The sequence below is a fragment of the Azolla caroliniana genome, unplaced genomic scaffold, assembly GCF_043228905.1.
Source record: "Azolla caroliniana isolate FFs.n. ecotype wild unplaced genomic scaffold, voAzoCaro1.0.p SCAF_2, whole genome shotgun sequence".
In the NCBI taxonomy this organism is placed as follows: domain Eukaryota; kingdom Viridiplantae; phylum Streptophyta; class Polypodiopsida; order Salviniales; family Salviniaceae; genus Azolla; species Azolla caroliniana.
In genome coordinates, this window is record NW_028230437.1 from 9,569,717 (window position 1) to 9,641,805 (window position 72,089).

General features: G+C 45.3%; 1 protein-coding gene and 1 pseudogene across 2 annotated transcripts; both read left to right on the plus strand.

Moving 5' to 3' along the window:
* Positions 1-18,298: 18,298 nt before the first annotated feature.
* LOC147867329 (uncharacterized) lies at positions 18,299-20,837 on the plus strand (annotated as a pseudogene). Its single transcript, XR_015529341.1, has 3 exons — positions 18,299-18,708; positions 19,897-19,942; positions 20,248-20,837. The product of XR_015529341.1 is annotated as an uncharacterized LOC147867329 (transcript).
* A 1,431-nt stretch (positions 20,838-22,268) lies between these two features.
* LOC147867330 (uncharacterized) lies at positions 22,269-25,242 on the plus strand. The gene is made up of 5 exons (XM_087315121.1): positions 22,269-22,464; positions 23,038-23,514; positions 23,815-23,979; positions 24,315-24,443; positions 24,547-25,242. Exons 1-5 carry the CDS (start codon positions 22,297-22,299, stop codon positions 24,613-24,615), a joined length of 1,008 nt encoding a protein of 335 aa, XP_087171247.1. The 5' UTR covers positions 22,269-22,296; the 3' UTR covers positions 24,616-25,242.
* The last annotated feature ends 46,847 nt before the right edge of the window (positions 25,243-72,089 follow it).

A 72,089-nucleotide genomic window follows, 5' to 3' on the forward strand; every position in this document is an offset into this window, starting at 1 on the left:
CTCAACACATTGGTAGAGGAAGGAACCGGCAAAGAAGTCCACCAAGGAGAGAAAAGTCTCAAGCCAGGTCGAAGTCCAAAGGAAAGCTCCTGTGCTTTTATTGTGGAAAGCGTAGACATTTCCAAAAGGACTGCCGACTCCTTAAAAGGGAAAAGAGTGTCGGTAATAATGTCGAACCCAGGAAGATTCCTAAAGAAAAGTACACTTCAGCCATTACTACGAGCAATGAAGAACTTTTGTTCATTTGTGAATAGACAAGTGCAAATCTTGCAAGAAAAGAATGCACTTGGGTAATCGACTCCGGTGCATCCTTCTACATAACTCCGTCGAGAGAGTATTTCTTGACTTACATAACCGGTGATCATGGTTATGTAAAGATGGGTGACAGTGGGGAGTGCAAGATAGCAGGAATTGGAAGTGTCTGCCTGACAACGTCGACAGGGTGTCGACTGACTCTAAACGATGTTCGACACGTCCTCGATATCAGATTGAATCTGATATCGACTAGAAGATTGGACGACGAAGGCTACAATGGCAGTTTTTAGAATGGCAAGTGGAAGTTCTACCGAGGAAATCTTATAGTGGCCTGAGCATAGAAGGAAGGCACATTGTATATGATGCAAGCCCGACTGAGCAAGTCAGAAGTGAATGTGGCAGCCGACTCAACAGGACAGATATGGCATAAGAGGCTAGGCCACAGGAGTGAGAAGGGACTACATCTGTTGGCCGACCAGAAGCTTTACCAGAAGTAAAGGGAGTGCACCTAGAGAAGTGCATCGACCGCTTAGTTGGAAAGCATAATAGAGCAACATTCCACACATGGCCACTAAGAAGAAGAGAAGTTGCACAGGAACTGGTACACACGGATGTGTGTTATATAGATGCTATGTCGCATCGAGGCGGACAATGCTTTGTGACTTTCATCGAAGACTACAGTTGGAAGTTGTGGGCCTTCGTACTAAAGTCAAAAGGTCAAGTACTGTCATTTTTCAAGGAGTTCCAGGCAAGAGTTGAACGGGAGTCAGGTCAGAAGTTGAAGATTGTCTGAACTGACAATGGTGGCGAATATAAAGGGCAATTCTAGGAATACTGCAAGGCCCAAGGTATTCGAATCGAATACACAATACCGAAGACCCCTGAGTTGAATGGGTTTGCAGAGAGGATGAACCGGACAATCATGGAGAGAGTAAGGATCATGTTGTCGCATGCTAAACTGCCGAAAATATACTGGGCTAAGGTGATCAACAGGTTCCCCTCAGTACCGTTGAAAGGTGATGTCCCACAAAGGGTGTGGACAGGAAAGGATGTCTCGTACCGACACCTGAGGGTGTGTTGTCTGCCTGGCCGGACTAGCCTCAACACAGGTGTCTATCCGACACTTCTCCAAAGGGGTGGTAAGGATTGGATGCTAGGTTACACGCGTAAGATGATTACAATTAAGCACAGACGGTAAAGAATACGAAGATACAGATAAACACGCAATAATTACTTTTGTATTACTTCCGTCAAACCCTTTACAAATCATCGGATCCTTTTATAGGCATCCGCCAAGGTTACAATCGGTGCGCTTAGGCAACTGACATCCGAATCGGTCCGGATCCGGATCGGTACAACTGTACCGGATCCGTCCCTCCGAATAATAATTCTACTATTATTTACTTCCTATTATCCGATCCGACTCCGCCTTCCCACTTGTCCTTGCTCTTCTGACCGGCCAACACATGGCACGCCCGTGGGAAAGTGCCTTGCACTTCGAATCCACTCCCGGCCTCATTCTTCCTCCAAAATATCGAGCACACTCTGCTCGATGGTGTCAAGTGGTGCTTCTTCCTCCTGTTCCTTGCCTGCCTGGTCTCCGACCTCCGGTTGGGTTGGTTGTTCCATAAAAATTTGCTACTCCGGCTCTGCTTGATTCTGTGGTGCCGGTGCTTCCTCACCGCTTCGTCCGGGTTCTTCCTGTTCTCCCTCTGTTCCAGGCTCTGTTCTGTTACCAGTGTCGCTTTCTCCGGTCTCGACTGGTCAGCTCGATACGCCTCCTTCCTCTGCTCTGGTGTCTTCCGGTCTCAGCTCTTCTTCTTCTCCGGCATCGGTCTGCTCCTGCTCTTCTTCTTCTCCTTCGAACGGAAGTTCTTCTTCGGGTATTCCTCGTCGGGGTTGTTCGGTGTCGGTTGGTTCAACTTCAGCCGGTCGCTCTCCCTCACTAATAGTGATTGGCGTCGTTCTTCCCTTAGCTTCCTGTCGTAACCGGTCCTGCTCGTATCTCTCCAACTCCAACTGAGTTGCGAGCTGCCCGTCATCCAACCTCTCTACCAACCCTCGGATTTCTTTGAGATGTTCTTCCGCTAAAGCGTAGAAATCCTCCGACAATTCTTCCCGAATGGCGACGATACTTTCTTCATCCATCTTGTAGAACTTGTCACCGGTCTTCCTCCGATTCTCGGCATCCGCTCGGAGTGTCTGCAGCTCGGCTGCCTGTTGTGACCACTCCTTCCATAGCTTTTCCGTACTTTCGTTGATGCTTGCCTGAGCTCGGGTACTCCATCCTGACATGATGAGCTTGATCCGGTCAACCCCCGCCTTAGCATGCGCATAAGCTTCTTGCTTTTCCTTCCTTGCCCGTTTTATAATGTCGGCCATTACCTGAGCCTGGGCCTCGTAATCCGCTTTCTGCTTTTCATAGGTACTTTGCAGTTTGCTGATCGTGAAGGTCGATTTTTCCTTTTCTTCATTCCTGATCTTGGTCAAATCCAGCTTTTCCCGCCTTAGCGCCTCTAATTCCTTCCTTCTCTCCGTCGCTTGGGCTATTTCCGCCGACAATGCTTCCTTGTTGGCATTGACCTCATCTATTGCCTTAGCCAGGTCTAATCGGGTCTCTTTGAGCTGTTCTTTCAGCTTCTCTATTTGCCGGTCGTAGTCTGCTGCCCGTTTCTTGTTGTCCGACTCGGCCTGCTTGTGATCTCGGTAGAGACGGTTGAAGTCCTCCGTCTTCTGCTTCAGGCGTCGGTTTGCCTGAGCTCTTAACTGATCGTCCCGGTCCTTCTGTTGTCGGAGTTCTTCCTGCAGTCGTTCTATCTCCTGCTCGGCATGTCGACGCAGTCGGTCCTTCTCCTTTTGCAGCTTCTCTTTTTCTTCTTGCAGTCGGTCATTAGTGGCTCGGCCTTTCCGGAGGCCTTCTTCCATTTTTCGTCTGTCGTCCTCCACCGCTTTCCGCTGCTCCCTTTCTCTTTCCCTTAATGCCTCCTGAGCTTTTAACTCCTCTCGTAAGGTTTCTATTATTTTTTCGGTCTCAGGGCCGGTTTGTAAGGCTACCGGTTCCGGTTCCGGTTCTGGTTGCTTCCTTGTTGTCCCGACCGGCTCGGTGACAACTTGTGCTTGTTGAATTCCTTCCCTTGCCTGCAACAGCTCCCCTTGCATTTCCTCGATCTGTGTTCGGAGCGCGACCAACTCCTGAGTTGTTGTATGCGTCAGCTGTTGCCTACACGTTTCTTCTTCCTCTAACTGGTCCGCTACTCCCGATAACTGCTCCAAAAGCCATCTCAGCCATTGTGGCTTTGTGCTTCCTGTGTCGGGGTGGCCTTGCTCACTTAACTCAGGCTGTTTTTCCGGCCTTTTCTCTGGCTCCGGCGCTTGTTCATTCTTCTTCTCTGGGATGACCGGTTCTCTGAAGTCCGGCACAACCGGTGTCGGTGCTGCTTCCCTCGGTACGGGTTCCGGTACTGCTTCCGCCTCGGCTACTGGAGGTGGTCCTTGCGCCCTCTACTAAGTTTTGTCAACTGGTGGAGCCGATCCTTTCGCCCGTCTCTCCCGACCTTGTCTTGCTGGGAGTCTTACCAGTGGTTCGGATGAGTCTTCTGTTTCAGCTTCCTCCTCCGGTGCGGCTACCAGACGGACCTTTTGTATAAAGACCTCTGGTTCCGGTTCCGGCCGTCGCAGCGTTATATGGATTGGTTTGCGCGCTACCGGTTCCTCCTCAGCCGATTTCCCTTTGCCTTTTCCTGCCGGTTTTGCCTTTGTTGCCGGTTCCTGTTGCTGTCGGGATGGTCCTTCCCCCCGCTATTCTGCTTCTTGCTGGGTCCATCCGGGGGTGTGTTTCTCCAGGATCTGTCGGCGCTTTGTGACCTTTTTCGGCGTCGTCTCCTGCCGACCTCTTTTCTTTTGTGTGATGAGGAGCACCGGTGGGACTAACACCGTTAGCCATTGTGCTATCCCGGCCCATGGCTTTTTTCCTTCCACAAGATTCTTGATGGCCTCCTTCAATCCTTCGGTTATGAAATGGAGCCAGTCTACTTGTAATCCTTCGTATGCTGCTATTAAGAACGCTGCCCGGTACCTGGCTATGGCCGGGGGACGAGGATTCATGAATCCGTATTCCATCATGGCGCGGGCCACTTCTCCGAACAGCAGGTTCTCTCCGCCCTGTGTTCGGTACGCCTTGCTGCTGATAGAATACTCACCGAAATATTCGAACAGGATTTCACTTGAAGGGTTTTCGATTGTTTGAAGCCCTCCTGCTTTTATCCCCGTGAGCGCCTGCACCGCTCCTTCCGTGATTTCTGATAAATCGATCGATGTTGCCACCTGCTCTGGTTCTGCGTGTGGTGGAGCGTCGGCGATCCGCAGCAATCCTTTTAACCCGTTCTCCCTCATCCATTGGCGTGCCTCCTCCGACAGTACCATTGTTTCGAATTCTTCTTCTGCTGTCTGTTGTTCGGGATCAGGCTATGTGTGCGCTGTGCGTCGGATCGCCCTTCTGTGCTTCTGCGCCTGTATGTAGGAAAATTCGTAAAAAGTGAGTCCTTCACAGGCCTGTGTCTTATATAGTGGCTTTTGCCTCGAGCCGCCCTTTTTCGTTTCCCGTGCATGTTCCTCTCCCGCCATAATTAGTATGTCCTTTCTTGTTTGCCGCGTGTGAGTGCCCACATTCCATGCTTTAAATAGCAAGTACGCGCACGTCCTTCTTTAATGCATGGCGCCTCTTCGTTGCATGGTGGCGCTCCCACCTCTTGTGATCTCCCCATCATTACTATGATTCGCGTCGATTTTGCCCACGTCTTCTTTTTTTCTTCTTTTTTTTTTCTTCTTTTTTTTTTTTTCTTTCTTTGTTTGGACCACATCATTTGCTGGTCCCCCCCGATTTGTTCGGGTCGGTTCGTGTGGATACCAGATCCTTCTGTCGGTTTTCCGGGATAGTCTTTGTCAGTATCGGTGTCGGTTCTTCCTCGGTCCGAATATCTTCAGAAGCGTCTGTTGGTGTCGGTTCCTCATCTTGCCGGATTTCCGGGTTTTGCTTGAACGGGTTGGCTGGCATATTTCCCTTATACAGCTTTAGCCGAAACCCATTTGCCCACTTGCCGATGACATCTCCAGACAACGTGCCGAGCTGATACGACCCATTGTACTCCTTGGTGATCCAAAACGGTCCGGTCCACCGAAACCGCAACTTTCCCGGCATCTTCCCCATCCGTGTCTGGAATAGTAGCACCGGTTTCCCGACTTCGAACTCCTTTTCGTTGCCACGCCGGTGTCGGTCCACGAAAGCTTTTCTCCTCCTTTGCTCCAGTTCGAGTTGTAGTAAGCTGGCTATTCGGTTTTCTTCTAATTCCAACAACGTCGCCAGCCGGATTCGTTCGGACTCGTTCTCACTTAAGCGCTCCTTTACCTGAATCCGTAAGCTGGGGATCTGGAACTCTACCGACATGACCGCTTCTAAACCGAATGCTAGTCGGAACGGGGTTGTCCGGATGCTGGTTTTGTACGTTGTTCGGTACGCCCATAGCGTGCTTTGCAATTTCGTATCCCAGTCGGTCCGATTCTCGTTGACAATTTTTCGTAGGATGTTCTGCAGAGTTTTGTTCGTTGATTCCGCTAGTCCATTGGCTTCAGGGTAGTAGGGAGTACTCCTTTTATGTACCACCGCGTAAAATGACGTCAGGCTTTCTACTACCTGCCCGAGAAAATGTCCTCCTTGGTCACTTATAAGCTCGATCGGGCATCCATACCGGCACCATATGCACTCGTACAGAAACTTTGCCGTGGGCGCGGCCGTGTTGTCCCGTAAGGCCTTTGCTTCTACCCATTTGGTGCAATAGTCGGTTGCCACTATGACATACCGATTTCCGGTTCGCATTGCCGGTGGCTTGAAGGGACCGACAAAGTCCAACCCCCACTTTTGAAACGGTTCCAAAGGCAAGACCGGGTGGTGTGGCATCCGGGCCTGCTCTGTGGGTTGGCCTAGTCGTTGACACAAATCGCATTCTCTGCTATACTTCACGGCATCTTTTAGGGTGGTGGGCCACCACAGTCCGCTCTGCCATATTTTCCGAGCGGTTGCGTCACCGGCATAATGCCCGCCGGCAATTCCACAGTGGGCTTCCCTGAGGATTAAATCCTTCTCATTGCTCCGCACTGCTCGTCTCCAGATGCCATCTGCCCCCTTGTGATAGAGGGTGTCTCCAACCAAGCAGAAATGTCTGCTTCTTACTGCTACCCTTTTCCTTTCATCGCGGTCCATGTTCTCCGGGGGAACTCCGGTGCTCAGGAACTGATGCATCTCAGTTAGCCACATGTCTTCATCGGCTACCATTGCATCCGTTGCCGGTTTCGTCGTGATCCGGAACAACTCGGCGTCGGGGAACTCATCCTGGACGCCGTCCCCTATTTCTCCGGATTCGAGTCTGCTTAGGTAGTCCGCTACCGCATGCTGCGCCACGGGTCGGTGGAAAATGTCGAATTCAAATTCCCGTAACAGCAGTGTCCATCGTGCAATTTTTCCCGTCATGGATGCCTTCGAGACCAGGTAGAGTAGTGTCGAATGGTCGACATGGAAGGAAAACTTCCTTCCGAGTAGATAGTGCTTGTACTTTGTGACACTATACACCATTCCCAATGCCTCGCGTTCCGTCGTAGAGTAATTCCGCTCGGCTTTTGAGAGTTTCCGGCTTGCGTAGTAGACCGGTCGGTACCATTTCGGCTCCGTGAGTTGCATCAGAACGCTGTCGATTGCTACGTCTGACGCGTCAACGAAGACGTGAAAGCTTTTACTCCAATCCGGCGGTTGCACCACCGGAGCTTGCGACAGCATAACCTTCAACGCTTGGTAGGCTTCCTCCTCTGTCTCCACCCATAGGAAGGGTACCCTGTGTACGGCGGTATGTAATGGTGTAGCGAAGTCTGCGAGGTGCCGTATCATCCGGCTATGCCACCTTATTTGGCCCAGGAACCGGCTTAAAGCCTTTGCGTTATTTGGTGCTGGTGCCTTGAGAATCGCCTTGACTTTATCCGGATCTACCGCGATTCCTTCCTTACTCACCACGTGCCCTAGTAAGTTGCCGCTTGCCACTCCAAAGACGCACTTGGCCGGGTTCAGGCTCAATCGATACTCGCGGCACTTCTCCAAGCACAGCCGGAGGTGATCGAGATGCTCTCCGTGCCGGCTGTAGACCGCGAAATCGTCAAGGAAGACCTGCATAAAACCGGGGATATATTCCCCAAAAATTTCCATTATTATCCTTTGAAAGGTCGCTGGAGCCGTCTTTAGTCCGAACATCATCACGACCGCGACGAACACTCCCCATTCCGTCACGAACGCTGTCTTCTCCTAGTCGGCCGGGTTCATTCGTATTTGGTTGTAGCCGCTAAATCCATCCAGGAAGCTGTAAACTTCGTGGCCGGCTACCGCATCTAACACCCCGTCCGTAAATGGTAGTGGAAACGCATCGGTCACTGTTGCGGCATTTAGTTTTCGGTAGTCCACGCATACCCGGATTTTGCCGTTCTTTTTCGGGACCACCACTATCGGACTCAGCCAGGTTGCCTGCTTGACCGGTCGGATAAATCCGACCCGGAGGAGCTTATCAGTTTCCTCCTTCACCTTCGCCGCATAATTCGGATTCATCAGGTACCTGCGTTGAGCGATCAGTTTCGCGTCCGTACTTAGGTGAATTTGGTGCTGATAGAGCTGGGGGTCCAGCCCTCGCATGTCTTCGTACGACCACGCGAACACATCCTTGAAGTCTGTTAATAATGCTACCATTGCCTTCTTTTCTTCCTTCGGCAATTCCTTTGCAACATTTACCGGTCGGGGCTTGTCTGTTGTGCCGAGGTCCACCTCCTCTAGTTGGGATGCTTTTACCCTCTGGGATATCGTCATTTCCCTCTCTAGGGATTCCTGCGCTTGTCGCAGTTCCCAGATCGCCGCTTGGTCCGGTTCATCCGGCGTCGTAATGTACGGTTCTACTCCCGCCGTGCTATCCACCTCAAATAGTGGGACGATTCGTGGGTGTTCCTCGAGGTACCGCTCGACTTCCTCGTCCGGTAATCCCTCCAACATGTTAATGCTTTCCGCATACAATGGAGTTGCTTCCTTACTGGTGATCACCCGTGGTTGCGTCGTTACTCGTACCTTTATTTTCCCTCGCCGGAATGTGATCATGTTCTTTTGCCAGTTCTGCTTGATATGCGCCGTTCGCAGCCATGGTCGTCCTAGCAGTAGGGGGTACGCACCTTGTACATTCAGCTGCAGCACCACGGCCGATATCCGGAATACGTGGCCTCCGATCGTTACTTCCAAATCCCGGATAAGCCCGGTCGGTCGGACTAAGCTGGTATCCGCCATGCGTAACCAGAAGGGGCATGGTTCCCATTCCCGGATGCCCAGGTTGTTGCATGTTTGTCGGCTGATGACATTTACCCCGGAGCCTCCGTCAATAATCGTTCCAGCAATTTCCTTTCCTTTCACGATTGTCGTGATCGCCGGGCTACTTGAATCGACCACCGCTGGTCCTTCCTCCGGGCTGGAGAAGAATGCCAGTGCTGGCGTCGGCTTCGGTTTGCTCACGGATGCCTGTAAGTCTGCCGTAAACCGTGGCACCAACTGTAGTAGTCGTGCTAACGGCAGCACGATGTGACAGTCCTGTAGCACTTGCCACGTTGAGTTTTCTCCTGGCTGTATGATTTCTTCGTCTTTTGGCATATTCTGGTCTCTTACTTCTGCCGCATTCTGTTCATTGGCCTCCTTGATCCATTGCGCCGCTTGTTTTCTGATTGCCTCCTGGGCTTCCCACTCGGCGGTCTTTCCCTTTGACCGGGTTGTGACCTGTTGTACTTCTGTTATTTCGGCTGTAACCATGTTGACTTCCGGCTGCTTGTCATTGGTTTTGCTTGGGCATTGGTTACTATAGTGGCCTTCCTTACGGCAGTAATAACAGTACACCTTGTGACTGTTGCTCGTTTCTCCTTTGTCCCCGGTTTGGAGGGTGGGTATGCTTCGGCGGTCGTCTTCGGTTTTTCGGTTATCCGGTACCGATACCAGGTTGTCATTCCTCGCTACCTCCCGACGTTCCTCTCTTCGGAAAAATCCACGCTTCTGATTCCGTCGGAAATTTCGGTTCCCTTGTCGCCTCTCTTCTCTGCGTCGTTCGTATTCCGGGGATTCGTCTGGGTCGTACCAGTCCCGGGGGTAGCTATCTCTGCGTCTCTCCTCTCGGTCATAGTTATCGCGTCTTCTATCAGCGTATCTGTTACCGCGTTCGCGTTGGTAGCGGTCGTCTCTCCGGAATCGATCCTCGTCCGGGTTCTGATTGCGCGGTTCTATGTGTCGAACCGGTGCTGCCTGCCGATTTAACATGTTATATTCGCATCGGTCCGTTGTATGGGCTCAAGAGTTGCAGATCATACATTGTGTCCGCAGGGTGCAGTCTATTGTTGAGTGCCCCGAATTTAGGCATGTTGTGCATTGTAAGGCCTGTCGGAACCTCAGGTCTTCCTCCTTCGGGAGTGCCCGGTGTAACATCCCCATCGACAAGAAGGGGCTAGTCTTGTCCATTTCTAAAACCCGATCAATAACTTGGTCAATTGTGCTGGTTTGGAAATCAAGGACTCCGCACATTGTTCGAAGTGGCTCTTTCAGTGCGGCCAAAAAGACTGCTTTGGCTTCGTCTTCGGGTGGTGCTCTTGTCAGTTGGTTGTGCAGGGTCTGAAACCGAATGATGAATTGTGGCATAGTCTCGTTCTCTTCCTGCCGGGTGGTGTAGAACTGCCCGACCAATTCCCTTTGCTCAACTTGTCTGTGAAAAAGCCTGAGGAATCTGGCCTTCAAGGCATCGAATGTGGCACAGCTGCCCGGTAAGTGCTTTGCGTGCCATCGGGCCGCCGGTCCTTCTAAGGTTATGCCGAATTCGGCGACTTTGGATCATTCGGCTTCGGGCTCCGTCAGTCTTTGGGAGACATGGTTGGCTTCCCATGTTTGGAGGAATGCGTACACGTGTGCCTCCGCGTTGGGCTCATCCCGGTACTTTGGGTATGGGTACGGCATCGTGTCGTCCAACTGACTCTCCTACTTTCTGTCCGTTGTTGGCGTCGGTGTGAGAACCTTTGGTTCCTCCGCGGTTGGTGCCGATATCCGCTCCTTCAGTTCCTCCGCGGGTGTTGCCGGTGTCCGGTCCTTTGGTTCCTCCGCGGGTGTTGTCGGTATCCGCTCCTTCGGTTCCTTCGCGGGTGTTGTCGGTATCCGCTCCTTCGGTTCCTTCGCGGGTGTTGTCGGTATCCGGTCAGCCTCCCTCGGCGATTGCCGGTCACCGAACTCCAAGGTTATTTCTTCCTTTGGCTCCGGTGTTACTGAGTCTTCCGACCCCTCTTCCCCCGGGTCGTTTGGTGTGTCGTGGCTGCTTTTATACCGAGACGCAACGCTTCCGTCGCTTTCCGACTCCGCCTCAAGTGTTGCGAATGCTTCCGAATCCCCGTCGCCCCCGGCGAGCGTCTGTAGTATCGTTTCCGCCTCTTGCAGGCTTGTTATGCTACTGCCTTCGTCGGGGATTTGCAGAACCCGGAACTGCAGTGCTTCTTCTGCGACTCTCCGAAGAGTTTTGGAGAATGACCGATCCCGCCGGATCTCGTCGACGGCTTGCTGAAGGGCTTCCCGTCGTTGCTCGCGTTCGGTGTATCGTCTCCCTCGTTCGGTGATGTGGTCGTCGTTTGGTCTAGACATCCATCCCCCAGTTGTCCTCTGCACTTTGCAGGAATCGTGGTCGCCAAAATAGTGTTGTCTGCCTGGCCGGACTAGCCTCAACACAGGTGTCTATCCGACACTTCTCCAAAGGGGTGGTAAGGATTGGATGCTAGGTTACACGCGTAAGATGATTACAATTAAGCACAGACGGTAAAGAATACGAAGATACAGATAAACACACAATAATTACTTTTGTATTACTTCCGTCAAACCCTTTACAAATCATCGGATCCTTTTATAGGCATCCAGCAAGGTTACAATCGGTGCGCTTAGGAAACCGACATCTGAATCGGTCCGGATCCGGATTGGTACAACTGTACCGGATCCGTCCCTCCGAATAATAATTCTACTATTATTTACTTCCTATTATCCGATCCGACTCCGCCTTCCCACTTGTCCTTGCTCTTCTGACCGGCCAACAGGGTGTTCGGATGCCTAGGGTATATGCATGTAGCTAAGGCTTAGAGGTCAAAGCTCGATAGTAAGTCGAAACCATGCATATTCATGGGATACTCGGAAGATGAGTTTAGCTATAGGCTATGGGACCTAGTTGACAAGAAGGTAGTGAGGAGTCGGGACGTAGTCTTCTTGGAAGACAAGACCATAGAGGACTAGAAGCAACAAAAGTTAGAATCGACTAACCAATCAACCTCCACTACTATCGACTTGAAGCCAAGTGAACTGACACAGTTAGTTGTTCAGAGATAGCCAGTAAGCACAACCAAATCCAAGTCGGTTGGCTCGGAGAGACTAACCGACTATGAGTCTAAGTCAGCAAAGCTGTTAAGATCGATCGAGGAATACGAGTTGCAGTTGTCCAACCTTGAGAAGCTAATCGACATATATGAACCTGAGCCAAGAGTAGAGTCGACAGAAACATCCGAACTGAATCTGACAATGAGTGGAAGGAGATACCCACTTCGAGAAAGGAGAGCACCGACAACATATGCCAGTCAATACATCCTCATGACTGATGAAGGTGAGCCAGAGTGTTATGATGAAACCATCGCCGACAAGCATAGAGAGAAATGGGTTCCAACAGAAAAAGGGTGTTAACTTTGACAAAATATTCGCTCCAGTCGTGAAGATGACATCCATTAGAATTGTTCTGAGCATAGTTGCCAGTATGGACCTAGAGATCAAACACTTGGATGTCAAGACATCGTTCTTGCACGGGGAGCTGGATGAAGAGATTTACATGCAGCAACCCTAAGGCTTTGAGGAGAAAGGGAAAGAGAACTTGGTGTATCGATGGAAGAAAAGCTTGTATGGGTTGAAACAAGCTCCACGCCAATGGTACAAGAAGTTTGAGTCCTTCATGGTGGAACATAGGTTCAAGAAAACACAAGCTAATCATTGTGTGTTCGTCAAAAGGTATGACGAAGGTGACTTCTTGATTCTCTTGTTATATGTAGATGACATGTTGATAGTCGGTCAAGATACAAGGAAGATCGGAAGCTTGAAGAAAGCTCTAGGAAAATCGTTTGCCATGAAAGATCTTGGACCGGCTAAATAGATCTTACGGATGCACATAGTTCGAGAGAGAACTAAGAAAGTGTTGTGGTTGTCATAAGAGAAATACGTGACTAAGATCCTAGAAAGATTCAACATGTCGGAAGCAAAGCCGGTCGGCTCTATGTTACCGACTAACTACAAGTTAAATGCAAAGCAATGCCTGAGAGGGGAGAAAGAAAAGGTTGAGATGAGGAAAATACCATATGCCTCAGCCGTCGGCAGCTTAATGTATGCTATGGTATGTACGAGACTAGACATAGCATTTGCTATGGGAATAGTAAGCCGATAATGAGTAATCCAGGACGAGAACATTGGGCAGTAGTGAAATGGATACTCAGGTATTTAAAAGGCACCTCGGCTGTGTGTCTTTAGTATGGTGTCAAAAAACCCATGCTCGAAGGTTTACTGACTTGGACATGTCGGGGGATGTAGACTCAAGCTTATCCACATCAAAGTACGTGATGACGTATGTAGGGGGAGCAGTGTCGTGGCAGTCACGAATGCATAAGTCTGTGGCCTTGTCGACCACAAAGGCAGAGTACATGGCAGCGGTAGAGGCCGGCAAGGAGCTGATTTGGATGAGAAACTTTCTCGGCGAGTTGGGAATGAAGCAAAAGGACTTCTTGCTTCACTGTGACAGCAAGAGTGCCACGCTCATGAAGATCCATACTAACGACAATGGATCTGACATGCTGACAAAGAACCTACCGATGGACTGACTTAGAGTCTGTCAACAGATGACAGGAATAACGAACTCCTCCCCACAAGAGTGAAGGGGGAGTTGGTTAGGAATATGTCCCTCTAATGGGAGGAGCCGACTCCTCGGAGAGAGCCAACGGTCGAAGACAGGGAGCAGCCGATTGATCGGATGAGAGTCGACGGTTGAGGAGTCGACTCGGAAAGAGTTGATCGAGGTTGAAGACACGACCGGCTAGTCCGACCAACCCAATGGTCGATGACCAGGTCGACTAGTCGGACCGACCCGATAGTCGACGAATGAGTCGGCTGATTAGTAAGACTACTACTATTATTATTGGATAACATGATTGTAAATAACACATTCTATGTATTAGTATATGTGTGTGTGTGTGTGTGTGTGTGTGTGTGTGTGTGTGTGTGTGTCTATGTGGTGTAGTGTGAGAGAGAAGAGAAAAGAGTGTGAGGGAGCGTGAGTGAGTGAGTGGCGCCATAGTTGTGATCAGAACAGAATACGCCAAGAGACCTTCGGGACTATATTACACTCGGTGTAGAGAGTGTTGTACTCTAATCTCGTTGTTGTATATCCACTGTATAGTGAAGATCCATTCTCCATGGTTTTCATCCGCTTTAGGGTTTCCACATTAAATCTGTGTACACTGTTTTCTGTGCTTCAGAGTTGTGTATTTCAACATATTCCTTTTATAGTGGTTTGACGATTCGTTTCTCAACAATAACAATGTTGGAAACTCATCTGCTCATAATCGTATAGGGGTAGTAAGGTTAGTTCGAAGGGGTGATTTCCCACACCATTGGTCTATTTTCAAGAGTTTGGAAAACACACCCCCCATTGCCATTGATTCATTATGTATGTTCTCTAACTCTATGGAGAAATCTAAACACCCTTCCTATTATCAAGGTCATAGTTGGATCAAGGCCATTCATTTAGCGTGTGAAATCTCCTTGTTGATCATAGATTGATCTCAAGGTTGTTACAATCCATTTGGTGTTAATGAGTTTTAATAAAGAGACATGGTACTATCATCCCTTATCAATGGGAGAACCCAAAATCTAGATAGTCTTATACAATGAAACACAATGTTTAAGTATAAACCCAATGCATGGGTGGAACCTGTCCACCACTTACTTGGTGGAAGCCTAGGCCATGTTCTAGATCGTAGACTTTGACCCTCCATAAACGATCTTGAACCGCATCACCCATGTCATATATATTTATATTTATAATGCACACGCGCCGATTGATCAAACATTCAGTCACTCCAATATCCATTGACAGGTTAAAAATTGACCCAACAATCTAGTAGGAATCATCGAATGATGAATCATAGTGCATGTCATGATGGATCGATGGACGTCGTGTGTCACAATCGATTGAAATGAAATGCGTGGGATGAATGAGTGATAGATGAACGACGGAGGAATGGAGACCCCACAAAGGCTCCTTCCTGATGAAAGGAAGGAAGTCTCTCTCTCTCTCTCTCTCTCTCTCTCTCTCTCTCTCTCTCAATGTCGACCCTTTAGCCATAGGCATCACACGTAGATCAAAAGATCAAGCTTTGGCCATCATCTTCTTGAACTTGGAAGTCGGCACTAGATGATCATATATAATGGTTTAGCCAAGTGGCCGGGCTCGAAAGAGCTCACATGTTTCCCACATGGAGGAGGAGAAAGCACAGTTGACTACCTAATAGGACGCCTTGAAGCTACCCACATGATTAACTCCTTCTGGGTGGCCCCATGAGCTAGAATCGTCGACATCTACTATCAGCAGCATGGATGCGGTAGCTATACTTCCTATACTTTGAGCTAAAACGTGACACCTCAATGCCACCAACTCTAGTCAACCAAACCATCACACCACAATACATTTCACACATGAGCTCTCTGACATCTACTCCCGACATGTTCAAGCCCATCTCTCCTCTCTTGATTCTTCCTTGCCTTTAGAGAACCTCACTACATAACACACACATCCTTCACTTAGCAGCCATTAGTAGCTTACCATACACGAAACACTCCAATCATAGTAGAATAGGGTCTATGCCACAAAATAGGTGGTATGATGAGGATTGTAGAGACTTGTATAGATAACTTAAAGTGTCGCGACTTAGTGGTACTATTTCCTCAGTACAAGCTCGCAAAGAGATGCACAAGATGACACGTCGCAAAAGCCGAGCTTGGGAAGCATCTCAATATTGGGAACTCTACCACATGCTCATGAGTAGGGACTATGCCCTTACATGGAAGCGACTACGGGAAATGAGACCACAAACACCCATCGAGGATCCCAACACTTGGCACACATATATAGAGAGACTCTACCATGTCCCGAACCAACCACCCATTCCAATGCCTTCCACACCTCGACCTACCACGGGGACACTTTTCACGACCTCTAGGGTCACGAAGGTCATAAAAAAATTACAACATAGGAAGTCCATGGATCACACAGGATTGCGAGCCGAACACATCATATATGCTCGAGAGTGCCTAGCTCCTTTTCTCACTCTAATCTTCAATCGTGCCCTCATTGATGGTTTCCCACCACAATGGACCATGAACACAGCGGCCCCTATACATAAAGGAGGGGACCCAATCGACCCAAATACATATAGGACCATTATGATAGGTCATACACTCACCAAACTATATTGTGCAATAATGGAAACAAAGCTCAACGATTATATGGAGACCTTAAAGCCTTCGAGCACCTGAGCACACAACGAGGATTGGTAGTGAATCGAACTAAAATGAAAGCCCTTATCTGCTACACATCGTCTCGAGTTAAGAGTAAGTGTCCCCTATTCCTCTCTCATAAACCAATTGAGGTAAGTTGGATCATATGTATATATGGGAGTCACTTTTAGTGCTCGTTCAAGTAAATTCTTGATGACCCAAGCAACCAAAGATAGGCTAACGAGTGTTGGGAAACATGTCCCTCCGGATGGGAAGAGAAGTACTGTATTGGTGAGTATCTCGGCCGAGGCCAATAGGCCAAGGCAAAATCGAAACCCGAAATCATTTCGGAAGACTATAATTGTAAATAGTCAAAAATGCCTCGTGGGGGCTATACTTGTAAATAGCCAGAAAGTTGCTTTGGTTTATAAGCAACTAGGGCAAACTTTAAGAGTGTAGTGATCATTATTGAAAAGTTACAACGAGATAGTTGCCTCTGTAGCCGTGAGTAAGAGACTACTAGTGTAACTCTGTAACCGTCTGTCAGACGAAGGAGAACTCGAGGTCGTTGCCTCTGAGTTCTGTATTTGTACTTCCTCTCTACTATAGTGATATGTTTTTCTCGAGGTTTGCAGACCCCTGTGGTTTTTCCCATTTCGGGTTTTCCACATAAAATATCAGTGTCTTTGTGTCTTCACGTTTTTCTTGTCTGTGTACTAGTTCTTGGTTTCTACACACGAATACGAACGTGAAATTGGTTGTGGCTAGTCGATTCCTAACAACAAGAGGGTATGCATCCCTCTCACTCTTAGAGAGACAATGCCACCAGACATACTTTCAAGAGCCACAGACTAGGGGATGGCTCTTCCACCCATTAGTGACCCCTTCACTCATGTATGCATTAGTAGTATGGGCTCCAAGTCTACCGCCCTTCATGTGGACGCAATTAGAGAGACCTTTGGTGATAATGTTATCATATCAACTCCGAATCAAATGGAAAGTACCACATGACATTATTAGAGCAGAGTTTAGTCTGCCCCCAATGTTAGTAGAAGCACTCTTCCAATTAGTAGTTTTTATTCATAGGATACATAGCCAACCACAATATAGGATATCTCATCAAGCTTTTGAGGCATCTCGATCCCCCTATATGAGTCTGGAGAGAGTAGCTCTTGGTATAACATTATAGTGCATTGGTTACTTGCAAATGGCATAGACATTAATAACCTACCTCCCGTTAAGTACAACCATGGGAATGACCAAACTTTAATCTCTCATGAAGACCATAATAAAGTAATACGCCAAGAAATATAACAAATTTATACATGATATAAACGGATCACCCTACGAGAGCCACTCCCATCTAAAATGTTGTACTATAAGGAACACTTCATGCACTTCTCTAAGCGAGGTTTTATTACACGCCTAAAATATCTAGAAACATTCTTGACAAATGCACTAAGGGTGGCCATTGGACAACTTAGGATATCGTCTCACCAACTTGAGATTGAGAATGGTCGTACTAATGGAGTCCCTAGAGAGGAATGGCTATGTAGGTTATGCAAGGAATGGCTATGTAGGAATGGCTATGTCACATAGAAATAGAGGATGAGTATCACTTTACATGCAAGTGTCCAACTTATGCTGAGATAAGGGCGAAATACCAAGACATACTATGACCCGCTCCCACCCTCTCCAAACTATTAGATACTCTGGATATAAAGAGACTAGGTAGGTATGTATATCTTAGAGCTAAAACATAGGGAGAATAATTTACAAAGTGTTAACCATAACCCTTTTAGTATTCACCAACATGTAACTAATGTAATTTTTCAGGAACAAGGGGAAACGATGAATGTGGACACTCCTACATCACTCGGCCTCTCTCTTGAGGAAGCAAAAATGCAAAGAACAACCAAACGCCCTCGAATGTCGGGTTTCAAAGCAACTCGACGTGGAGTAGAAACAATAAAGAAGATAAGGGAACGTGATCTACGCCGCCTAGCAACTATGGTTGCGGTATCTTTTACATTGGGACCACGGGCCATATCCACATTGAAACCCTTTGACCTCCTGCTTCTTTTCGAGAGACTTGGGATGGAAATGAAACTAGGCCTAGTATAAAGTCATTTCCTTATATAGAACATGTTTTTTTTTGCTAGGACTCTTTAGCATACGTTCTATTCTTTATTTTTATTTATTACTTTCGATGAATGGGTAAATACCACATTTTTATTGTAAACCAATTGGTTTGTGGGCCAATTTTGGTCTTAGAAGACGTTCATATATCTTTCTTTCTCTTTCTCTCTCTCTATCCATCCTTGCTAGATAAGGAAGCCTCCTCCTTCTCCCAATAAATACCAGAAGAGAAAGCCAGCCATAGCCATAGAGAAACAAATAAGCAAGCAAGCAAAAGCAAATGGAGGCTATGGTACCCATCCCACCGAAGAACCCCCCCATTTCCACTACTACTTCTACACACCAAATTATACAGAAGAACAACCTCAGGCAGCCTCCACCTTCTCTTCTCCTCTCAATTCCTGAAGCAAAGAAGAAAGAGAGTGGGCAGACACAAACCTTAGAGCAGAGCTTTGAAGAATCGCTTGAGTTGGAGGCACTCAGCGATATCAGTTATGCAGCGTCCAGGGCAAAGAAGAAGAGGGGCGGTGTTCGTCTCCGTCTTGCCCGATTCGGACGTAAGAATGCCCCCTTCTATCGCATCCATGCTGCTGACAGCAGATGCCGACGTGACGGAAAATTCTTGGAACGGATTGGCTACTACGATCCGAGGCCGGGTATGATGTATTATTACGACCTTTTTTGGTTTCAATACAAGAATTAACCTGTAAACCCCGATTTTCCTGTATGCTGGTTCGAGGGTTAGGTTTTATCATCTTACTATCTACTTATTGTAAGAGTTGAAAACAGAAACACTCTTTCTCGTTAAACCCTAAACCTAAATACTTGTATGTATTTTGGATGAACTTTTTCCTTAAACTCTAACCCTACATTTTGTATGTTCTCATATTAGGATTAGGTGTTTATATATCTATACACATAAAATTCTTCATCTTGAAGCCCCTACCTCTAATTTTTGTTTGTTTGAATTTTAGGGATAGGGTTTTCATTCATAGGTAACCCAAATTTTTGCAGGTTTAGGGATAGGGTTTTCATTCATAGATAACCCAAAATTTTGCATTATTTTGTTCTAAGAGTAGTTTTATCCTTAATTTTAAGAGAAGAAATACAATTATTTCTCTTGAAACACGAACCTTAATCAAACAATGTGTTTCACGTTTAGGAGTTCTGAGATTATTCATTAATAGCAAGCAGAGTTTTGGTAGATTCAAAATAATAGATGATTTCATTTGAATCCCGAAAGTTAACAAGTATTTGAATTGTACACCCTAAATTATGTATGTGTCTACGATCAGGTCATTTGGATTGCACATAGAGAGCAGGAGTAAGCTCATTTGTGGTAAAAGTGAATGTGGAAAATTCTAAGAGAGAATCAATTAGAGATATGATATGATATGATGCACTTTGTTTCGACAACGCTTACTCTAAATTGATGCAAATGCTTAGTATACATCCAGGATTGTACATACTGTAGAGCATGAATAAGTCCTTTGATGGTAGAAATTTCCTAGAGAGAATCGATCCTTGTCCTTTTCTTTAGGATCTATGTCTGTGTTTTAGGACAGGTGCATTAGGTGTTTAGGTCATACAGAACATGAACAAGTTCATTGGATTAATGGAACTTCTTACCAAAGATTAAAAAAGTTAAGTCTTCTCTTAAAAAATTCTTTGTGCAACAATTAGTATTACATACTCCTAAGTAATTAGCGTTTATATGATTTTATATGCCAGCTAAAACGGTAGGTTTTTGAACTCCTTGGATTAACTTGTGCATGTGATATCATGTCATTACAATTAGATTCTTGTGCACATGATATGCTTATGGGTTACTCTTTCTATAACAGGCAAGGATGGGCAAAAGAGAATTGCACTGAACTTCGAAAGAGCTAAGTGAGTTACATTCCCTTAGATGCAGTTGTGCAATCATTCCAATAAATTTTTGGGCTAGTATAAAAAGCACCCCTTGTAAATGACCTAATCTCTGTTGTTGACACTCTCGGTATTTTTCAGAATTATAAACACCAACCCTTACTAAAAAAAAACATTGACCTATCAACTGATATATTCCCTTTTATTAATACTTGAAGGGGTACCTTGTAGATCATACAAACTATCATTGAATTTAATGTTTGCTTTAAAAGCTTAGATCTATATGCGAGTATTTTATGTTCTTGATCTTATGATTTTTCTGGAAGGTATTGGCTTTCTGTTGGAGCACAACCATCTGACACAGTGAGGCATATTTTCTCTCTCGCCGGACTACTTCCAAAGCCACCTGTCCCTCAGATGTCTACAAAAGGCAACAGTTTGGCTGGTATTCTTGAGGAAGAAGAAGAGATCGATGCTGAAGAAGAAGATGACCTTTGAACGGCCCTATGGAGAACCTGAGTTGTTGGTATTATGAAAGAAATGTGGGGTTAATTCTTGGAATGGAATACATTCATTCATTCATGTTATTTTTTTAGGTTGGGGCCATACATGAATGAATAGTTTTTATGCCTCAATGCAATGTTGCACGGAGAGGTCTAGCCATCTTCTTTCCATTGTGGTCGAGAAATCTTTGCAGACAGTTCATGTCTATATGGACTATGCTGTTGTCATCTATTGAGTTTGAAGTACCCAAAGGAAATTGAATAACATAAATTGTCGTTATCTTTATTTGGATGATGCTATCATGTATTTGTGCTATGTTTAGTAGGTAGACTAAATGTGAATGGAAGCTTAAAAGCATGCCAAGTTATTTGAGCATGTTTTTGAAATCCAACTTATCAAATGATTTTTGGAATGCACTTTGTTCATGTCTGAATTTTGTCACATATTTATCGGTCAGTGTTTCTTTGTCTAAAAACCAAATGTCCCAAATGGGAAATATTCCAAGTACTTTCACACATTGTTTCTACGAAGCCAATGAAGACATATGAAGAGACATTTAGGACGTTGCAAAGCATGTTTTGTGTTATGTAAAGTATAAGCTCTTCTTCCGATACATCGCTGCATTTGGAATGAAGCAAAAGAATAAGCATGTGTTTGTTTTCATAAGTTCGAGCATGCTATGTGTGTGTTTCAATTAAAGATGTTTGCTTGTGGTTCTTAGAGAATGTTGTCAAAGACACCACCGCAATATTCATCGTGGTTTATAGAGATTACTACTTTTAAGAAGCACAATCCAGCTTACAACATGTTCTTTTCACCAAACTACATTTACTTCTTGGTTGTTGGAGCTTATGATTCCATGTACTTTCGGAGCTTCTCATACTCGAGAATTTGTAAGGAGTCGATTTCCTTCCTCTTTTATGCTCCTTGTTGCTCAGCCCCAATGCCCTCGTTATATGTCTTGTTGCGAAGAGGAGTGTTGGAATGGTGGTTGGTAAATAATCAAATTGCTCCATGCTCACCCAAATCAAATATCAATATGCGTGTGTGTGTGTTTGAAATGAATGATGAATGAATGAATGAAAGCATGTATGTATGTATGTATGTACAAACATATCATATGTATTTGCATGTATGTATGTATCCATGTGTGAAAGAATAAATGTATGTGTGCATTCATGTTGTTAAAATTGTTGTTCTGTGTGTTAATGGCCACCTTAGTAAAATATAGTGGAAAGGGTTAAGGACTAAACCATTAAGTTGTATATAAAGATACAATTTGTGATCAAGCATTCCATCATTTGTGGAAGGTTGGTGGGGTCTACTACGTAAATGAAATGGTGGGGGGTCACACACACTTCTCTTTGCTGCTGTGCTGTGGTTGAAAGCTAGGCACGTTGTTGTGTATGCAAAATGATGGTCCTTACGTTTGATTTCTTCTTTCCCATAATAATTTGGCCAAAATGATTTCAGCTCTAGACTAGATAGGCGGAAGTGCTCATCTTTCTTTTAGTGAAGCTGCTAATATATACAGTTTTGATGGGAGGAAACACTTCAAAAAAGAAGTATGTAAAGCTTATCTATATACATAATGCTATATATATGTGTATTGCTACAAATATGTATGCAAAGCATTATGGGCATACGATATAAGATACATACATACATACATACATACATTGTCTCTCTGTCTTCATGCTCTTCTGCTTGTCTTCTGCTTCTTCTTGCTTGACTTCACTTCACAACGAAAGAAAGAAAGAAAGAAAGAAAGAGAGAGAGAGACAGAGGCAGGTGCACACGCGGACACACAGATACTCAGATACACAGACACACAGACACAGACACAGAGAAAGAGAGAGAGAGAGAGGGAAATGAACGTGAAGCGAATCTCTGCGATTTTGGCTAGGGTTTCTCCTCCGCCTAAACCCTCCTCCTCCTCCATAACCTCTCCATTCCGTCTCCATCAACCTGCTTCTGCTTCTGCTTCTGCTTCCTCTTGTGTTGTTTCCTCGACCAAGCTCCTCTCCTCTTCACTCCAGGTGCGTGCTCTCTCCCTCCTTCCTCATTTCATTTTACACTGCATCTTGCGTTTAACACCTTTGGAAACCTGAGATCTGAAAAAACGTATTGTCTCCTGTTTTTTTTTTCAATATCTGTGGTGGTCAATCCTTCTTCCTCGGTTTTGGTATCGCATTTTCCTGTTTCTGTTAACGTTCCTTCCTTCCTGCTGATTTGATTGATTGATTGATTGATTGTTCGATTTTCATTGCCATTGAGATTAAGAACTGTCTCATTTCCTCATACGCAAGATTGTTTGATGATGTTTGCTGTTGTCTTTCTCGTTTTATATGAAAGCCCGTGCCCCTATCTTCTCTTTCTCTACGTTAAGACCTTCCCAACTGAGATTATTTGTCAAATATACTCAAAACTGGATATGTTTTTAGAAGCTTTGTTCAAAAACTTTGATGTGAACTTTTGCTACTCAGCTTTGACTGAGTTAATGATCAATTGTTTGTAATCTTTGCTGAGTCTCGTAGCTCATTATATAGTCTTTGAGAGATGGTTCACATTTCCTTCCTTCTTTTTTCACGTTCTTTCTCCCTTGAATGCAGCAATTGCAGAAGCTATCGAGTGTGTCCACATGGATGTGTGTTGCCCACCCTCGGTATGATATATTCTCAACACAAGCTTTGAGGCTCTCTACCTCTGCATCTCCATTAACAGACAAGGATGGAAGTTCTGACTCTCCTGTTGGAGAAACCTCTGCTTCTTCTGGTGAAGAAGTGGTTGAGCCTGTTATACAAGGAAAGCATGAGGACGCGTCTTCTGGAAAAAGTGAAGAAGAATTAACTGGAAAGCCCGAATCATCTGTAATGGGTGAAGAGGAACAGTCTGCGAAGCCTAATAAAGAAGAAGAAGAAGAAGAAGCTATTACAAGGTCGATAGCATTGATCGAAGCATTGATAGCTGAGAAAGAGGGTCAGTTAGATGATCTGCGAGAGAGAGCTGTATCGAGCAAGGCAGAATTGGATAGTGTGAGGACGAGGTTGCAACGAGAATCGGATAACTCAAAAAAGTTTGCTATACAGGTTCTATTCTTTCCAGAGATTCAGAGGATCCATGGTTTCACTCTCAGGGAAAAAATCAGGGGAGGAAATGCCCCAGAGTTCTTCTTTACTTCTCCAAACACCCTTGGTCAACCCACGAAAGAGCAATTTTTGTGTGTTATTTGAGCAATGATATGCTCAATTGATCCTCTTTTTCGGGGGACGGTCAGGGGCTTTTGGGGAAATAAAGGAGAACTCAGGTGTATTTTCGAGTATTTCCACTCTCTTTAATATGGAAAATATTCGTATGTTTAAATCTAATCACTAAATTATGACTTGCAGGGATTCTCAAAGAGTCTACTTGATGTGGCTGACAATCTTGGAAGGGCATTAATGACTGTGCCTGAGGATGTTCGGAAAAGCCTTGCAACTGATCAGTCGGAGATTGGCCGACTCCTTCAAAGCTTACTTGAAGGACTAATGCTCACTGAGAGAGAACTGATGAAGGTATAAGATCTAGCATATCGTGTTTTAGATTAATTGCTTTAGAAATGGCTTGTTGCTCGATTTCAATATATGTAGCTATCATGATACAGAAGTGGGGGTCGGGCATGCCACTTTTGCTAAAATCCTCATAAAGGATTCAGTTCTTGCCTAATGTATATAGGCTGTATAGGAGAAGAAGTAAATTAAGGTAGAAGAAAGGAAGTGAAGCTTTTATTGCAAGGAAATAGAAGTAGTTCTCACTTTGTTTTTTTGTTTACTTTACAAAACTGACCGACTTTTCTAGCTGAAGATAAAACTTTGTGTCCTATTCTTATATGAATTTTGAACGATGGTAGGTTTTCAAGAAGTTTGGGGTTGAAAAATTTGAACCTGTGGGTGAGCAGTTTGATCCAAACTCACATCTTGCTTTGTTTGAAATGCCTGACCCAAGCAAAGAACCAGGAACTGTTGCTGCTGTGGTGAAGGTAACCCTGATTGCTTTCATTCAGTTAAGCTTAGAACTAAAGGAATAAATGTCTTTTTTTTATGTAGGTTAATTTCAGATTCTTATATATCCTGATATTGCAGGTTGGGTATATGTTACATGAGAGAGTTTTGCGACCAGCTGAAGTTGGTGTTGTGAAGAGCTTGGACTGAGTTGAGGGGGAATGAGTAGGGAATTGAGTGTTCCTTGTTTCTCTTTTATATGTTATCCCATTTAAATGATTAGATAGGAAATTTTAACCATGATATTTATAAGTCCAGATGACATTGTTGCTAGGTCAATGAGGTTCCATCAATGAAAAGGTCCTGGTTGTCACTCATAGCTAGGTATTAATTGAAATTTTATCATTGATAGTTTGATTTTGTTTTTTTGTGTGGGGTCATTCATGTTTATTGTTTACAGATGGAGTTGGAGTTTTTAAAGATTTTGATCCTTCGGCTAAATTATTTGAGGTGGAGCTATAATGTTTGGATGTATATGCAAATAAACTATTGAATGACATTCATTGATGTGGAAAATTTTGGTCGCCCTAACTCAGTTTAAGTAATTATCATAGATGCATTGGTAATCATGGAATTGAGCCACAAATAATAATGTCATTTTAGGAATTTTTGTCATAGCGGCTTGTTTTTGGAGATACCAATGTAGAACCATGCTTTATGGCAGAAGATTAGTATTCAATATATTCACTGAAAGTACATGTAAGACTACATCAAGCAATATCTGTTTATAGAAACTGTTTTTTTTGGTTCAGATAATGAAGAAGATTTTAGTTCTATGGATTATACTTCTCTTTGTAGATTGTCTCCGTATGGTATATGCTGCATTGCGCACACCCACATTGTGAGTGTTGTCAGAAAACCAGTCTACCTGGTGCCTTAATAGCTGGTCGTCATAGATTCACCTTAGGGAAATTCCCCCAAGAGTTTTTGGTAACATCAAAATGGAACGTGTTATATTAGTAGGGAATGAAACCAATCAAAGCACCTTGACTGAGGGGCAATAGTGCAATAGTGTAGGTGCTGATTGAAACACTAGTAATAGAGATTTGAAAACCTTTATGGAAGTGTTTGTGTTATATAAAAGATGAGAGAGATCAGTAGATATAGGCTGTGCTCTGGATCAATGCAATGATCTAATGGCTTCCTTCACATCAGTTTGTTGATGGAAATCAAGCAATCACACCCTAGTATTCATGTGGTAGGCAACAATGGGTGTTATTTATTATTAACAAAGTCTCTTGATTTCACAAATATAGAATGGATCTAAACCTTTAATTAACTAGTTAAGCGTTGATGCCATTGATAAATCAATAAAATGAAATTAACAACTATGGAAAGTATAATGAAATTGAGGAACTTAAGTTAATAAAAACCAATGGTTTATTCTAAGAATAGTTGAAGCTTACAATGGGTAGGTGGATATGAGAATTTATTAGGCTTGGTAGGAGGTATTATGTGGTAATACTAGAGGTGGAAGAAGTAAAACGCTTATGGAATTTGCTTTTGGTACTTGTTTTAAAACATGTTTTCTTAAATCACAATTGTAAGTCTTTTGGTATATATATTCCTTAGTTTTGTTAGTTTTCATTGTCCATTTTCATCTCCCAAGTTCGCTTTGGTAGTGAAGTTTAGGTGTATGGGTGTCCATGTTAGGCTTAACATTCACTTTGAACTATTAAGGTCAACATTGCAATGGAATTGTAAGTGACAACAATAATTGGTCGAGCTAGGTTTAGAGGGTGAAGGTGGTAGGGAAGGGGCCTAGGAGTGTGGTATAACATTACGTGAGGACATGACAATGGGGTAGTGATCGGCATTTAGAATTAGTTGATAAATGAAAATTTGCATGGTAGATGTGAGTGAGTGGGAGGGGTATGATGCATGGGGCTTCTCAGCATTCAAATTGAAGATGTTGTTTATCACCAATTTATAGACTAGCAATCTTGACGCAAGGTGAGACGGTGTCATGTAAACTCGTGTGCGTGCGCTAATTGAGGGGGATTGCGAGGGACTTGAACTAAGGAGGACAAGATACAGTTGTGTGAGACAACCTTTAAACCCTTTTGTGGATTGGCTTGTGTAATTTCCTTGTTAGAGAATTAATGTTATCAGGGTTGAAGATTTGAGTAGAGGAAAGCTTAGAGTCAAGTCAACAAAACCCTAGACTTCGGGAAACTTAGACTTGTGGAAAGGAAAGCTTGGAGTCAACTCGTGGAAAGTCTCGACCCGAGGAAGTTAAGGCTTGACTCAATTGAAGGGAGCTAAGGGTTGACTCAAGAAAGCTCGGGCCCAAGGAAATCCTCCTTTCCTCGATGCCACAAATAGATCTCGTCCTCTTTCTCTCTCTTTCATGATGGAAGCGCTCAAGTAGCTAAGTACACTTGTTTAATACAACAAAATTAGATTAAGACAACATCCACTAATTCACTCACAAAAAGAAAATCCTTGTCTTCAAAATAATTTATACAAGGAGTGGTTACAATGGGGAATGCAAAGAGATGTTTACCAAGGAATATAGTTGCATAGTAAGGGAGTAAACTAGGAGGAAGAGGGATTGAAGGAATGGCTTAAGTTTCGGGTGCATGAGCTCACGAGCAAAGGCCATCACGCCTTTTGTTGTTGTAGCTTTCCACACCCTCTTTCACATCCTCCTTTTGTAGTTCTTCCTTTCACCATTTTTCTCCTTTTTTTTGGAGCAACAAACCTAAATGAAATAATCTTGGAAGAGGAAGTTTACACACCACCAACCCTAAAACCAGTCAAGTAAGAAAAAGAAGAAGGAGAAGGAATGTGGGAGTAGAGAAGAAAGGGGAAAAGGAATGTGCGACAAGCGACATGATATTGAGAGAAAAAGAATGAATTGTACTTATGATTTTGTGGCTGGTGTTTTCACCTTGATTGGGATCAAGATGAACAATTGTATTTATACATGTTCTTAAGAACTGCATGTAGGCAAATAATATTCTAAAAATAAGCATGCATGCTCTAGAAGTTTGTATTATTTTCCAATGATTTCTAGAATGACGAAACTACTCTAAATGTATAAGTATTATGTTATAATCACATGATGTATTGGCTATAACACTTGGTTAGGAGATATGAGGATTGTTACGTGCATAACCATAATTGATCATGAGATAGGTTTTCCGTAGTTTTTCCTAATCTTATGATGAGTACGTGGAGGTTAATTATGAAATGAAGGAGGGTGTGAATTGTATTATTCAGTTTTACAATGTGGGATAACTATTAAGTGTGCTATCACTTGACCACTTCAAATGAAGCAGCAAAGTGAGAACACACTAGGGCCTAGGGTTGTGCATATATAAGTAGTAGGTTAACTACCTTTTTATCAAGGGAGGGTTGACTTATGTTGAAACTTTGATAGTATGGCTATGGCTTTGGTTAGCTATGGGCGTGCATTCCTTGCAGAACCCAAGGTACAAATCACATCAACCCTCAATGATATGGAACATTGAGGAGGTTTAGGTCCATCTCACGATGTTGCTAGGGAGTAATCGGGTGGTTTGACACCCCTCTTTCTTTTCTTTGGTCAATAGTTCCTTATGTTTTATTTAATTAATTTTTAAACTCTAACAGTTGGTATCAAAGCATACTAATTTTTTTCATGTTTTCACTTGTTTTATTTTGTTATTCTTGGAGCAACAAACAAGGCAATACCTCTCAATCCGGGAACTAGTGGAGCCGGAACTTCGGTATTTATGCAAATCTCCCTCTCTCCCTCTCTCTCTTCTTTCTTATCATATATTCTCTTGATTATGTGTTACAACTATGTCTTCGAATTCTATTTGTGTTCTTTATGGGATTACCTTTACATCGGTGTGTATGGCTGCGGTTTTGCATCCATATTTTTAATCATCTCGAATAATTTGATTCGCATCAAGCTATGTTTGACAAGAACTACCTCGCCTATAGGGAACCCAAAACAAGACAAAAATCAAAATAAATTAAAAAACAAAACTTGCTTTTTTTCTCGATGGATATGCGTGAGATAACAATATCATATGTTATATATGGAGTGATTTTATTTTCTATATATGATATGTTTTTTTCTGGAGATATATCTATCCTACATTCACATGCTATGTATATTTGTCATTTTAAGCTATATGGAATGTGCTTTTCCTAGTCGATATATATGTATATATATATATCAGTAGGTAGTTAGTTGTGCTTTTTTCTAGTCGGGAGTTGGGTGAGCTTTTTCCCAGTCGATAGTTGGGTGTGCTTTTTTCTACTTGATATCTATTGCTGCATATATAGATTTTCCTAATGCACAATAATGCTTCTTCTCAGTGGGTTATGATCTCTATAAATGTCTATCCATTGCTCCCACTAGTGCTTTTTCTATCCACAACTCACACTAGTGGTTTTTCCCGATTGGATATGAGATATGTATATATCTATCTTTATATATATCCCTAGCTCATGCTACAACACCCACCATTCACGTGTTTTCAAGGAATGATACACACAATATTTTTAGAAAAATACATATATTTATTTTCCACACATGATTTCTTGGTTTATACGTCTGACATCCCGACACTATAAAATAGAGCACCATACATACGTTACTCCTCGTTTCCCAATAGTGCATCTTTTGACATGACTAAATAGTTTCCCTAGTTCATTTCGTATGTTCCATGTCCAATCATCGCAATGTTATTGGGTCATTTCGGTAAAAACGAAAAGCTTTTAACTGAGGGCAACCCTTTTTCGTACATGGCCAACCTAAGGTCATGAATCAAAGTAGTTGCCCAATTCACATGACTTGGGCACGAACATTGGGAAAACAAAATTCTTTTGTTTCGAGGACATATATTGTAGACTATATTACACACAATCTTGGTCTATCTTACATATCGCGATACCCTATTCAAATTTGCCACTCAATGTTACATGTCCATTGCAATGTGATACTCAACTTTTGCTAAACATTTTTCACAATGTTCTTGGAAGGAATTCAAGGTTACAATCACATGGTCTTAAATCATGGTCAAATACGGGAACACACCTTGGCTTATCTCGTTCATCTATATAGAGGGATCTTAAACCACCATATTATGCATATAAAGAGAGACTGAATAAATCATGATGTGTAGTTAGTATGTAACAAACTACCAATTACGATATACTCTAATGTTCTTTTCAACGGGTGCACATTGGCAAACATATGCATGTACTCTTGCAATATATCAATGTGGGCACATTGATTGCATTTCATTTAAGAAAATGTGTGTGCGAACAATGCCTCTAGGTAGACAACATGGTTGAGCCTAGGGGAGCTGCCATGAAAATTCAAAATAGAGATAAAATAAAGACATTTTATGCCACCCCCACCCCCGTGTTTTTTAAAACACCTTAGTGTTACCACAATATCTTGATTCTCGAAACTTATCTCATATGTCTCGAGGGGTATCTATGTGAGATAATTTCTTGGATATTGTTTGTTGAGCATAGTTTAAACACTTTTATGTTAGAATGATTGCCTAAGTTTTGCCAACTTATGTGTAAACACACTACAATGGCTCACATCAATTACTTGGTCATGATAACACAGGATACTAACTCTATTATTATTCATGTTATGACATATTCATATATACTTAGTTAAGTTGAGTTTTGTTTGAGTCATATGTGGATGATATCCACTTAATATGAAGACTGCATGGTGAACTATGAAAGACCTTGAAGCCTTATATTACGAGAAATAAGAAGGAACAACCAAAGAAATTTTAACACTTGGTTTTGCTAGATGTGAGTCTCATTTCAAGCTCCATCCCAATTTCAATAGTTCCAAAACTGTTTGTTTACTATATTGTATTCAAACTTGGAATATAATTGCCTTGTGCATAATAAGGATCTTAGAAAACCTGGAAGACCAAGTTGAATACATCATTTGAAACATTCATTGAGGAAGGACGGTAATAACCCCTTGTTTATATTCCTAATTAGTAACAATTCATTGGAAAACACAAGACTCCCAATGAATTCTTTTAAACAACTGTAAGCGATTTACTCTTTCTTGTGCATTTAGAAAAGAAGGTTCAAAATTTAGAGTAATGCCATAAGCTCGAGCAAATGCATTAAGAACAAAAGGCCATTCTTTGGGCCTTTGTCCAATCTTGATTTCTTGAGGTTGATATTAAACATCTAAATAACTTCCAAATTGCCAACCTCATTTTATTGGCTTCCTTAGCATAGACTTACCAATTGATCTTTGATATAATTCTTCTTTGACTTTGGTTGTACTTTATTTAGTATGTTATAAACATTCTTATCTTTTTGTACATCTTATCTTAAACATTCTAGTTTCCAATGAAAAAAGATTGTTTTTTTACTCTTATTAGAGTTTTGAGGTGTTCTTTCTAGATAACTACCACCTATGCCAATACTTACACACATATTTTTAACCATAATCTTGATCTCATACATGATGTTACACCTTTTTCTATTCCTTTGTATTGACTTAGTCAATCCAAAGAAGATGAGATCGATCATAGACTTGAGAATCATTAAGAATGGATACATTCGTTATTGTATGGCATTTGGGGGTAAGTAAGTCCTATTAGATGTGAAATAGGATGATAGTTAGTGATTATGTATCACATATTGCAATTTGAATAAAGTATTGTCATACCATCAAATTAGAATTTTATGGCAATGATGTTTTAACATCAGTTACTTAGTTTGGGCATTTGAGAGAGGATTACGAATTGGTCTTTCTCAAATAGATAAATTGAAACTCTTGTCAATCCCTTGTCATGTACAAAAGTTTGACCATTCCTTGATTATGTTGAATTATTGTAAAAATCTATTTGCAATAACTCACAATTAACAATACCGTTTGGTAACCTCTTATAGGTCAAACATGCAAGTCAACAAGGCTTAATTATACTTGAAGAACATGTATGACAATCTCCTTCATCTAAATTACATGTTTCATTTGTGAGTAGGAAGTTTTCTTCTACTCAATATCAATTCATAGTTCACTAATAGAACTATTTGGTATTTAGAATGCACAATGAAATAGGGAGATACTACCTATATGGAAACTACAAACCGATAGTCCTTGAAATATTATGTGACCAATGGAAGCTCATGGGTTTTATGGCACAATGGGTGAAGCTCATTAAAGAATTTGCTTTTACATTAGATAGTTTTAATTAATGGACCGATAGTCCTTGAAATATTATATGCCCAATGGAAGCTTGTTGGAGATAATGTGTACGCGATGATGCGGAAGCGTGATTTAGGACCTGGTAATTAGTCTAGCAAACAATGCAAGTGGAGGTATGCACTATTACACACACACGCACACACACACACACACACACACACACACACACATACACACACACATAGAGGTGCTCAAAGAAGACTATGTTACATTAACCCCCAAACCTTTCTTTACAAGGTAAGTAATCCAGGTTAACTATGTGTTCACACTAGAGATACAAGAAAGGTGGAGTAGGACTTTTATCCAACAAACTCCCCCGTAAAAGGACTACTTTCGCGTTCGCGTTCAGAAGTGGACGGATCACGCATTCCACTTTTAGATTCCTTTCATAATTGTGCAATTTTATGCACTATATAGAAACTTGTCACACCAGTGTCACATGTTCGTCAACCCGTATAGAATTTGCTAAATTATTAATATGTAACAAGTTTCAAAGTAAAATACATGTATTTTTTTGAACATTGTTAAAGTTGATGATCTTCAAATACGAAATTTATTTAAAATTATATCATATGACAATTGTTTATTCAATTGACAAAAGTTTTTCTAACTGTATTATGCAATTTGCAAAGATGGTTGAAATGTTGAGAAAATCATGATCTCTAGACATAAAATGTAGTTAAATTACAGACTATTAACATGATCTATACAACAATTGATTTCCAGGTTTAACCATTGTGTGGAGGTGTAGGGAGAAGAAATGGAAGTGATAGCTATAGTTAGTGATTATGTGTTATGCAGTCTAGGCACTCCCATAAGGCTTTAATCCGCATATTAATGAAACATACTTGCTCCTCATCCTTCTCCAATGCAACTGTATTCTAAAATAGTTTCAAGGTGCATGCATATGTCATAAATATCACCAAAATAATAAGATCATAACTTCAATTAGACAAGCGGTAAATATATACTTTTGTAGAGCAAAGTCTAAGAACATACCCGTGCCAGAAAAAAAATCTAAAATCCAATCTCCTTCGTTAGAGAACATTTCGATAAGGCGCATCATGAGTCGTTGGGGATTTTGGTAAGGATTGACTAGGCCATGTTCAGTTGTCGTGACATGTCTCAATTTCTGCGTAACTACTGGGTACACTAACAGATTTGAACCACCAACCTCATTTGAATGTTCCTTAATCCTTTGATTCTTTATTTCATCATAATACCCAACTGTTATGTATTCAATAGCATTCACAAACCGAAAGGTCGGTCCTCTATTAACGTTGGTTTTGATCCTATAAATGACAAAAGGAAACCAAAAGACATAGACTCAACTATTAGTTACATAAAGTGACAAGAATTGAAATGCAACCAAAATTGAATTAGTTGTTGTATAAGCCTTACCAAGCAAGGTTCTCTACACCATGAAAACGAGATCTCAACGCTTGAGCCACAGAATATCCTTGGTCCATACTATGAAAGACCACTATTCTCCACAAGCTCATTGTGGTCAACTCGGCGAAATCCTTCACCATTTTCTCCAATTGTGTAAACCTAAATGGTTCATCATCGTGAGAAGATCCAGCCATACGGAATCCGTATGGAATATCTGCAATGAGTAATGTGTACTCCTTCGGCAACTTTTGGATCATCTCCGCCACATCACCACAATACACATTATAATGCAATTCTCGGGTGATATCCTTTTTGTGGCTGAACTTCTTGAAAGTTCCATGATTGTCCACTTCGAACACCCTCACTAAGCCTCAGTGCTTTTCTTTCTGTGCTCTTTCAAGATGGGCAAGAAAGGAAGTTGGAAAATCATGTATATCTTTGACTTCTCTAGGCTTCTTGCTACGACATGGTTTCCATGTGACACAACAAAAGACGTAACTCTTACTTATTCTTCAAATATTTAATAAACTAGAACAGAAAATATCAAATATGTAATACTAACCCAATCCTTAAAAGCATTAAAATATTCTGATAAAATAAAATATTCAAATATGTTCCCATGTTAAGCAACCAAGCTGCTTCATCATCACCTTCTAAATTTTCATATACACCTTGTGACTAGAAAAGCATAAACAATCATTAACACTTATGAATTCAAGGAAGACAAAACATGTATTCAAAACAAAAGTATTAGGCTTACTTGTTGAACTCTGTGACCATTTCTTCTAAGCTTAGCTTTTTCGCCACGACTCTAGACAAGACAGATACAAGTAGTTGCTCTCCTTTTATACCTTGCATGGCTCTCCATGGTGTTAGCTTCATGTCGTCCGTTGCTTCCTCGATGGTCAGATCAATCTTTTTTGCCGTGGTTGACTTCAACTCGAGTTGTGGGTCTACTTTCCCCTTTTTTTGACGTTGACCTTTAACCTCCTTGTTTTCCCACATTGTAAAGATTTGGTCTTGTAATTCCCAAACAACCCCATCTCTGAAGGTAAGCTGGAACCACGACTCATACTTATGAATACCGTCAAACTTTACTACATCGTCCACTACGATCCCAACTTCATGAAGACATTGACGTTGAAGTGCTGGAAACATCTTTGGTTCAATTTTTTGCTTGACGTCTCACAACCATCATGAAGGGAAAGGAGTTACCCGGAACAATAATAGATGGAGGATCCGACGTCAATGTGATTAGCCTCCAAACATGCACAACCTTGGGAATCCAAGAGTGGGAACCATGCCCGTTCTGGCTACGGATGGCGGATACAAGCTCAATACGACCGACCGGCTTAATACGAGATTTGGAAGTAACAATCGGCGGCCACACATTTCGCATCTCGGAAGTAGTGCTACAATTACAGGCACAAGGAGCTTACCCGCTACTGTTGGGGCGGCCGTGGCTAAAAATGGCGCACATGAAACAAAACTGGAGAAAGAATATAATCACCTTCCGGCGGGGAAAAGCAAAAGTACGGGTACCGACACAACCACGAACGGGTACCGGGAAGGAATTAACACCCCTATATGCCGAATGTGTCAATATGCTGGACGGATTAGCAGACGAAGAGGTGGATCAATACTTGTAAGATAATCCAAAGATAGTACCCCTGTTCGAAATTGACGTAGCTGAAGCTGTATCACCATACATACTGCCACCGGACGGAGCGGATGAAGAACCACATAAAGAAGCGATCCAGGAGCTATGGCAAGCACAAGAAGCGCTAGAAAGAGAAATGGCCGTATCACAACGGGTTAAAGCATCCCAACTAGAGGAGGTAAATCTAGGAACTACAAAAGAGGTAAGACCGGTGCAAATAGCCAAGGAAATGACTACAGAGAACAGAATGACGATGATTACACTTCTCGAAGAGTTTCGGGACGTGTTTGCCTGGTCCTACGAGGATATGAGAAGGCTCGATCCTCAGCTCTATCAACATCAGATACATTTGAGCAAAGACGCCAAACCGGTAGCACAACAACGGTACCAGATGAATCCAAACTACGTCGCCAAAGTCAAGGAGGAAATCAACAAGTTGCTGAGAGTTGGCTTTATCCGTCCCGTAAAGAAATCTACATGGATGAGCCCGATAGTAGTCGTACCAAAGAAAAACGGCAAAATTAGAGTATGTGTCGACTATCGGAAGCTTAATGCGGCGACGGTAACTGATGCATTTCCACTTTCATTTACGGATGGAGTTTTGGACGCAGTCGCCGGCCATGAGGTATACAGTTTTTTAGACGGATTCAGCGGATACAACCAGATCCGGATGCACCCCGATGACCAGGAGAAAATGACTTTCGTCACGGGATTGGGGAGTGTTTGTTGCCGTAGTGATGATGATCGGACTCAAAACGGCGCCGGCCACGTTCCAGAGGATCATCATGGAAATATTCAGAGAATTCATACCGGCATTCATGCAGGTGTTCCTCGACGACTTTGCTATTTACAGCCAGGAAGGAGACCACCTTCAGCACCTCCGACTGTGTCTAGAAAAGTGTAGGGCTTACCGGCTAAGCCTGAATCCGGTGAAGTGTGTATTCGGCGTGTCTAGCGGAACGCTACTGGGGCACATTGTGAGCAAGGAGGGCATCGCCGTGGATCCGGACAAAGTAAAAGCAATCCTGGAGGCACCGGCGCCAACAACGGCAAAGGCATTGAGCCGTTTCTTAGGCCAAATCCGTTGGCATAGCCGAATGCTCCGGTATTTGGCGGATCTAGCTACACCACTGCATGTTGCGGTACACCGAATACCGTTCCAGTGGACCGACATTGAAGACAAAGCGTACCGGGCACTCAATGTTCTATTATCGCAAGCGCCGGTAGTGCAACCCTCGGAGTGGGCGAAGGAATTTCATGTGTTCGTGGATGCGTCCGACATTGCAATCGGGAGTGCACTGATGCAATTTACAAAGCCAAGATGGTACCGGCCCGTATATTACGCAAGCCAGAAGTTATCCCAAGCCGAACGGAATTATTCCACCACGGAAAGGGAAGCTTTAGGCATGATCTACAACGTAACAAAATTCAGGCATTATTTATTGGGAAGAAAGTTTTCCTTCCATGTAGATCATTCGGCACTCCTCTACCTAGTGTCCAAAGCGTCACTTACCGGTAAGTTGGCCCGGTGGACTTTGCTATTACAGGAATTCGAATTCGAGATATTCCACCGACTCGGCATACAGCACGCGGTAGTAGATTATTTAAGCCGGTTAGATTCTGGCGAAACCGGCGACGGAGTACCGGACGAGTTTCCGGATGCTGAGCTATTTCGAGTCACCGCGGAAATGGCAACAGATGAAACGGTGGCACCAGAAGATAAGTGGCTAACAAATATGCACCAATTTTTGAGCACCGGATTGCCTCCGGAGGAGATGAACCAGGACGAGAGGAAACACCTGGCGGTACAAAGCCGGCACTTCTGTTTATTACGGGACACGCTATACCACAGGTGCGGACGGTATATGGCAACGAGCGGTGCACAGCGACGAGAGAGAGGTAATACTACGGGAAGCACATTGCGGAGTCGCCGGAGGCCATTATGCCGGGGATGCTACGGCAAGGAAGATATGGCAAAGTGGCCTATGGTGGCCGACTACATTGAAAGACGCAGTCCGGTACGCGAAAGAGTGTGATCTATGCCAGCGAATGGGCCAACCAACGGAACAAGCTAGGATGCCGCACTAGCCAGTACTACCACTAGAACCATTTCAGAAATGGGGACTGGATTTTGTTGGACCATTTAAACCACCAGCAATGAGAATTGGCAACCGGTATGTGATCATCGCGACAGACTATTGCACTAAATGGGTGGAAGCCAAAGCCCTACGATACAACACCACGGTGTCGATGAAAAAATTCTTATACGAATACATTTGGTGCCGGTACGGATGCCCCATAGAGCTGATAAGAGACCAAAGAGGGAACTTTCTTGGACAGGTAGTGGAGAGCTTGACGTCATTCTATGCGGTAGTTCATAAACGAAGCACCCCGTACTACCCACAAGCCAACGGATTAGTTGAGTCAACAAACAAAACGCTATAGAATATCCTGCGCAAGATCGTCAATGAGAATCAGACAGATTGGGACACGAAGCTGCACAGTGCGCTCTGGGCTTACCAGACGACGTACAAAACAAGCATCTGAACAACGCCGTTCCGGTTAGCATTTGGATTAGAGGCAGTCATGTCGGTCGAGTTCCAGGTACCGAGCTTACAGATCTAGATTCGGGAACGACTTAATGAAAAGGAATTGGAGGCAATTTGGTTAAAGGCTCTATGTGAACTAGAAGAACACCAGCTGGCGAGCATCATGCATCTAGAATTGGAACAACGGCGACGGAAATCGTTTGTAGATCGGCACCGGAAGGGAAACAAAAAGATGTTTGGAATCGGCAATCCGGTACTAGTGTTCCAGACCCGGATGGGTAAAATGCCAGGCAAACTACGGTTTAGATGGACCAGACCGTACTGGATCACACGCGAGTTCAATGGATCCTACCAGTTAGGGACACTTGCCGGCGAGGTGCTGGGTAAATGGGGCAACGGTTTTAGACTAAAGCCATACAGAGGACCTATGCCCAAGAACCCATTTGAACGAAGGGCCGACACCGAATCGGACGCCGGCAGGCCAACCAAGACGGCAACCTGTGAGGAAAACGACTACCACCAAGCCGGTAAGGAGGAGCACGAGCCGGCAACCGAGGAGAGCAAAATGACGGCAAACCGTCACGATGCCGGGAAGATTCTTCATTCAGGTAAGGGTCCGTTAGGACCGGAGAAAAATTAACCACACAATTAAAAAAAATAAAATAAAAAAAATCGTAACTCAAGAGCTGGTTATACAAATGCCAACCTCCTCAGCCGGCCAAGAACAAGCAGAACAAGTGCGGCCAACCGAAACACAACCGGAACCTGAACGGCAAAGTGGTCAGCAGGTAGAGCCGGAATTGCCGCCCGACGCAGAAAGGCCGGACTAGCCACTGGCAAGTGAACCCATCAGCCAACCCGCCATGCAGACGCAACAACAGGGCACCGGCAGCCAATGGCTCCGGTGGATAGGGGAACAAATTGCCGGAGTAGTCGGATACATAGAGGTGGAAGAAAGAGCGCAAACAGAACGGTTGCTAGTCACAACCGATGAACTAGAGACGGCCCGGTCAAGGATCCGGTGCCTCGAACAAGACTTGGATCGGGTCACAGAAGACATGGCCAAAATGGCCTTAACCGCAACACAGATCCAAGCACTGGTGACTCCGGTGGATGTACACACAGATAAGACCCCAGAGACAGAAACTGTTCCGGAGAAAGATGCGGCGCAAGCCCAAGAGCTTGCTGACTTAAGAGACGAACTTGCCGCACAAGAAGCATTACGGAGCCGCGAACGCGACTTGAAGAAGGTGGCCGAAGAAGAATTAAAGAAGACCACTAAGAACCTCCGCCGGGCAGAGGAAAACCTGCGTAAAGGACATCATGCTTACGACCGGCTAAAGGAGGAAAAAGAGAAATTGATGCAGGAGAAAGACAAGCTGCGACGGATGGCGGAGACGGAAATCGAAAGGCTGAAGGAAGAACTCCGTCAACAGAAGGACCGGGAGGACTGCGCGCGCCGACAGATCAACCAGAGGCTCAAGCAGAAGACCGATGATTTTGATCATCTGCACCGGGACTACAAGCAGCTGGAGGCGCAGTATAAGCAACAATAGGAAAGGATGGCCAAGCTCCGGCAAGAAGTTGATAGGGCCACAACGGCACTCGCCGACGAACGAGCTGAGAGTTCAAAGCTATTGGAGGAAGTGGCAATGGACCGGATGGAGCTCCACAAACAGAACCATGAAGAAAAGGAAAGGGTGACAATGGTATTACAGAGGTTGCAAACAACCTATCAAAGTCAATTGTCGCATTATAGGGAGCAGGAGGCGGACATGGTCAGAATCATCAAGCAATTGAAAGAGGAGCGACAAGCCGCAGAGAACAAATCACGGATGGGAACCGAACGGATCCAGTGCATCCTCTGGGCATGGCTCACCAAGACCAAACGCTTGATTGACGAGAGCTCTATGCAATGGTGGACGAAATAGGCGCAGAATACGGCGGAACTCCAATTGCTCAGGGTGGACGTGGAAAACCGGCGGAAGGAAGGCGATGACTGTTATACGCTGACATCGGAGGACTTCACCGCCATAAGGGATGAGCTGGCCGAAGATTTCACAGCCCTGGCGGATGAACAATTGGTGCAGGTCTGACAACTCATAGCTCAACTGGACGACAATTGGTTGGAGGCTCAAATCCAGTTTGAGAGCTATGAGTGGTCTCGGCTTCGGGAAGAAAAAGCAAGGAAGGCGGCAACAGTCAACCTTAGTGATGAGGAATCGTCGCCGGTACAAGGACCAGACGGGGACTAGGCCGGGATCAATCAGCCAGCGACAACTCCGACGGAGGAGACAACGAAGGAAACGCCGGTGCTAGAGCAACAAACGAAGCAACAACCCCAAACGGAGAAGGCACAAACAGAGCAGCCACCGCAACAGCCACAAACGGAACAACAGCCACAACAGCAGCAACCACAACAGCAACAACAGATTCCCGACGAGCCATTGGAAATTCTGGAGCAAAGCATTCTGGACATTTTGGACGAGGAGTAGTAGGGCTGGATAATGGGTTCAACGTACAAGGTACTGTCCCACGGGTGTGCCATGTGTTACCCAGCAGACAAGAAGGCTTAAGGATGTCCAGACCAGAGTGTGAAAGGAATAGTTTATTCGGGAACTGTTGTAATTATTTTATTAATATGGACGGACAGACCGAAATCGGTATGCCGATCCAGATCTAGACCGATTCCGAATAGGTGCCGATTGGCACCGTTTTGTACTTTGCACCGGAGACCTATATAAAGGCCCGGTTACAATGTAATTAACAACGGATAATTAATAGAACTTATTGCCTTAATAGTCTCTCTCTTTGTCATCTCTCTTCTTCTCTCTCCCCTTAACGTTGAACCCCCTTGGGAGGGGGGTGGAGCCATTCTAGGCACCACCCCCCACCCCGCAATGCTTCTCAATGATTCTCAACATCTTCATCTCAATCTCTCTCACCATCATACTCTCCACCATCTTCACTATTCCACCATTTCTATCTTCGTCATCGATAATCATCATTACCATTAACCTTAACCCTAAAATGTACATCACCTTTTGGCGACCACTAAGGCGACCCCCCTTTGGAGACGGAGTCGAAGAATAGTACGCAATGAACAATGATGCAACCCTCATTAGCGCGAGAAGTCGAATCGACGATGTGCGAGAACTGGTGGAAATATGAGAACGAACAATGGTGTGATGACTATTCGCTGCAGAAGTATACAAGAAAAGCGACAAATGATGGCAATGATGTGCAGTAGAAGTTGGAAATGGAAGATTGACTGATGGACAATTCTACAACGAATTAATCTCTATATGTGTATGTTTTGTTTGGTCTGTTTTTGTCCTAAATGTCCGAGACATGTTGCCAAAGATGTACAAAAACGATGACAATGCATGAGAGGAAGTCGTGAAATGATGGCGTTACGTGAGTGTGCGAGAATAGAAATGACAATGTGCAAATGTGCGGTTAGCAATGACGTGTGTGTGCAAGAAAGCGTGCTGCAAGAGACAACCATGATGGCCAAAACAACCGACAACAGGATGGAGATGCCGGAAAGATGCTGCTAGACAGGCAATCAGAATAACTAGAATGGACAGACATGCCAGACAAGGCGACGGATGACGGCCAGAATAGCAACGGTGTTCGGAAGGTTGCAGAGGCAAACAAAAAGACATAGCAGAATGGACTGTTGGAAAATGGACCGGAACGATCCGGGACAAGACGGTTTGATGGCTAGAAAAGCGACATCGATAGAGGAAACGACCGGAGACGACCAGAGATGGAGTCCGCCATACAGCCAGCCAGACGGGCCGAACAGTCGGAACGGTGACGGAGCCGGGACGACGATCAAATGGCGGTGGCCACATACCAACGGCTAAAGTGGTGGCGGACCAGCAACGGCCAGGTCGGACAGAGACAACCGAATGTGTCGGACGATGGAGATAGCCGGACCGACGACCGGACATCAGCGGAATAGTAACCGGAGAAGCGGCCGGACGAGCCAAACGGACAGTAGCTGACGGCCGGAAGGAACGGTGGTAGCTGGAAACCCTAAACAGACAGCCAGAGTTGCCGAAACGGTGGGTTGGATGGCATCGGAGCTAGAGACAGAGATGGAGAAACGGACACAAAGATGGAGCCGGTAGACAAGGCCGGACAGAGACAAACGACACCGGCAACGTCGAACAGAGATGGACGAATGACAACGATGGAACCGGAAAAAAGAGAGAAACGGCCGGACATGGAGGCAAGGGCAGACACACAAATTGTATGGCAACTGTGCAGAGGAAGCCATTACAACTATTGCACAACGAGCGACATAGGAAAACAAGGAAGAAAGATGAAGACAAAGAAGATGCAGACAACGAATAACGACAACGACAGGAAAGAAAACAGAGAAAAGAAGAAGAGAATGAAGTAGGAAGAGAACATAGAAGAAGAAGAAGAAGAAGAAGAAGGAGAAGAAGGAGATGTAGCCGTTGATGAACAGAGAAGTAAGAGGAAGAAGTCATGGAAGAAGAGAAGGCACATAACAGAGGATGGAGAGAAATGAGAAAGGAAGAAGAAGACAAATCCGGAAGAAGAACTGCATAAGAAAACAAGAAGAAGCAGATGAAGACAGGAGAGAAAGGACGACAAGAAGAGAAGCGGGAAACGAAAGCAGAAAGAAGAAGAAAGAGATGATACACACAAGAGAGAGTGCAATAACGGACCACAACAATAACCTAGAGATAAAGACGAAATTGAAGCAGAAGATAGGACGAGAAGAAAAATAGAGAAAGGGGCATTCGAGGAGTTTTGAAAACCTGAGGGCATCTGAAGAATTTCAAAAAATATGATGGCATTGTCAAAATTTTAAAAAATCAAAGGGCACCTATGGAATTTCGAAAACTCATGAACCTAAAAGAAATGGACGTGATCCACACACAACTCACAAGATAAAAGGAAGATACACATAGCACAACGTTTTTGGACCCATGATGCTAAAGTTCGTAAGTCAACAAAACGAGAATGTTCGTGTCACGGAAGATTCGCTGACCGACAAAGATGTTCGAGTCAAGCACTCCGATTGAGGGAGTTGATCGTTGAAAGGATTGATGGAAGTTCCGGTCGAAGAAATATCATCATCAAGGCATGTGGGATCGACGTGCAAGGCACTATCCCACGGGCGTGCCATATTGTGTTACCTTGTACGAGATGTATGGAGAGTCAAGTGTGATGAGCGAGGGTCGAATGTTATCATGATGTTGTTGTGTATGTGTAGGGGGCATGAATGTAGTTGTGAGTCTATACGTATGTGAACACATGCACACGTGTGTGCATGTGGATGGATACGAGGAGGTGTGAGTGAGTGTCCAGTATGAATGCTCGAGGGGGCTTACACCCCTATGTATCTACCCCCTCTTGTACTATTTAACCCCTTCTGGGGAATGAATAAAACATGAATAACCTTTCTCTCTCTCTCTCTCTCTCTCTCTCTCTCTCTCTCTCTCTCTCGCTCTCTCTTTGTCATCTTTCTTCTTCTCTCTCCCCTTAACGTTGAACCCCCTTGGGAGGGGGGTGGAGCCATTCTAGGCACCACCCCCCACCCCGCAATGCTTCTCAATGATTCTCAACATCTTCATCTCAATCTCTCTCACCATCATACTCTCCACCATCTTCACTATTCCACCATTTCTATCTTCGTCATCGATAATCATCATTACCATTAACCCTAACCCTAAAACGTACAACACATACTAGATTTTTTCAAATGATCTCTCTTCTAATTTTATTCTATTCAGTTGAAAGAACACCATATGACAACAATACTCTACCCCTGGTTTTGTCCTCGTCTGTTGAACTTGATGACTTTGACTCTGACAATTTGGTCACTTTCTTTTTGGGTGGTCTTGAGTGCACAAACATCTTTTTGGGTGCCACCTTTATCGGGGAGGGTGAGCGCTCTTTTAATGTGACATGACATTGTATGTATGGTTGAAGCGTTATGATTAAATTATAAGACTGCTCAATCTCTAATCTTAAAGATTCAGGACCGCATGAGTCCTTCACTAATAATTCTTCATACACAAACATCTTGCGAACTCCCTTCGAGCAATAGACTAGAAGAATTAGGTTTTGGGACTCGGGATCTTAATAGTCCAATCTCAATATTTGGCCGTAACTGAAAGGCTTGTCCTTAGCTAGTTGTCCTTGATCTTTGACCCTAGAAATTAAGAGGACCACCTTCTTATTTGAGTCGATATACTACATGGCCCACTCGTGTTTAGTGATATCTCTATCGGGCAAGGTTTTCCCTCCATGAGCAGCCACTATCTTCCCCTAACTCACTTCGTTTGATGGTTGCCTAACAAGGTCATCATCAAATAATAGTTTCTTCCATTTCCACATATACGTGAGAGGGGGGGACTTTGGTGGTGTGAATAAGAGAGCTTTGATATTTTAGTTGAATTTTCTTCACAGGGCGCTCATCCTGGGGATCAATAGACAATAGACCTTATGGCATAATAAAATTGAAAGACTCAAGAAATGGGCATTAAGAGTGCTAGGAAGGGTTCATTATGTTATTTGTGCATTTAAGACCGGTCATTTAGCTAAACAAATGCAAAAATTATACATAAATCCTAAACCTAAAAAGCATTGATTTATTTGCCAAATCCTGTATTATAAGTCCCTAAAGATGCAAATTGGGGCAAATATGTGCCCCAACTCGATTGGTAACATATGTGGAGAAACGCGATACTTGGTATCCAGTTGGGGCACATATGGGTTATCGAGCTGGTACCCATATGGACAACAACTCGATACCAAGTATCGAGTTGCTCCCCGTATGGGCCCCAACTCGATACCAAGTATTGAGTTGGGGTCCATATCGAGAGCTACTCAATACTTGGTATCAAAGGCTCATAGAGTATGACGATGTCGTGAAGATTTTCGGCAACGATGTCAAAATTGCATGGAATGTACAAAATCAAGTGTGGTTCTTCACACACAATATGAAACAATAATAGTGAAGATACTATTTTATATTAGTTTAATATCTAACAAAAAGATGGATGTCTTCAACAGCTTCCGAATGCACTTTAATACTACATTTGAAATAGACAACTAAATGTCAAGTTATGTGAGTGTGAAGTTTGAGAAGAAGAAGAGAAAAACAAAACTTTGAGATATCCCACATAGATAGGACAAATCAGGATCCCACATTATATAAGTAGAGCCAGAACTTATTACTTTTTGTCTATGTGTGGAGCACAGAATGTTCAAGGTGACTTGGGCCAAACTATTCGGATGGATGGATGTGGCTTAACTACTCGTAATGGTTTTGGAGAACGAGATTGGATGGACGGCGACAGAACCAAAACTGGAACCGAACCAGACAGAATGCAGATTGGATGCGGATCGAACTGGTCGGGATAGACGTGACCGGATCGGATCGGTCGGGTCGGTTGGATATGTTCATTGCAACACACAGTGTCTTGAAGATTTCTGTGTGAAACGAACAAGAAAATAAAAACAAATCGTCTATAGGTTCTGTCGGGTCATTGGAGGTCGACTGAAGGTGTAATATGCAGTTAAACATTTGTAAAATACAAGACTAAAGCCTAGTAATATTTTGTGCATTGAATGGGATGCAAGCAAGGCTTGAACCTTGCACCTCCAAGAAAGGAGGCAATTAACTTACCACTAAGCCAGGTCATTTCTTTAAGTTATATTTTTATCATTATATTTCTCATACATGAGAGGTTGAATGACTAACATGGTTATCATGCAACACATGCAATGCATGAGCACCAAATGGCAAACATGTATCACATGCATTTCATGCATGTCTTACACCCTCACATGCATCATATGCATGGGAGCATCTATAAAAGAGTGGATGAAAAAGAAAAACGGGGCTATGTATTAATCAAGAAATTTAAAAAAAGAAAAAGAAAAATCGTTATCCAATTGGTGATGTATTAATCTTGTTTCTCTAATATAAAGTTAAGGGTTCAATCTTAATCTCCCTCTCTCTCCATCTCAGTCTTTCTCTCGCCATATCAATCTCTCTCAATCTCTCTTAAATAGTTTCTCGTTAAAGCTAGTACAAACTTCGAATCCTTCTGGTCTAGGACCCTGATGGTTCCACCTCACGATCCGCACATAGTGACGGATTTTCAGGACAACGTGAATACGAAGGTGTCCATACAAATTAGGGTTTCCTACCTGGAATCTGATCAGGACATCTTCTTGGACAACATGGCTACGGGTTGTCTGCGTGTTGTTGTTGTGGTAGTTGTGGATGCTGTGTGCTATCTATCTGTTGCGTGGTCACTACGGTGGTGGTCACTCGACGGTGAAACTACGCTATGGTGGTGGTCACTCTCGTCTCTCTTTCTTGTGTTCTATCATGCTCTCCTCTCTCGTGTTCTCTTTCACGCTCTATGGGGAAAAAAGAAAAAGCACGGCTATATACGACACAAAAAATTAGGAGAGGTTAGTTAAAAATTGACTATAGTTAGTTATATAGTTAGTTAGTTAGATAGTTTGTTGACCACTAGGTTAGTTACATAGTTACATACATACTTATATAGCTATAAGTAGATATAGTTATAATTACATAGTTACATACTTAATTATATACTTATAATTACATATAGTTATAATGTAAATATATATATATATATGATTATATATATTTAATATGATATTTTTATAATTGTATTTTTAAATTTATAGGTTTGTGTAGTGCTCACTTATATTGTACAAGAGCACCTCATTTGAACAACAGTGAATCGTTTGAGAGGATCTTTCGAGTTTGAGAGAATGAACCATAACTCACCATTTTCAATGTATGTGTAGAAGAGATCCAAATGGCAAGCCCTATGCATTTTAGGAGGGTTACACATCGAAACAACCGAGATAGGTTTGCCCTTTGACATTAGAGAACCAACTCAGTGTAGATGTTGACAAAGATTGTTGTGCACGTGGGTGCATGTTTGCTATTGGAAAGGATAAGTTGCGGTCATTAAGGCGATACTATTTCTCACTCATTGGTGATGAGCAAGACACTTATCTTATGATACACATGCAGATGGTGAAAGACATATTGTCGGATATCAAGATCTCATTTGAGTATTATATCTTCTATGGACTACAATGTTATAGAGTTGCATTCAAGATTTCGTTATGTGTTTGCAACTTGAGATTACATCGAGTGCAACAACGAGTTCTCAATGGTGATCTTAGTATCGATCGAGGTGATATTCCAAGTATGAAGAGTGCATCCGGAAGAAATGAAATCAGTTGGATGAAGAACTACTTCAACCTTAACTGTGAAGTAATGCAAAATACCGGTAGGTTGCATCTTTTAGATAATTACACACGACGAGAAGTGTATGATGCCTACAGATCAGATATGTTAATGTCAAGTGATAAATATGTCACCTACAGTTAGTTCACAAGATTATGGTCAACACGATTCACTTATGTTGTCATACCTATGAAAGTACGCATGGGGTATTGTTCTATTTGTGCAAACCTGAAGAGCTTGACTAAAGGTGCCAAAACAACAAAGCAGAAGGACATCAATAAACATTTGTTACAGGACCATCAAGAAGCGCAAGCATTGGAGTGGAAAAAAATGATGCACCATAGAGAGAAGTCGTCGAGCAAACCAGAGCAATATATGTGTCTAATGATTAATAGTGTGGACCAGAAGAAGATGTGTCTACCTCAGTTTAGGAGGCTTCCGAAAGACGTCAACGACGAATGTCTCGTTCAGATGCACTTGGTGGATTGTTTGGCTTATAATGGGACAGTTAAACCTCACGTCTTCATTACTTACCCGAATGTCCACAACGACCCCAACCTAACACTTACTATGATTCAAAGGGTTCTAATGAATTGGGGGCACCCATTTCCCCATGTTCTCTACATTCAATTGGACAACATTGCTAGGTGACGGGAACCCAATGCTTCTTATGCACAACGCTCGGCCACAACCGAGATTCTTTTCATACACAGGAAACAAGAAACGAAAACACACGACACAAAGGAGAGAAAAGGGTACACAGAATGTTTACGTGGAAAACCCAAAAAAGGGGAAAAACCATGGCAGCCCACAGGCTGCAAACTATCACTAAGTTGGACTGTACAAAACAGTGAGTTCATGAAGGCAACAACCTCATGCTCACGATCTTCGCCACAGGCGGCGGTTACAACAGAGGCAACGACCTCTTTCTCTCTCTCTCTCTGTACACTGTTACGTGCTCTCTCTTCTTCTTGCACCAACAAGAAAAATGACAACCACAACTAAAAGTTTGCCCTAAGTCATATTTATAATAATATGACTTTTCGGCTATTTACAAATATAGCCTCGATGGGCTCTCAGAAACATATTTATGGTTCACACCGGGCCTGCACCATCCGGCTCTCCGTAGCCGGATACTGCTCATCCGGTTCACACCGGGCTTGTATCATCTGGCTCTCCGTAGCCGGGTACTCCTCATCCGGTTCACACCGGGCCTGTATCATCCGGCTCTCCGTAGCCGGGTACTCCTCATCCGGTCTTCACCGGGACTGTATCATCTAGCTCTCCGTAGCCGGGTACTCCTCATCCGGTCTTCACCGGGACTGTATCATCCGGCTCTCCGTAGCTGGGTACTCCTCATCCAGTCCTCACCGAGTCTGTATCATCCGGCTCTCCGTAGCCGGGTACTCCTCATCCGGTCCTCACCGGGTCTGTATCATCCGGCTCTCCGTAGCCGGGTACTCCTCATACCGTTTTGGCCTCGGCCGAGTTTGTTCGTCGGCACTGTTCTTCTCCCTTCCCATCCGGAGGGACCTGTCTCCCAACACTAGGGAGAACAAGAATTCAACTATCTTTGGTTATTTGAGCATGTTGGTGGAACATGAAGTGTTTAGGAAAGTTAAAGTTAATTTCCTTCTGGTTGGTCATACGCATGACCATATTGGTCAGATGTTCAGTACATTCTCTAGACAATTGTCTTGATATGATGGTTTCACATTACTGAAGTTATTTGACGTCATTTGTGATGCATATATGCCATGTCTGAATATGCTCCACTTAAAGGCGATATATTACTTTAAGAGATACATAACAGATGTTGGGAAGGAGAATGTGAAAATGTTAGTCCATTGATAAAAGGAAGCACATTGATAATGCCTTACAGGACAAAAGGACAAAATGAAGCACATTGATAATGCAAAGAAGTATGCTGAACCACAAGATACCTCATGGTGGGACATGTTTTTTAGTGATCAATAAGGAATTATTGATAATTCCTTCATTGGCCCTTGCAAATACCATTTACGTGGTCGTTGCGTGACACGCCTAATTCTCAAACGCCACCTCATGCACCTAATGCTTGACAACTTGCTCCATCCACAAGAGAGAGACATTTATGTGGGATCGAGGATGACAAGCTAAAGCTCGTTGTCAAGGAAACACGCAAGAAATAAAAGTTGGAATGTTAATTGCCACACCTGCGGATGATAACGACCTAGGGCAACAATTCTAGATTGGTAAAGTATTGGACGTGGTGATGCATGAAACGAAAATCTAATAAAGTCTACAAAGGTGCAATGGTAAAACACTAGAAACAAGAATGCATTTACAAGCAAGTATACATTGGAAATGATGGAATGCCCAACGTCAAGAGGAAATAGAAAGCAGAAAAGAAATATTCGTAACACATCGACCCTTGACATGCAAGAGGTGGATATCATTGTGTACGACTTTACACTGATAAAAGCTGGACTTTTAAGGAAGTCAACAATAGACATAATAAAAGAGAAATTGCCAAGTCTAAAAGGCTGATCAAAGGCAAACCAAATCTTCTTCACATGATTTGGAGGCACAACATTTGCTTTTAGATGAAGACAATGCTTTGATTGGTACATCTCATGATGAGGAGGATAAATCACCATTGTATACTAGGCTCTATAGTAGTGGTTCTTATGAGGGGAATACCTCTTGATTGTATTTTTGGCATGAACGGTTAACAATATAAGATTGTAAGAACTTGAATGATATAAAGCTTGTTTTTAAATCAATGGCTCATTGTGAATATTGTTTGTTATAAAAAACATGAGTTGTTAATTTTACGGTAAAAAAGGTGGTGTAAATATGTGACATTGGCCTAATTTTGTGAATTTTCAATTTTATGACATGGTGAGATTTTAAGCTTTTCCATTGAGTCTTTGAGCACATGTGATACATGTATCACATTTTTTGTGAGATGGTTAAAAAAAACCTAAAATCTAATGGAATATTCCTTATCCTTCTAGTTGTGCGAGATCCTTCCACCTTTAAACGTGAATGTGTTTGTACTCTATCTACATACAATGATGTGGGGTTATCTCCCCCCTAAGCTTAAATTAGAACATAAATTTAAACTATAATGTACGTTACAAGATAATCGGTTGGTGGCAGATTAGGCAGAGATAAAGTCGACTTGTTCTGATAGGATGGTACTCGATTCGATCTTTTGCCTCTAAGCTATTGGCTCTTCGTGCGTGTTGGTTCCCATGCTTTCCGATGGATCGTTGATTGACTTTTGATTCCTTTACACTCAGTTGCATCTTCAACGTTCGGGTTGACTGACTCCTTCGACTTTGTCTGTCCGACTTGTCTGATTGTGCCATTCTTTGACCTACCTTCTGCTTTTCTTTCGTCTCTTCTTTGATTGCTCGCTTGTTGTAGTTCCATGTGTCCTCTTAGTGCGTTGAAGCGTTGATCAGGGAGTGGCTTTGTCAGGCTATTGGTGATGTTTACCTCGGTATGCACCTTTCGGACTTTGAGCTTCTTGTAAGTGACGAGCTCCCGGATGTGATGGTATCTCACTTGAATATGCTTCGTTTTAGCATGGTATAACGGATTCTTGATGAGGTGTATTGTGCTTTGTGAATTGCAATAGAGGGTTGGCGCTGGATGGTCAATTCAGCATTTAGTTGAAAAATCATCCGATAGTCAGTGTAGCCAAATGGCTTCCTTGGCTGCTTCCGATGTGGCTATGTACTCGGCCTCTGTTGTCAAGAGTGCCATGCAATCTTGTAGCTTCAACCTCCATCATATGGCGCCGCCGCCATAGGTGAAGACGTAACCTAATGTCGATTTCCGATTTTCCGGATTGCCGGTGTAGTCAGAGTCTGTGAAGCCTTGGACTTGGGTCGGATTATCTGATCCGAAGTTAGCTACAGGTCTTCTGTGGCTCGTAGGTACCAGAATATGTTCTTTACAGCTTCCCAGTGCTTCCGTCCAGGTTTTGACATGTACCGGCTGACAACCCCTATGGTATAAGCAAGGTCTGGTCGGATCGCCACCATTGCATACATGCGACTTCCTTTGACCGATGCGTAGGATATTCTACTCATGAGCTTTCTCTCCTCTTCTATGGATGGAGAGTCTCTATCCGATAGTCGGAACGATGTCGGAAGCAGTGTTGGTGCTCGCTTCGCAGTCTCCATATTGAAGCGCTTCAACACCTTTCGGATGTAGTTGGACTGAGAGAGCTAGAGGGTCTTTGTTGTCTGATTTTGCTCTGTCTGCATGCCCAATATGTGTCGGGGTTGTCCAAGTTCCTTCATTGTAAACTTGTTGTGAAGGATCCACTTTAACTCTCTGATCTCTACTTGATTGTTCCCTGCAATGAGTATTTGTCGACGTATAGGATTAGATAGATCCGGGAATCATCAGCCAATTGCCGAGTGTACATACATGGGTCAGAGTTGGATCAGTGGTAACCAAGTTGCCTGATGTAGGACTCAAACTTCTGGTACCACATCCTAGAAACTTGTTTTAAGCCATAAAGGCTTTTTGTCAATCGACATACAAGGTGGCTTTCCTCCCCGGTTGCCGTGATGCCTGCCAGTTGAGGCATATAGATGTCCTCTTCCAGGTCTCTATGTAGGAATGTCGTCTTGACATCCAGCTGCTCGAGCTCTAGGTCTTCAGTCGCCATGACCCCAAGTAGAAGTTGGAGGGTGGTGATCTTGACTATTGGTGAGAATATCTCATCCTAGTCGACTCCATGTTCTTGTTTGAACCCTTTAGCGACGAGCCGAGCTTTATATTTGGGTTTCTCCGAATCAAATACATATTTGTATTTGAAGACCCATTTGAAGGGCAACAACTTTCTTCTGGGTGGTAGTTCGACCGGCCACCATGTTTGATTCTGATGAATCGAATCCATCTCGGATTTCATGGCTTGTAGCCATGTCAGCGTTTGGCGCAACAATAGATTCCTCGTAGGAGCTCGGTTCGCCTATGTCTGTGTAATTGACATAGTCGAGGCTCGGTTGGTAGAACTCTGTTGGCCTTGAACTTGTCTAGATCTCCTAGGTGCCGATTTTGTTGGTTCACTTTCTTCAATCACCTCGGTCAGCCAATCGGTATTACTTGAACCATATTAAGGAGTCCTTTTGGATAACTCGCCCCTGCAATAGGATTTCGGCGATGTCAAATCATCCTCCGCTTCTTCCAATCAACTGACAGAGTGGCTGGTGCCTTGATCAGTTCTTTCAAACTTTTGGTATCTTGGGCTGTGTGGGTGATTTGGTCGTTTCTACTTTGTCTTTTCCACCTCTTTCCAATCTCGTAGTCAAATCAATTTCGAGTAGTGGACCTCTTGCCGATTTGGATTCAGCAGGGGGGTCGCTAGCTCAGTTGATTTTCACTATTTTTCGAATATCTGATTCAACCTGGTGGGTTGGTCCTCTATGACATCTCTATTGATTTAGAAGGAAACCTTTTTGCCGACTGTTTTAGGTTGGTTCCGTTCAAAGATGTTGAGCTCAACATATGGAACAATCGGCAAGCAGAGTACTCTATTGCTTTGCGTCTTGTGTGGGCGAACAACTCCTAAGCTACATTCGGGATGCAGAAACGCCGAAAGATGCTTGGGGAAATCTAAAGAATATTTTCGCTGCAAGCACTATAGCCAGGAAGCTTCAACTCCGACAAGAGCTGAGCAACCTAGGACAACACGATTCGTCGGTGGCTGATTACACCTCGAAGATCAAAGATATATGTGACTCCTTAGCCTCCATCGATGTGAACGTCGAGGAAGGCGAGATGGTGCAGATCTGTCTCGGGGGATTGGCGTCGAAGTTCGGAGCATCCTGAACTATTGTGTGTACACGGGAGAATACGCCGTCGTTTTTCAACTTACAGTCGATGCTCCTTATAGAGGAGAACCACGCGGGTGTGTCGACGAGCACGCATGCCGACAACAAGATGTTGTACACGGAGGGAGATAGGCCCCATGGTCGTGGCAGATGAGGCGAGTCAGTGCGCAATGGAGGCGGCCGACGGGATGAAGGACGAAGGCACCGAAGTGATGCCAACTGCAATTCCAGATCCTCCGGAAACAAGGGGAGTCGAGGCGACGAGAATCGGCAAGGGAAATCCGTTGCGGAATGCTAGTACTATGGCAAGAAAGGCCACAAGGAGAGCGAGTGCTGGAAGAAGCACACCGATTCAGAGAGGACTGGATTCGGACAAACCGACAAAGGAAATCGGCAGCGATCGCACTACGCCGCAGGGTCCGGAAAAGCCGAAAAAGGGCCAACCTTCGTGACGAGACACGAAACGAACTCTATGAAGATGTCCACCCCGAAATTGGAGGAGGTGTGGTACGTTGACTCCGGTGCGTCAAACCACATGACGTGCCACAAGGAGTGGTTCTCCTACCTGGAAAAACCGATGCAACCGGGAGTAGTCGCAATCGGACATGACAATCCGCATCCGATCACGAATGTCGGTGAAGTTCCCTTGAGCCATGTCGGGCAGAAAGGGAAACTTATGAACGTGTTAGACGTCCCCACAATCACGAAGAATCTGGTGTCGGTCGGGCAGATTGTTGACCACGGGATGCAAGTCCGGTTCACGCATCTCGGGTGCTTCATCGAAGAAGAAGGCCGAGTTACTGCGCAAGGGCGTAGAGACGGGAGGATGTTTATCCTCGACTCTAGTGAAGGTGGCACTGCAATGTTCTCGAAAGGACAAAAAGTTGAGTCAGATATTGACTTATGGCACAAGCTGATAGGCCACGTCAACTATCAACGGCTTCAGGACCTGCAATCGAAATAGGTGGTGTTCGGATTGCCCAAATATAGTGGCTGGAAGGCACGAATTTGTGAAGCTTGCCAACTCGGGAAGCAACACCGACTTCCTTTCCCTAATGAGCATAACTGGAGCCGGAACAAGCTCGACTTGATACATTCAGATGTATGGGGGCCGACACAAAATGTTAGTCTTGGCGGGAGTCGATATTTTGTCTCCTTCATCGACGACTATACGCGGCACATGTGGATCTATCTCATCGAGAAGAAGAGTGAAGTCTTCAACTGTTTCCAGGACCTCAAAGGGTTCGTGGAAACGGAAACAGGACGAAAGATCAAGTGCTTGCGGTCAGATGGCGGAAAAGAATACTTTTCCGGTCAATTCAATGTCTATTTGCAACAGATGGGAATTCAGCGTGAATTCAGTTGTAGATACACGCCGGAGCAAAACGGCGTGGCCGAGAGGAAGAACCGGTCAATTGTAGAAGCGGCATAGGCAATGCTGGAGGAGAAGAGCTTGCCCAAGTTCTATTGGGCCAAGGCGGTACGAACCGCAGTATACATCCAGAATCAGATCGGAGACAAAGTGTCGGCGCATGAGCAGTATTTCGGAAGGAAGTTGAATCTACGACACTTGAGAGTTTTCGGTAGCATTGCGTATGTGCATGTACCGAAGGAGAAACAAGGGAAGTTGGACGCGAAAGCCGAGAAGTGTATCTTGGTCGGCTACTCGGACGGGCAGAAGGGTTATAAGTGTTATAGCCCTCGCACCAACCAAGTGCGTGTGAGCTGTGACGTTGTGTTTGATGAGTCCGCGTCTTGGTACTTGCCTCCGACTCCGGACCTCACCTCCAATCGGAGTTTTGATGATGACGTCAGCAAGGCCGAGATGCCTCCGGATGACCCTAAAATTGGGACCCGCGAAGAGAGTCCGATTTCGTTTCGGTTAAGCGGACCGGATTGACGACTGAGTCGGTTCGACCAGTGAGGCGAGTCAGTGCGCAATGGAGGCGGCCGACGGGATGAAGGACGAAGGCACCGAAGTGATGCCAACTGCAATTCCAGATCCTCCGGAAACAAGGGGAGTCGAGGCGACGAGAATCGGCAAGGGAAATCCGTTGCGGAATGCTAGTACTATCGCAAGAAAGGCCACAAGGAGAGCGAGTGCTGGAAGAAGCACGCCGATTCAGAGAGGACTGGATTCGGACAAACCGACAAAGGAAATCGGCAGCGATCGCACTACGCCGCAGGGTCCGGAAAAGCCGAAAAAGGGCCAACCTTCGTGACGAGACACGAAACGAACTCTATGAAGATGTCCACCCCGAAATTGGAGGAGGTGTGGTACGTTGACTCCGGTGCGTCAAACCACATGACGTGCCACAAGGAGTGGTTCTCCTACCTGGAAAAACCGATGCAACCGGGAGTAGTCGCAATCAGACACGACAGTCCGCATCCGATCACGAATGTCGGTGAAGTTCCCTTGAGCCATGTCGGGCAGAAAGGGAAACTTATGAACGTGTTAGACGTCCCCACAATCACGAAGAATCTGGTGTTGGTCGGGCAGATTGTTGACCAGGGGATGCAAGTCCAGTTCACGCATCTCGGGTGCTTCATCGAAGAAGAAGGCCGAGTTACTGCGCAAGGGCGTAGAGACGGGAGGATGTTTATCCTCGACTCTAGTGAAGGTGGCACTGCAATGTTCTCGAAAGGACAAAAAGTTGAGTCAGATATTGACTTATGGCACAAGCGGATAGGCCACGTCAACTATCAACGGCTTCAGGACCTGCAATCGAAATAGGTGGTGTTCGGATTGCCCAAATATAGTGGCTGGAAGGCACGAATTTGTGAAGCTTGCCAACTCGGGAAGCAACACCGACTTCCTTTCCCTAATGAGCATAACTGGAGCCGGAACAAGCTCGACTTGATACATTCAGATGTATGGGGGCCGACACAAAATGTTAGTCTTGGCGGGAGTCGATATTTTGTCTCCTTCATCGACGACTATACGCGGCACACGTGGATCTATCTCATCGAGAAGAAGAGTGAAGTCTTCAACTGTTTCCAGGACCTCAAAGGGTTCGTGGAAACGGAAACAGGACGAAAGATCAAGTGCTTGCGGTCAGATGGCGGAAAAGAATACTTTTCCGGTCAATTCAATGTCTATTTGCAACAGATGGGAATTCGGCGTGAATTCAGTTGTAGATACACGCCGGAGCAAAACAGCGTGGCCGAGAGGAAGAACCGGTCAATTGTAGAAACGGCATAGGCAATGCTGGAGGAGAAGAGCTTGCCCAAGTTCTATTGGGCCAAGGCGGTACGAACCGCAGTATACATCCAGAATCAGATCGGAGACAAAGTGTCGGCGCATGAGCAGTATTTCGGAAGGAAGCTGAATCTACGACACTTGAGAGTTTTTGGTAGCATTGCGTATGTGCATGTACCGAAGGAGAAACGAGGGAAGTTGGACGCGAAAGCCGAGAAGTGTATCTTGGTCGGCTACTCGGACGGGCAGAAGGGTTATAAGTGTTATAGCCCTCGCACCAACCAAGTGCGTGTGAGCCGTGACGTTGTGTTTGATGAGTCCGCGTCTTGGTACTTGCCTCCGACTCCGGACCTCACCTCCAATCGGAGTTTTGATGATGACGTCAGCAAGGCCGAGATGCCTCCGGATGACCCTAAAATTGGGACCCGCGAAGAGAGTCCGATTTCGTTTCGGTTAAGCGGACCGGATTGACGACTGAGTCGGTTCGACCAGTTCGATGAAGAGCCGGCGAGTAGTGGAGACTCGGTCGTGCATTCCCCGCGCAGGAAACCGAGGAGATGGCTTACGCGCAAAGAAAAAGGGAAGAAGAAGGTGTCGGATTACGGCACGGATAGGAATGAGTCGGATCAATGTGAGTCTGACTTCGAGGGAAGTGACGCTAGGTCTTTGAGAGCGAAGTCCGCGTCGGCCATAAAAGCCTCAACATCGGCTAATGAGCAATTACGCCGATCAACCCGCCAGAAGAACCCTGTTGTGTGGTTCGTTTACAACGAGTACATGGCGCATCACTATGCATACATGACCCTTGTAGCAGAAGTGCATGAGCCGGAGAGCTACACAGAAGTGGCGAAGGACGCAATGGAGGAAGAGATGTGCGTATTGGCGGAGAATGAAACCTGGGACCTGATTGACGCACCGAAAGGTGTGAAGCCGATTGAATGTAGGTGGGTGTACAAGGTCAAGTACAACACTGACGGCTCGGTCAACCGCTACAAGGCCCGGTTAGAAGCAAAAGGCTATGCGCAGAAACACGACATTGACTACGATGAGACGTTTGCGCCGGTTGCGAAGATGACGACCATCCATGTTTTGCTCGCGGTCGCTACCGCAAAGGGGTGGCACTTACATCAGATGGATGTAAGGAATGCATTCCTCCAAGGTGAGCTTGAGGAACAGGTGTACATGGTACAACCCCCCGGATTTCACTCCGGAACGAACACTTCGGCGGTGTGCCGATTGAAGAAGTCCCTTTACGGACTAGAGTAAGCCTTGCGTGCCTGGAACGCGAAGATCACACAACGACTGCGTCGGATGGGCTTTGTGACATCAAAATCAGACTCCTCACTGTTCATCCAAAAAGGTCGACTCGGGCCGGTTAGTATTTTACTTTATGTTGATGACTTGGTCATCACCGGCGCCGACCTAGGTGAGATAGACCACGTGAAGCTTCATTACTTCCTCGGGATCAAAGTGATCCGTACCCCCGAAGGCATATTGATTAGCCAACGTCTTTACGTGCTGAATATGCTCTTCAAATTCGGGATGGCCGATTGTAAGTCCGTCTCGACTCCTCTAGATAGAACCATCAAGCTTCGCCCCGATTCAGGAAAGGTATGTGACCCGATGAGGTTCCGACAGATAGTCGGAAGCCTTATTTACTTGACCATCACCTGACCAGATCTCCGCTACCCGGTCGGGGTGATTAGTCAGTTCATGGCGTGACCGACCAAGGAGCACCTTCAGTGCGCACAATGTGTACTCCGGTACGTTAGTGGCACTAAGGACCGGGGGCTACTATATCGGGCCGATATTGCTGCGCAGTTGTTGGTTACACTGATGCTGATTGGGCCGGAAACGTCGTCGATCGCCGATCCACGTCCGGTTTCGCGTTCTCTCTCGGGAGTGCCACGATCGCGTGGAGTAGCAAGAAGCAGCCGACAGTTGCGCTGTCGAGCACCGAAGCCGAGTATAGAGGAGCAGTTGTCGCGACATGCAAATGCATATGGTGTCAGGAATAGTACTAAAGCAGAGATGGAATTAGTACTAAGAAGAGTCGTACTATTAGTACTAAGAGGATGGGACTGCGTAAGATTCCCGAGAGAGAGGAAGTAAGAAGAGGAGAGAGAGAGATAGGATGATGACAACAACTCTTATATTATATGAAAGATAAGTACAAATCGGCTAAGAGGCTTAAGACTGGTGTTGAACCAATTTGGTTCAAAACAATCCCTTGTGCCTCCTTTTATAGTGTTTTTAGGAATAATCCTGAAGCTTCTAGAATGTTCCAGAGAGATCTGGAATATACATCAATTTTCTATGATAAAGCATAAATGAAAATAATATCTTACAAATTACAATTCATAGTCTAATGGTAAGAGCTTGACCCATGTAGCATAAGGTCATGGGTTCGAGTCTTGCCATATCATGACACTATCTCCCCCTTAAAGACGACGAGTGGAACGAGTCGGTGCTAATTGTGGACCGGGTTTGTCCGGATACTTTCGGTGGAAATCAGCAAGAAGATCTTGTGCATTGGCAACATGCTCGACGGGTTCCCAAGTACGTTCGCTCGGACTATAACCGAGCCAATCGACCAAGCAATAAAGTTTGTTGCGAACAAGTTTGGAATCGAGGATGGCAACAACTTCATAGTCTGGGCCAGCGTCCAACTCTAGCGGGGGCGACGGTGGTGTCACACGATCGGGAATGGTGTTTGCTTTATAAGGTTCAAGAAGAGAACAATGGAAAACCGGATGTATTTGAAGCTGCAGAGGGAGATCAAGGCGGAAGGTGACATCATTAATCTTACCCGTAATACGGAAAGGACCGAGTCGTCGATAATCCAACTTGTCGCACGGTCGAGTAGTCTTGATGTGACGACGTAAGAGCCATACTCGATCTCCGATGGCAAAAGAGGAGGGAATCCGATGACGATCTGCATAAGTCTTCTGTGTGTGTTGAGCATGACGAAGGTGAGTAGAGAGATCCATCTAGATCTTGCGTAGCCTCTCCAAATGATCCTCGGCACGAGGGTTGGTGTTGGGATTTACGGTCCCTCCGGATGGGATGTCCGGAGATGAATGACGGCAAGCCCGGTTGCGGTTACGGAACCGGAGGATGAAGAGTACCCGGCATGAAGCCGGATGACGAAGACCCGGCTACGGAGCCGGATGAGGAAGACCCCGGTTACGGAGCCGGATGACGAAGACCCCGGTTACGGAGCCGGATGATGAATGTACCCGGAGAGAGATCCGGATGCGGGGACATATTTGTGAATATGTTTGCCAAGGGCCCTTGAGGCTATATTTGTAAATAGCCCGAAAGTCATATGTGTATAAATATGACTTAGGGCAAACAGTTTTATGTTGCTGCTCATTTTCTGTTTTCACTTAGAGGGAGCGAAGGGAGAGCAGCCGAGAGAGAGAGAGAGAGAGAGAAACGAGGAGGTCGTTGCCTCTGTGTATTACCGCCGCCTGTGGCGAGGACAGCGAGCTCAAGGTCGTCGCCTTGCAGCTCGCCATTGTATACTTCTCTGTATAGTGTTGGTTTGGAGTCTTGTACTCCCGTGGTTTTTTCCCGTTTAGGGTTTTCCACGTTAATCCCTGTGTTATCGTGTCTTTCTCTGTGTTTCCTATTTTCTGCTGCATTGATTTGTGATTTCTCGGTTGTGGCCGAACGGTGAAGGTGAATCGAAGACTTGATTCCCAACAAGTGGTATCAGAGCGACGGCAGTGCAGAAAATGGAAGGCGGCAGCAGCGGGCAGCCGGGGATGATGGTGCTGAATGCGCAGAACTACGCCGACTGGAAGATCAAGATGGAGGATCTTCTGATTGTTCGGGACCTGTACGAACCGATTGACAGGTCGGAAATACCGAAGGGGGTACTTGAGACGGAATGGAGGCTTCTGAACCGGAAAGCCGTAGCGACGATCCGGCAATATGTCGATGTAAGCGTCCTACAACATGTGGCGAACGACACCAACGCATATGAGATGTGGAAGAAGCTGTCGGGCCTCTACGAGAGGAAGAATGCGTTGAACCGGACCTCCCTGATGAGGAAGAATGCGTTGAACCGGACCTCCCTGATGAGGAAGATAGTGAACCTCAAGTACCGGGACGGCGAGAGCATGGTGGAACACGTAAGCACGTTCATGGGATTCGTGAATCAGCTTGCGGCGATCAAGTTCCCGTTGGAGGATGCAATGCAAGCCATCATCCTGATGTGTACATTGCCGGAAAGCTGGGAGAACTTGGTGGTGACTCTCAGCACCTCTTGCACCGAAGATAACTTGTCTCTACAAACGGTAAAGACAAGTATTTTGAACGAAGAAGCGCGTCGGAGAGATAAAGAACCGGCCTCCGACCCGAAGGCGCTGCTTACCGAATCGGAACGGGGAAGACAATGGAACCGGAGTCCGCAAAGACGGGAGAAGTCGGGGACCCGGTCGCAGTCAAGAGGAAGACCCACATGCTTCCACTGTGGGAAGCCGGGGCACTTCCGGAAGAATTGTCGGCATTACCGAAAGGACAACGGAGCCGACGACACCGATTCGAAGAAGTCACCGGAGAGAAACGGTGCATACCGGGGAGCCACGGACCGGAGAGGTCCGGATCGGCGAGGGCAGGACCGGAAAGGAACGACGGCACTCGCGGCAAGTGAAGAAGAGATAATGCTCATTACCGAAGAGAGGGAGCTGAACCTTGCCGGTGAAGAGATGACCTGGGTGGTCGATTCCGGAGCGTCGTTCCACCTGACCCCGGAGAAGAAATACTTCTCATCCTACATAGCCGGTGAGCACGGCTGTGTCCGGATGGGAAATGAAGGTACGTGCCGGATTTCCGGCATAGGAGACGTGTGGCTGATGACATCAACCGGATGCAAAATGCTGCTGAAGGATGTCCGACACGTTCCGGAGGTTCGATTGAACCTGATTTCGGCCGGGAGGCTAGACGATGAAGGCTACACAGGTAGCATCCGGAACGGCGTAATGAAGTTCAGCAAGGGGAGCTTGATAGTGGCTCGGGCCCGGAAGGTCAACACACTGTACCTGATGAATTCCCGGCTATGTCCGGAGGAGTTGAATGTGGCAGCCGACACTGCCGGTGAGCTGTGGCACAAGAGGCTGTGCCACATGAGTGAGAAGGGGATGAAGAGGCTTGCAGAAGACAACCTTATTCCAGTGAAGCATGTGCACCTGGAGAAGTGCACCGACTGCCTGGCCGGTAAGCAAAACCGGGCCTCCTTCCACTCAAGGCCACCGACGAGACGTAGTGCACCATTGGAGCTGGTGCATACTGACGTGTGTCAAGTAGAAACGAAGTCACATGGCGGAGCCCAGTACTTCGTAACATTCATAGATGATCACAGCCGGAAGCTGTGGACGGCACCGTTGAAGACAAAGGACCAAGTATTGTCCGTCTTCAAAGAACTCCACGCGAGAGTGGAAAGGGAATCCGGCAAGAAGCTGAAAGCGGTACGAGCGGATAACGGAGGGGAATACCGGGGGCAGTTCGAGGAGTACTGTCGCTCGAAGGGAATCCGGCTCGAGTTTACTGTGCCGAAGACGCCGGAACTGAACGGGCTGGCCGAGAGGATGAACCGGACCATAATGGAGAGGGTCCGGAGTATGCTGGCGCATGCGAAATTACCCAAGGGGTTTTGGGCTGAGGCAATGTCGACGGCGACATACGTGATAAACAGATCACCCTCAGTACCTTTGGATGGAGACACGCCGCAGAGAGTGTGGACCGGTAGGGAAGTATCCTACCGGCATCTGAAGGTGTTCGGGTGTCTCGCATATGTGCATGTGGCAAAGGACCGGAGAGGAAAGCTAGATCCAAAGACCCGGCCATGCATATTCCTCGGTTACGGCAACGACGAGTTCGGCTACCGAGTATGGGACCCGGTCGACAAGAAGATATTCAGGAGTCGAGATATCATCTTCATGGAGGACAAGACACTCACCGACTGGGAGTCGGAGAAGAAGATGAAGAGCTCCAAGTCGACCGGTGAGGATCAACTCTACAAGGAGCAGTCCCGACCGGCAAGAGACCGGTTAGCACTCGAGGATCCGGCCGAAGACGGTGAAGAAACAGAACCGGCCGAAGAAGATGAAAATGATACCGGAACCGGCCCCGATCCCGAAATGGATTCGGATGAAGAAGAATCGGAAGAACCGGTTACCGAAGCTCCGGAACGGAGATATCCTCTAAGAGAGAGAAGGGCCCCCCGGAGATTTCCGGAACCAGAGCACGTGCTGCTAACCGACGAGGGGGAGCCGGAGAGCTTTGAAGAAGCAAAGCATGACACCCATAGCCGCAGGTGGTTAAGTGCCATGCAGGAGGAGATGGATTCTCTGCATGAGAACCACACATATGAACTTGTGGAGTTGCCGAAAGGAAAACGGGCACTCCGTAACAAGTGGGTGTTCAAGCTGAAACCGGGAGATGCCGGAAACCCCCCGAGATACAAAGCCAGGATCGTGGTGAAGGGGTTCCAGCAGAAGAAGGGCGTCGACTTCGACGAGATATTTGCCCCGGTAGTGAAGATGACCTCCATCCGGACGGTGCTGAGCATAGCGGCAAGCATGGACCTCGAGGTAGAACAGATGGACGTGAAGACGGCATTCCTTCACGGTGACCTCGAAGAAGAGATCTACATGCAGCAACCGGAAGGATTCGAGAAGAAAGGAAAGGAGCACCTGGTATGCCGGTTGAAGAAGAGCCTCTACGGTCTGAAGCAGGCTCCCCGGCAATGGTACCGGAAGTTCGACTCCTTCATGACAGACGAAGGGTACCACAAAACGCAGACCGATCACTGCGTGTTTGTGAAGAAGTTCGAAGGAGGAGACTTTCTGATGCTCCTCCTGTACGTGGACGACATGTTGATCGTCGGACGAGACCTGGTCAAGATACGGATGCTGAAGAAGGCTCTTCATCGAACCTTCTCAATGAAGGACCTGGGTCCGGCGAGGCAAATACTAGGGATGCACATCATCCGGGACCGGAAGAAGAAGCAGTTGTGGCTGTCACAGGAGAAGTACGTGACAAAGGTGCTTCACCGGTTCAACATGTCGGAAGCTAGACCGGTCGGATCAACCCTCCCGGCAAACTGCAAGCTGTCCAGCAAGCAAAGCCCCAAGACAAAGGCTGAGAAGGAGGACATGATGAAAGTACCATATGCCTCTGCCGTCGGGAGCTTGATGTACGCGATGGTGTGTACCCGACCGGACATAGGATATGCAGTCGGAGTGGTGAGCCGGTACATGAGCAATCCCGGCAAAGAGCATTGGAACGCGGTCAAATGGATACTCCGATACCTGAAGGGCACGGCAAACATGTGCCTCCGATTCGGCTCCGGTAAGCCCGAACTCGATGGATTTACCGATTCGGATATGTCGGCTGATGCAGATACCAGCCGGTCCACATCAGGGTATGTGATGACGTATGCAGGGGGAGCTGTTTCATGGCAGTCGAGGCTGCAGAAGACGGTTGCACTGTCAACCACGGAGGCGGAGTACATGGCGGCTGTTGAAGCCGGCAAGGAAACAATATGGATGAAGGACTTCATTAGAGAGCTCGGTATCCGGCAGGAGGAGTACCGACTCTACTGCGACAGTCAGAGTGCCATCCACCTTGCGAAGAACGCGGCCTATCACTCCCGGACGAAGCACATCCAGCGAAGATATCACTGGATCCGGGAAAGGATAGAAGACAAGGAGTTCGTGCTGACGAAGATCCACACGGACGAGAACGGGTCGGATATGCTGACTAAGGTACTTACACCCGACAAGCTGGAAGCATGCCGGAAGAGGATCGGATTGGAGAGACATCCCATGCCGAAGTGAAGGGGGAGTTTGTTGGGATTTACGGTCCCTCCGGATGGGATGTCCGGAGATGAATGACGGCAAGCCCGGTTGCGGTTACGGAACCGGAGGATGAAGAGTACCCGGCATGAAGCCGGATGAAGAGTACCCGGCTACGGAGCCGGATGACGAAGACCCGGCTACGGAGCCGGATGAGGAAGACCCCGGCTACGGAGCCGGATGACGAAGACCCGGCTACGGAGCCGGATGAGGAAGACCCCGGTTACGGAGCCGGATGACGAAGACCCCGGTTACGGAGCCGGATGATGAATGTACCCGGAGAGAGATCCGGATGCGGGGACATATTTGTGAATATGTTTGCCAAGGGCCCTTGAGGCTATATTTGTAAATAGCCCGAAAGTCATATGTGTATAAATATGACTTAGGGCAAACAGTTTTATGTTGCTGCTCATTTTCTGTTTTCACTTAGAGGGAGCGAAGGGAGAGCAGCCGAGAGAGAGAGAGAGAGAGAGAAACGAGGAGGTCGTTGCCTCTGTGTATTACCGCCGCCTGTGGCGAGGACAGCGAGCTCAAGGTCGTCGCCTTGCAGCTCGCCATTGTATACTTCTCTGTATAGTGTTGGTTTGGAGTCTTGTACTCCCGTGGTTTTTTCCCGTTTAGGGTTTTCCACGTTAATCCCTGTGTTATCGTGTCTTTCTCTGTGTTTCCTATTTTCTGCTGCATTGATTTGTGATTTCTCGGTTGTGGCCGAACGGTGAAGGTGAATCGAAGACTTGATTCCCAACAGTTGGTAGGTAGCTCCGGAGTGTCGATCACCGACTAGCGAGGATGGAAACCGGTATAAGCAAAAAATGGGGAGACCCGAGTCAAGGAGTGAATAGCATTATTATACGCAAACTCCGCAAAGTGGAGAATCTCGGCCCAATCGTCCCATTGATAACTCAGGAAACACCGGAGATATTGCTCCAACGTTTGGTTTGTTCGTTCCGCCTGCTCGTCGGTCTGAGGATGGTAGCCGGAGGAGAGGTTGCAGGAGACCTTGAGCATGTTGAAGAGATGCTGCCAAAATTTGGAGACAAACTGCGGACCTCGGTCACTGATAATACTGTCTGGGAGGCCATGATGCCGAAATACCTCACGCATAACAAGAGCGGTGGTTTCCTCGCTAGTGATGGCTTTAGTACATGGCACAAAATGTGCCATCTTCGTATATCGATCGACGACGGTTAGGATAGCATCGAACCCCTTCGAGACCGGCAGATCTGTGATAAAATCAAGACAAATAGACTGCCATGGCTTACTTGGAATCGGTAAGGGTTCCAACAAGCCATATGGATGGTGTCGTGGCATCTTTGCTCGGCAGCAAGCATCACAGGTCTGAACGTAGTCGTCGACAAAAAGGCGCATGTGGGGCCACCAAAAAGATCGTTGCACTAGCTCCAACGTCTTAGTACTACCGAAATGTCCCGCCATATGGGTGTCGTGACAATGTTGGACGATTTGAAGGCGACAGGAGCAATCAGGGACATACACGCGCTTTTTAAAGAATAACAAACCATCATGATATTCGAATTGTCGGTAGTCAATACCTGGTTGTTGAGACTGAGAACAGGATGCCCGAGAAGTATCAATGTGTGCCAGGATGTCTTGAGATAAACTATCCGTCTTCAAGGTTGCACGTATGTCATCGGTAATCCATGAATCCATCGGGGTGTGAAAAATCCGCATCGTGTGCAATCGTGTTGGTCCCAAGATTACTTGCTTTTGATTATCAAATGTTGCGTCACCAGGACGAGGTGCAAGAATTGAATGCCGTGATAGTGCATATGCTTTTCCTTGCTGCTTCCCTGGTCGATATGTGATTTTGAAGTCGAAACGCGTGAGGAATTGCGCCCACCGAGCTTGCCGTTGATTTAGTACGCGAGCGTTCTGAAAATAAGCAAGATTTTTATGATCGCTAAAGACAATGACCTGATGTGGAGAGCCCTCTAAGAAATGCCGCCATTGTACAAATGAATCCACGATGGCTAATAACTCCTTGTCATGTATTTCGTAGTTGATTTCTATGACATCGAATTTGCGCAAATGGAAAGCCACCGGATGCAACTCTTCTTTATCGCCTTGTTGAGAAAGGATGCTACCGAGGGCGAAATGTGATGCGTCGGCCTCCATGATGAATGGTTTGCTTGTATCCACATGAGCTAGAATCGGTGCTGATGTAAAGGCTTTCTTAAGATGCCGAAAAGCCATATCTGCTTCTATGGACCAAAGAAATGCTTGGCCCTTCTTCGTAAGTTGTGCGAGAGGTAAAATAATCTTCGAGTAATCATGTATAAACTTATGGTAGAAGTTAGCAAAACCTAGAAAACATTGTACATCTCGTACCGACCGTGGAATTTGCCACTCTAGTACATTTTGGATTTTAGCTGGATCCATGGCGATGCCCTTTGAGGAGATGACGTAGCCTAGAAAATCCACTTGCTTGCAGTCAAAGCTACATTTTTCGAGCTTGGCATAAAGACCATTCTCGCGGAGTCTCTTTAGTACTAATAGTACATGAGAATCGTGCTCTTCCTGGGTCTTCGAATAAATCAATAGATCATCCAGATAAATGATCAAACAGATATCCAAGAGGTCTCTGAATATATGATTTGCCATGTGTTGGAAGACTGCGGGTGCATTGGTTAGGCCAAACGGCATAACAGTATACTCGAAATGCCCATACCGCGTGCGAAAGGTGGTCTTCCACTCATCTCCCGATCGGATCCGCATGAGGTTATACGCTCCTCGTAGGTCGATTTTAGTAAAAAAGTTGGCACCATTAACTCGCTCTAAAAGACTTGATATAAGAGGAAGTGCATACTTATTCCGGATGGTGACTTTATTCAATCCGCGGTAATCAACGACAAGACGAAGTGATATTACACACACAAAACTACCTAGGACAACTTGAATGGGTTCTGATTCTTCTACAATATTCCCGGAAGCAATGGGACGACCATCAATGACTACTACAGATGTGGGACAAGGAAGTTTTCTTAAGGATATCTGAGAAGCTTGGACAAAATTTCGATCCATGAAACAGGAATTAGCTCCGGAATCTAAAAGTGCTAGGACGGGTTCTGGGGGAGTACTTTTAGTACTAACAATGACTTGGGCTAGGAACACATTGCTAACTTGCTTGGAAGGAATGGAACCACTAATGGGCTGTACAAATCTAGGGTTGCTGTCCAACAAACGACTCCTATTTTGGTTGGACTCAATCGTTTAACTCTTCATCTAATTGACTAAGGATTTCAAATTTATCTTGAGATACTTGGGCTATTAGTACTATGAATACTATCAAACACTCTATTAGTACTATTAATACTATCAGACACTCCTAAGGGAAGAATTGACTCGGGTTTAGTACAGGCTACAATTTGATTTACCTGTCTTCTTGGCCTATGGGGACAATTGATTGCGATATGCCCTGGTCCACCGCAATAAAGACATAATCGATTTGCACGTCGTCGTTGCTTTTCTTCTTCCGATAACGGGCCGCGTCGACGCATGGTATCGATCTCCATCGGTGTCGAAGTATTTGCTTGAGGTATGTCTCGTGCAAACGGTCTAGCCGTGACTGCGGCGTAAGTGGGCTCCGGCCTAGCGCGTGGTATCTGTAATTGACATTCCGAACGCCGTTCGAAGAGGCGGTTGTCACATCGGACCGCTCGACTTATTGCCTCCGTAAGAGACTTTGGTTCTTCGGGGAAGGTTAGAAGTAGATCTTTGACATCATTTCGCAGGCCATAGAGAAACTGCTCCATTAGTGCTTGATCATCCCAGGGTATGTCGGAAGCGAGTAGGCGGAAATCCGCCGCGTAGGCAGAGGCTGGACGATCGCCTTGACGCAATCGCCGGATCTTGTTGATCGCCGTCCTGATGTTGTCGGTGTCTCCAAAGCAGGCTTTGAACTGACTAATAAAATCTTCAAAGTTATTAAGCAAGGGCGATTGTTTTTCTAGAAGCGGAGCGAACCATGCTAAAGCTGAGCCGCTAAGCAACGTGCCTATTAAGCCGACTCGGGATGCATCAATGGGGTATCGGGAAGGATGCATTTGGAGGACTAATCGTACCTGATTAAGGAATCCCCTGAATTGCGATCGCGTTCCATCGAATTTCACAGGAAGTCCAATCTTCGGCTCTTTATGAAATCCTTGGGGACTTGATCCTTGTTGTTGCAATGCCGCTTCGAGTTGTTGCACCCGTAACGCTAACTACCCATGTTGTTGCTGTGTTTGTTGCTTTTCTAGAGCGATTTGTTGCAGATCCCCTATCAGCCGTTGGTTTTCTTGTTCCAGGGCAACAAACTTTTCTTTTAGGCACTGTAACTCGGAGAAAACGGATTGATATTCTTGGGCGCTAACAGTAGCCATAGTAGAGGGAAAAGGGTAGGAGGATGAGGGAGAACGATAACTAGGCTGGAGGAAAGAGGAAGAAATTGGTTCAAACTGTAAGGAATAGTACTAAAGCAGAGATGGAATTAGTACTAAGAAGAGTAGTACTATTAGTACTAAGAGGACGGGACTGCGTAAGATTCCCGAGAGAGAGGAAGTGAGAAGAGGAGAGAGAGAGATAGGATGATGACAACAACTCTTATATTATATGAAAGATAAGTACAAATCGGCTAAGAGGCTTAAGACTGGTGTTGAACCAATTTCGTTCAAAACAATGCCTTGTGCCTCCTTTTATAGTGTTTTTAGGAATAATCCTGAAGCTTCTAGAATGTTCCAGAGAGATTTGGAATATACATCAATTTTCTATGATAAAGCATAAATGAAAATAGTATCCTACAAATTACAACTCATAGTCTAATGGTAAGAGCTCGACCCATGTAGCATAAGGTCATGGGTTCGAGTCTTGCTATATCATGACATATGGTTGAAGCGGCTACTTAAGGATCTGCAGGTGGAGGTATCCGATCCAACGACAATCTACTACGACAACCTTAGCAGCATCCAGCTAGCTAAGAACCCCGTCTTCCACGCCCGGACTAAGCACATTGAGGTGCACAACCATTTCCTCCGTGAGCGTGTCCTCTTCGGTGAAGTCGAACTTCAGTATGTTTTGACAGATCGGCAGAACGCCGACATCTTCACCAAGCCTCTTGGTCTGGAGAAGTTGCGGCAATTCTCGGGTGCGCTTGGGTTGCGTCACCTCGACGTGCCGAACTTGAGGGGGAGAGACGTCCCGAATGACCACGGAAGAGGGAGAGAAGTTCCAAAAGACGAAGACCGCGACGCCGAGTGAGATGACGAATTCGATTTTAGATCGGTTGAAGAAGCCGAGGGTGGACCCGCGGAAGATTCCAAAAGCGGACATAAGGGAAGCAGTCGAAAGAAAGAGCCGAAGCCAACCAAGGGCGAGAAGACCGAGGACGAGTTGGAGACAACCAACTCTAACGAGACTGAAAACCGATTAGAGGAAATTGAGTTGGTTCGGATGTTTGATTCAGATACGCTGAATCAACCAAGGGCCAAGTGGAAGAGAAGGCAGCAGAAGAGGTGCCAACACCGCAATAACAAGGAAGCTGAGAAGGGCCGTGTGAGCAGACAAGCCAACCGAAAGGGTTGAGGAGCACGAACGAGGTGTGAAGCCAGAAGGAACCAGAGAGCAGATGGAACCCCAAGTTGAGCTTGAGGGGGACTGTTGAGATACAAGCTCAACATTGGCCGGATCGGCTGTGCAAGCCGAGAACCGGATCGGTTGGGGCTGATTGGTTAGGCCAGACCGGTGTGTAAAATTGGTGTGTAAACCAGTACACAAACCAGTGTGTAACGAGAAGTCGTAGCGGTGCATAAACCGCGAGGCTGTTGGAAAGATATTCCGCGTAGGAATATATTTTGGGAGTTAGCGTAAAGCTAAGTTATGAGCATTGAAGTACGTGTTAGTACTTCTGTCAATCCGTATGGACTTGTATAAAAGTGCTCACTGAGCACATCCTATGTATAGATTGAGTATTATTTTGAATCGAGTTTTTCTGTGTGTTCTCTCTCTCTCTCTGTCTCTCCCGCGTACTGTGCATATACAAGCTCTCCATTAAACCTGCGTATTTTCTGTGCTCGATTTCCTATTGCTTCCGCACGCTATTCTTTAGAAAAGAGAATCAAGTCTTCATTAAAGACTACATCGCTACTCCTAAACTCATCATCGCCGTATCCAAGGAATATGCATGGCCGGAACTTCGGATCCAATTTCCCTCTCTTGTTCTTTGCTACATGCATGTAGGTGAGACTACCCAACACCTTCAGATGCCGGTAAGACACATCTTTACCGATCCATACTCTCTGTGGTGTGTCTCTGTTTATCATGTATGTCGCCATCATTAGCGCCTCAACCCAAAACCTCTTGGGTAACTTAGCATGTGCCAGTATGCTCCAGACTCTCTCCATCACCATCTGGTTCATCCCTTTGGCCAATCCATTCAGCTCCGGTGTCTTCGGCACGGTAAATTTGAGCCGGATTCCATTTGATCGGTAGTACTCGTCAAATTGCCCTCGGTATTTGCCTCCGTTGTCCGCTCAAACCGCCTTCAGCTTCCGGCCGGTTTCTCTTTCCACTCTCAGGTGGAACTCCTTGAAGGTGGTCAACACCTGATCCTTCGTCTTCAACAGTGAGATGCACAACTTTCGATTGTGGTTATGTATGAACATCATGAAGTACTGTGATCCGGCATGTGACTTCGTCTCCACCTGGCATACATCGGTATGCACGAGCTCCTGTGGCGCATTCCATCTCATCGGTGGTCTTGTCCAGAAAGAGGTTCGGTTTTGCTTGCCAGCCAAATAGTCGGTGCACTTCTCAAGTTGCACGTATTTCACCTCCGGAAGGATCTCTTTGGCAAGTCTCCGCATTCCCTTCTAGCTCATGTGCCACAGCCTCTTCTGCCACAGCTCACCGACAGTGCTGGATACCACGTTCACTTCTTCCTGGCATATCCGGGCATGCATCAGGTACAATGTGTTGATCTTCCGGGCTTGGGCCACTATCAAGCTCCGTTTGCTGAACTTCATGACTTCGTTCTAGATGCTACTAGTGTATCCTTCAACTGAACCTCTGGAACATATCAGACATCTCTCAGCACCAACTTGCACCCGGTTGACGTCATCAACAACACATCTCCTATGACGATAATTCGGCATGCACCTTTATACCCATCCGAACAGAATCATGATCTCCGGCCCTGTAAGATGAGAAGCACTTTCGGTTGGGGGTCAGATGGAATGACGCTCTAGAGTCAACTGCCCACGTCATTTAGTCGCTGACAATATGTAGCTCCCTATCCTCGGTGATGAGCATCAATTCTTCTTTGCTTGTCGCGATTGCCGATGTTCCTTTTTGATCCAAACTTTTTTGGTCCGGACCCTTCTTCAAGTTGGCATTGTCGTCTTCTGGAAGTGCCTTGGCTTCCCACATTAGAAGCACGCGGGCCTCCCCCTTGACTTTGACCTCGTCCTTGATTTGTCCCAGTTATGGGGACTTCGATTCCGGCCTCTTCCCCGGTTATGGTCGTCTTCTGTGACCAAGGCCTTCGGATCAATTATGGACTCCTGGTCCTTCCGACTTGCTTCTTCATCCAGCAAGCTCAACTTTACTCTTGCTAGGGATAGGTGTTTCCCTTTTGGCCCGGTGTTGCTCAAAGTGACAAGTAGCGTCTCCCAACAATCTGGGAGGGAACCGAGTAGCAACAACGCAAGTACCTCGTCAACTAGAGGTACTTCCAACGAGGTTGTTTCATTTATATGGCCGTAGAAGGCATTCATGTGCTCCGTCATACTAGATCCATCTTGGTATCAGACTCTCACTAACTTTCGGAATACTGAGATCCGATTCACAACATTTTTTCTCTCAAGCATGGTACCGATTATCTGCTAGAGCACATGAGCCTTACTCTCGTCATTAAATTTGTTGTACAAGCTCATGTTGATGAAGCATCGAATGTATGTTGTCATCTTCATATGAAGATTAACACACTTACACAGAATGAGATGAGACCAGATGTTAATGTAGAAAACCCTAATCGGGAAAAACCACGGGAGCCCACAGACTCCAACTATTACTATGAGAGGAAGGATACAATGTGAGACTCAGAGTTAACGACCTCGACCTCTATGTCTTCGCCAACTGGCAGTTACAACAGAAAATACTTTCTGTTTCTCTCTATCTCACTTTCTCTCTCTCTCTGTGTCTATACAACAAGAATGATAACAACTACAATGATGATGATAACAACACTATTTGCCCTAATTATATTTATACTCATATAACTTACGGGCTATTTACAAATATGACCTCAATGGTCACGTTTGAACATATTTACTAATATGTTCATATTTCCTGGTTCATACCGAATCCGGTCGGACTCCTTCCGGATCCATCCGGCTTGGTTCCTTCCTTCATCCTGTCTGATTCAGTTTGTCCGATTCTCATCCGCATTCCATCCGGAGGGATCTATTTCCCAACAGTTTCATGGGGTGCCAACTTAGTCCTTTTCTCCCTAGGGATGAATGCATAGGCTTTGCATCCGAAAATACAGAGCCTGTCATTGGTTAGCATTTTGCCTGATCATAGTGCCTGTGGCACTTTGTGCTTGATTGCTTTTGATGGTGGTAAATTTATCAGGTAG

Bases quoted from the DNA above. Each gene is read 5' to 3' on its own strand.
- LOC147867330 (XM_087315121.1), top strand. From the start codon at position 22,297: ATGAACGTGAAGCGAATCTCTGCGATTTTGGCTAGGGTTTCTCCTCCG. The intron at 22,465-23,037 runs GTGCGTGCTCTC...CCTTGAATGCAG, and splicing joins TCCTCTCCTCTTCACTCCAG to CAATTGCAGAAGCTATCGAG. The intron at 24,444-24,546 runs GTAACCCTGATT...CTGATATTGCAG, and splicing joins CTGTTGCTGCTGTGGTGAAG to GTTGGGTATATGTTACATGA.